The 72,089-nt window shown below is 41.2% G+C and overlaps 1 protein-coding gene across 2 annotated transcripts; it reads right to left on the bottom strand.

Annotated features, from left to right (window-relative positions):
- Positions 1–19,832: 19,832 nt before the first annotated feature.
- Positions 19,833–57,308, bottom strand: gpr20 (G protein-coupled receptor 20). Of its 2 annotated transcripts, none has more exons than XM_008108297.3 (2): positions 57,094–57,308; positions 19,833–23,442 (listed from the first exon to the last, which is right to left on the bottom strand). In XM_008108297.3, the coding sequence occupies exon 2, from the start codon at positions 23,440–23,442 to the stop codon at positions 22,390–22,392; it is 1,053 nt and encodes a 350-aa protein (XP_008106504.1). In that variant the 5' UTR covers positions 57,094–57,308; the 3' UTR covers positions 19,833–22,389. The 2 variants fall into 2 exon arrangements, with proteins under 2 accessions (XP_008106504.1, XP_003219525.2); XM_003219477.4 differs by lacking the exon at positions 57,094–57,308 and adding an exon at positions 42,702–42,991.
- Positions 57,309–72,089: the final 14,781 nt, after the last annotated feature.

The following is a 72,089-nucleotide window of genomic DNA, read 5'->3' as shown; positions in this document are numbered from 1 at the left end:
CTCTGTTCTATGTTATATGGCATTGAATGTTTGCCTTATATGTGTACAATGCGATCCACCCTGAGTCCCCTTTTGGGGTGAGAAGGGCGGAATATAAATACTGTAAATAAATAAAATAAATGTGTAGCAATGGATGTCACCACTTACACAGCAAAGCATTTTGGAGGCCAAGATCTCATAAATAAACACCATCATAATAATTTGGAATAATTAGATTTGCCAATGAACATACACAACAGTAGAAATCTAGACGATGGGCAGATATATTTATATATAGGTAGCGGTTGGAAAGAACTTTCCTGCCCCAATACATCCCTTCAGTCAATAAGAGTGTGGTGAACCCTTCTTCTTTGGAGTTTTGAAAACAGAGGCTAGATCGCCATCTGTCAGGAGTGCTTTGATTGTGTATTCCTGTCTGGTAAGAGGTTGGATGGTCCTTGGGGACAATCCCAACTCTATGCTTCTATGAGTAGTCAGTTAATGGGAGTTAGTTTCCATTGCTCAAATGAAAGAAACCATTGAACATGGTGGTACTAAATATCCCTTTCTGCAATTTCAAAAAGAGTCATCCTCTTAAGATAACAGTTAACATTAAGAGTATTTCAGCTCAACCAACCCATTTTTATTTATATTGTGTGAATCTAAATCTCTCAGAAAGTTTTGTAAAATACAAAGGAGTTGCTGGAAAGAAGAGTTACCATCCCACAGAAATTATCCTTATTGCACTGGGCAGCAAATGTACTTATTTTGCAACCAATTATTTATTGTGTCAGAAAAGATGCAAACAGGGAGCAAAAGAAGCAGGAGAGATCAGTAGCTTCCAATTAGTGGTGGGATAAACCTGTTCTCAGTTTAATTTCTTGAAAGGCTAGCCAAGGTGCTGAATCTTATTTTTCCAATAGGTTCCGTACCTTGGATAGCTCCATCGAAGTCTGGTAGAATCAAACTGCAGTATGGATTTGCTGCTTTGGAGACATGGAAGCCCCTTGGGAGCCCAAAAGGAAGGTCTGCAAGGAAACATGTTGGCTTTATTAACACACAACTCCCACAAAGAATAAATGTGGGGTTAGCTGGGGCTGCTTTTCTAGTGTGGGCTGAAGAGACTGTTTGCAAGTGATCCATCCTTTGGCAAACATAGAATTTAATTGCTGTTATGTTGGGAAGAGAAGTCATCCCAGACCTCTGTTTACTGGGCTGCTTTCCCACATAACTCCCTTCGGGGATTTTGGGAAGAAAAGTGGTTTGCAATTGTTATTTCTAGGAAGCCTGCAGCTCCTCAGAGAGATGTCAGGATTAGGAGATCTGAAATAGTGATATAAGTATTGGCAGAAAAGGCTTCCACTAAAGAACAGAGGTCAGTTTATGTTGGAATGCTTGGATACAACATAGAAAGTCAGACTTTTCTCTTTATGGAGGGGGTAGGCACATTTTCCATTTTCAAACATTTTTGAGCTGCGGTTTGTTGAATCCGTGGATGCAGAACCTGTGGATACGGAAGGCTCTAGTATTAAATAATAGCCAGAAGTTTAACCGTCCGGGTCTGTTGCAACTGGAATGTCAGAGCTGCAGCTTCATGATTCAGGGCAAAGCTTTTTCTGTGCCGATACAATCTCTGCTTTCTGGTCTATTCCCCCGAATGGATGTCTGTCTGTTTCCTTTCTCCAGGCCATTTTGCTTAATGAAAAGGATTGCATCTGATAGATGGAGCCCTGCGATTGTGTAATTGTCCTTGTGAGGATGCACAGAGGAGTTGTTTTTTGTTGCAATTCCTCCTTACGCTAGACTCCGGAGGGAGTTGATTCTGCCAGGATAAGCTGCCGCTGCAAAGGTGGACGGGAGACGGCGCTTTAATCCCTTAAGACATTTATGAAACATTGGATCATATCAAGATCCCGGATCCATCATCTGTAAGAAGTTTATGGCTTGATTGGATTGCCGAGGCTGAGCTGGGCCCAGAACGCAGCCACTCCCAGAGAGAGAAAGATGGGCTGAGTCAAAGTGCCCATCGATGCTTCGATTTATGGCAATCCTGTGAATGAAAGGCCCCAAACGCTCTTGTCCTCAGCTGCCCTGCTCAGGTCTTGCAAACTCACGCCTGTGGCTTCCTTGATTTAATCCATCTGTCTTTCCTAATGCCTTCCATTTTCCTCCAGCATTGAATTATGATTCTCAGTTTAGATATTTGGCCTTCAAGGGAGAATTCAGACTAAATTTACTCTTAGATCCACTTATTTGCCTTTTTTGGCAGACTGGGGTACAGGCTCGAATCCCACCCGGGGAGAGCGCGGATAAGCTCCCTCTATCAGCTACAGCTCCATGCGGAAGCCTCCTACAAGGATGGTAAAAACATCAAATCATCCGGGCATCCCCTGGGCAATGTCCTTGCAGACGGCCTGTTCTCTCACACCAGAAGCGACTTGCAGTTTCTCAAGTCGCTCCTGACACACAAAGAAAGCACAACCACTAGAAAGCACTGATTCTCTTCCTGCCAGATATCTTTAGCATTCAGATTTCAGAATCATATATTTTATTTATTTATTTATTTATTTATTTATTATTCAGACTTATATGCCGCCACTCCCCTAGGGCTTGGGGCGGCTATATGGCAATTTGGATTGAGAACAGAAATCAAGATGAATTCCTGCAGATTTTATTTGAGATAATGAGCTATCTTGGAGGTGGAAACACAAAATTCATTTATGTTTCATACATACCTTATACGCACAGCCTGAAGGAAATTTCTTGTGCAATATTTTAAATATTCATTTATGTTTCTTACATACCTTATACACATAGCCTGAAGGCAATTTTAGGTTCACAGCTTGGAGGTTTGCCTGGATTCATTGTTGAGCCTGGAACCCCAGGTCTCGGCGGTGGCCAGGGGAGCTTTTGCACAATTAAAACTTGTGCGCCAATTATGCCCATACCTTGGGAAGTCTGACTTGGCCATGGTAGTCCACGCTCTGGTTACATCCCGAATAGATTACTGCAATGCACTCTATGTGGAGTTGCCTTTGAAAACTGTTCAGAAGCTGCAACTGGTCCAACGGGCTGCAGCCAGATTGCTCACCAGAGCTGCGTACAGGGAGCACACAACCCCCCTGTTTGAATTGTGCTCGGTAGCAGATTGACAGGCAGTGGAGCTGGCAGTGGAGCTGGCCAGCTCCACTGCCTGCCAATCTGCTACCGAGCACAATTCAAAGTGCTGGCTTTAGCCTATAAAGCCCTAAACAGTTCTGGCCCAGTTTACCTGTCCGAACATATCTCCTCCTATAAACCATCTCGGAGTCTAAGATTGTCTGGGGAGGCCCTGCTCTCGGTCCAGCCCCCTTCACAGACGCAATTGGCGGGGACAAGAGACAGGGCCTTCTCGGTGGTGGCCCCTCGACTATGGAACTCCCCAGAGAGATTAGATCAGCCCCCTCCCTCCTGATCTTCCGCAAGAAAGTGAAGACATGGCTCTTTGACCCAGCCATCAGAGACCTGGTGCAGTAATAGACATGAAAAACACAGAACTGACCAATGGAACGGCTGGTACTTTGCTCTTGGATCACGTGATGGTAATGGTTTTAATTGTATTTTAACGTGTATTTTAAATGACTTTCTTTGCATTTTGTTTTAAAGGCATTGAATTACTGCCACATTGACAAGCCACCCTGAGTCACCTGTGAGAAGAGTGGGGTAAAAGTATATTATAGTAGAGTCTCACATATCCAAGACTCGCTTATCCAAGGTTCTGGATTATCCAAGCCATTTTTGTAGTCAATGTTTTCAATATATCATGATATTTTGGTGCTAAATTCGTAAATACAGTAATTACAACATAGCATTACTGCGTATTGATCTACTTTTTCTGTCAAATTTGTTGTATAACATGATGTTTTGGTGCTTAATTTGTAAAATCATAACCTAATTTGATGGGTTTTTTTCGTGTCAGGAGCAACCGGAGTTGCTTCTGGAGTGAGAGAATTGGCCGTCTGCAAGGACGTTGCCCAGGGGACGCCCAGATGTTTTGATGTTTTTACCATCCTTGTGGGAGGCTTCTCTCATGTCCCCGCATGGAGCTGGAGCTGATAAAGGGAGCTCATCCGCACTCTCCCCGGTTGGGATTCGAACCTGGCAGCCTTCAGGTCAGCAACCCAACCTTCAAGTCACGAGGCTTTTATCCCCTAGGCCACCGGAGGTTTAATCAGCTTTTCCTTAATCCCTCCTTATTATCCAAGATATTCGCTTATCCAAGGTTCTGCCAGCCTGTTTAGCTTGGATAAGTGAGACTCTACTGTATATAAATAAATAAAATAAACCCATGCTTAAACATTTGATAGATGCCGTATTGAAGATGGAGCCAGCTTGTTTTCTGCTGCTCTAGAAACTAGGAGACAATTGATCACTTGCAGGAAAAGAGATGTAAACATTGGGAAGACCTTTGTGATGGTCAGAGTTGTCTGACGGTGGAATACACTGCCTGAAAGTATGGAAGAGTCTCCTTCTCTGGATGCTTTTAAATATGGGCTGGATGGGAGTGCTTTGATTGTGTCTTTCTGTATGGCACTGGCAACATGAGGTTGGACTGGATGACCCTTGGGGGTCCCTTCCCACAATAAGATTCTACGAAAACAGCATAATGCCTTGGGCATCCACTCGCCCTCCAAACAAACAAGAAGCCAGGCTTAGAGTGAATAACTCCTAAGAGCAATTGTCGCTCTTAGCAGAGAATGCCCGTGATCCACGTGAACTTGTCCTCTTGCTTTCCACTTCCTTAGATCTGAATGGGTTGCATATCTTTCCGACTGACCTCCAAGCTTCTGCTTTTCGCGGCAGCCCCAGTTAAGTGCTTTCTTCCTTCCTTACAGGTAGCTGTGATATAACCAGCCTTTCTTCCTTCTTTATATAACAGGGTTACGTTTTGTTGACATCTGTTCTTTTATCCCGACTCGTTAGCCGAGGCCTTTCTATGTTATGGGTGTTGTCTTTGCAAACTATGAGGAAGTAGAAATGGTTTCTTTTTATGGTAAGGAAATTGCTTCCCTAAAGAAGCACGGTCAGTTACATAACAAAATGCAGTTAACTCAGGCATGGGCAAACTTGGGCCCTCCAGGTGTTTTGGACTTCAACTCCCACAATTCCTAACAGCCGGTACCCAAGTTTGCCCATGCCTGAGTTAGCTGTTTTGAGATAAAATAAATACGAAAATAATAAAAATAATAATAGTTGGACAGGTAAACATGTCTGAACAATATGCATCCACAAGCTGGCATATCAATGAGTTTAACTGATTGTAAAACAATTGCAGGATCATAAGAAGAGACTGTGCATGACATGCCGAGGAAAAAATCTGTCTCTTTAGATTAAGTTCTGGGCTTAATGCAATGCTAAATGCATTTATCTCCTCTAGCACAATAGTGTTGTTTACTGATATTTGTGATGCTACAGAACTTTGCCCTCCACTGCTTATCAAAGCGTTAGCTTACATTTAAAGACAGAATACCAGGCTGTCATAGCGATGCCAAGTTCTGCTGCAGGGCAAAAGGAAGCAGGAAATTGTTATTCGTTATGAAGTCAGGTCTCACTTACAGCAACTTTATGAACGAGAGCTCTGAAAATACCTTGCCCTGCTCAGGTCTTGCAAGTCCATGTACATGGTTTCAATTCCTAAAGCAACCAAAGCAATGGTTCTCAACCTTTGGGTCCCCAGATGTTTTTGGCCTTCAACTCCCAGAAATCCTAACAGCTAGTAAACTTTCTGGGCCAAAAACATGTGGGGACCCCAGGTTGAGAATCACTGAACTAAAGAATGATGTGGTCTTTCTTCTTTCCCTACTGCCTATCATTTTAGTTCTGGTGTGCCTTCAAGTCATTTCCTCCTTATAGTGATCCTAAGGCAACCGTATCACAGGGTTTTCTTGGCAAGATTTGGTCAGAGGTGGTTTGCTTTTGCTTTCCTTTGGGGCTGAGAGAGTGTGACTTGCCCAGTGGGTTCCCATACCCGCATTTAGATTTGAACCTGGGTCTCCAGAGCCTTAATCTTGCATTCAAACCATTACGTAACACTGCTTCCTACTAGGCTTGTGTAATCCGGGTAAACTGCGATCCGTTTCAATGTCCTGTATTTTGGTAGGAACCTCCCAAATTCAGGAGGACAGAAATCTGTTTTCAATCTCGGAAGCTGAAAGAGTAATTTTCTATCCGTCTCATTACTGGGGGGACGGGACTTCCCAGGCTTTCCTTCCCATCATTTTAGGCATTGTTTGTCCTTATATCCTTCATTAAGATCTGGATTAAAAGCATCAGAGTTAATATACAACCCTTTCTGTGATCCTTTCCCTTCTTTCTGTAGAGGAGACTGGGTTTAATGCTTAGTTAAAGCTGTTTCTACTCTAGAGGAGACAGGTGTTGCATGTGCATGCAGTGCTCTCTCCCTGAAGTTTTCCAAGGCATTTTAATCAGGCTTCCCCACTTTCCAGGGAAATAATTCAGTCTTTTCTCTTGATTTGCAGGTCTTGGAATGGTGCCTTTTCCCCCTCCCACTTTTCCCTCTAGCAGCAGCCTCTCTGAAATAAACATGGAGCAGACCCACAAGAACGTGTGGGTCACATTATTGCTTTGCTTGGCTATTGGAAGATCTGTGCACGATGGGTCCTGTGAGACGCCAGTTGCGGAAACAGAGTGTCGACTTTTGTGAGGGCTTCAGAAAACCTTTTCATCATTGGCAGAAATGGAGCATCCGGTGGCCTAGGGGATAAAAGCCTCGCGACTTGAAGGTTGGGTTGCTGTTCTGAAGGCTGCCAGGTTCAAATCCCACCCGGGGGATCAGCTCCAGCTCCATGCGGGGACATGAGAGAAGCCTCCCACAAGGATGGTAAAACATCAAAACAGCCGGGCATCCCCTGGGCAACGTCCTTGCAGACGGCCCATTCTCTCACTCCAGAAGCAACTCCGGTTGCTCCTGACACGAAGAAAGAAAGAAAATTTGCAGAAATGTTTCCAATTGTCTGGTGATTATGTGGAAAAGCGAATAGTGGTAGTTAAAGAGCACATTCTAAGGATTATTTCTGCATTTGATTTATTGAAATTTTCACATCCAGACCCAAGTAATGAAGGTGGAGGCATTACTTTTCATTCTACCCTCGTATGCGAGTATTGCTGTGAGGTTTCAATGGAAGAGCATGCTAGATGTTGCTTTTTAGACTACAACCTGGGGGATGCTGGGTGTCGTATTCCTAAAACTGCCACAATTGTGGATAGACCCTTGGATGTTTTCTAGGGAATGATATCAGAATATTCTGCAGTTACCTCATATGGCAATAAGACATAGCAAGGATGTTTACATGACCTAGGAAATCTCCAGCAAACATTTTCAGGGTCTAGAGGAGAAGCAGGTGCTAGTTGTGAAAGTTATTCAGATGGCCCCATCTAGTGACCAAGTGAAGAATAGCACAGAGGCTTATGATGCACCCAGAGAGTGTCATACCTATGGAAGGAAGATTCACAGAATCCTGCAGCATTACATCAATAAAGTCTTGAAAAATGGCCATACAAGCTTGTTTTGAAGACCTCCAAAGAAGGAGACTCTTCCACCTTCCAAGGTAGTCTATTCAACAACACAATCATCATGCATTGATTGATAATATGAAAATGGATCAGAGAGCCAGATAAGAGTGTTTTCACCCCCAAAACATTGAAATGTTACTTTTGGGGATTATAGCTCTCAGCAGCCACATTGCTGGCTGGGGATTTTGGAAGATGTAGTCCAAAAGGTTACGTTTTCCTGAGCTCCCTTCCATGCACTTCAATGTATCCCACAGACATGTCCCTTTTATAGAGAAGAGAACACAGAATTAATGCAGTTTGACGCCACTTTAACTGCTATGGCTCAGTGTAGATGTACCTGACATTGCAAGGTGTTTTTTCTTTAATTAATTAATTTATTTCTATCATTTCTACCCCGCCCTTCTCACCCGAGGGGACTCAGGGCGGCTTACAAAAATGGCAATTAATGCCAATACATCAATATACAATAAAATAACATTGAAACAGTTAAAACATTTAAATAGTATCATAATACTATTTAATAATAGGGCTGTTAAAAGAAAGAAAAAGGACAATATATACACACAACAAAAACTAGAGCAAGAAGCAACTAGCACTTTGCCAGATCAATTTTGTGCATTACGAGGCAATGAGTCCTAGAAATTCGGAAAACAGTGAAACATAATAACAAGAATAACAACTGGGTTGTTGTGGGTTTTCCGGGCTGTATGGCCATGTTCCAGAAGCATTCTCTTCTGACGTTTTCCCCATATCTATGGCAGGCATCCTCAGAAGTTGTGAGGTCTGTTGGAAATTAGGCAAGCAGGGTTTATATATTTGTGGAATGTCCAGGGTGGGAGAAAGAACTCTTGTGTTGGAGGCAAGTGTGTGAATGTTGGAATTGCCACCTTGATTAGCATTGAATGGCCTTTCAGGTTCAAAGTCTGGCTTTTTCATGGTTTCCCCTTTCTGTGGAAATTGTCCACATGCTTGTGGATTTCAGTGGCTTCTCTGTGTCGTCTGACATGGTGGTTGTGAGAGTGGTCCAGCATTTCTCTGTTCTCAAATCTTATGCTGTGTCCAGGTTGGTTCATCAAGTGCTCTGCTATGGCTGACTTCTCTCGTTGAGTGAGTCTGTAGTGCCTTCCATGTTCTTTGACTCATGTTTGGCCAATACTGCGTTTGGTGGTCCCTCTGTAGACTTGTCCACAACTGCACGGTATACGGTAGACTCCTGCAGAAGAGAGAGGATCCCTCTTGTCCTTTGCTGAATGTACCCCACTTTAACTGCTATAGCACAATGGTATCAAATCATGGGAATTGTAGTTCGATGCAGCACCAGGATTTTTTGGGCAGAGAAGGCTAAACACCTTGCAAGAGTGCAACTCCCATGATTCCATACCACTGAGCAATGCAGTTAAAATTAGGGCCAAACTGCATTAATTCTACAGCGTAGACACTGCCTTCATCATGCAAAGAACTCTAGCTGTGCCGCTTGCTGCACTTGGCCACTTACTAGCATTAAAACTACAGCAGCAATTTGCAAAAAACACTTAATTCCCAACCAGGAAAATACATTCTCTATCTGCTGGTGTCTTTGACTCATTAACTTCAGAGAGACAAGATTCTGCATTTTGAGTGTTTCTTTCTGAGCTTCAACTTCTCCTTCATTTGATACTGACATGCCCTGGACAACCTGGCTTCCCCTGATGGTGCAGAAGACTTAGACTGAGACCTTCTCTGGCACTTTGCCTGGATACACAACTGAGATCACTTTCAAATCAGCACAATTACAGAGCAGAGGGTGTGATACACATCCTCAGACACAATCAAAGGCTGTCTGCCCATACCTGTGGGATGTGCTACTCAAACATTGTTGCATCTGTGACTGTGAGATGACTGTTGTTAAAAGCAGCCAGCCTTACTTTTCCTGGCTAACCTGAGCCAAACATTCAAGCCACCTGTACTTATTGTTACTGACTCTGTTCTGATTGAGGGTTGCTGTGAGTTTCCCAGCCTGTATGGCTGGTTCTAGAAGCATTCTCTCCTGATGTTTTGCCCACATCTATGGTAGGCATCCTCAGAGCTTGTGAGACATATTGGAAAAAACTAAACAAGGAAAGTTGATATATCTGTGGAAGTTCCAGGGAGGGAGAAAGAACTCTTGTCTGTTGAAGGCCAATGTGAATGTTGTAATTTCATCACCATAATAATAATAATAATAATAATAATAATAATAATAATAATAATAATAATAATAATAATAATTTATTTCTGTATGCCGCCTCCATCTCCCCAGCAGGGGACTCGGGGCGGCTCACACTGGGAACAAGCCCAATATAATCACATAAAATCATAAAATAACAATTTAGACATCAGACAACGCAATTTAAAAACAATTTAAACAGGTCATCCTTTGTTGGGAGGTGTTAGCTGGCCCTGATTGTTTTGTGTATTGAATTCCTCTGTTTTCTGAATGTCGTTCTTTATTTATTGTGCTGTTTTTAGAGATTTTTTAATTACTGGTATCCAGATTTTGTTCGTTTTCATGGTTTCCTCCTTTCTGTTGAAATTGTCCACATTTCAGTGGCTTCTCTGTGTAGTCTGGCAAGGTAGTTCTTAGAGTGGTCCAGCATTTCTGTATTCTCATATAATAACAATGGTGAAGATGTTAGAATTGATAAACCAATTTGAACAATTAAGGCATTCTTAACATCTACATTTCTCATAAGACTCACATATGCTGGAAACTTTCAGGTTTTTTTTTTCTTAATATAACTTAAGCTTAGGCTAGAAGACGTCCTTTTTGCAAGTTACATTTCTGATGTTCTAAATCTGTAATGTCCAATAACTCCCAGTGCTATGGCTTTGCCAACCAGAGGTGGTTTTTACTAGTTTCTTCCCTTGAAAGATAACTTAAAGTAGCTGATATATTTATCGGTGGCTTTCCATCCAAGTACTAACTAGGGCTGATCCTGCTTAGTTTCCAATCTGAAGCCTTTAGGAAATTTAGACCTACAGTAGAATCTCACTTATCCAACATTCGCTTATCCAATGTTCTGGATTATCCAACGCATTTTTGTAGTCAATGTTTTTAATACGTCATGATATTTTGGTGCTAAATTCGTAAATACAGTAATTACTACATAGCATTACTAAGTATTGAACTACTTTTTCTGACAAATTTATTTATTTATTTATTTACAGTATTTATATTCCGCCCTTCTCACCCCAAAGGGGACTCAGGGCGGATCACATTGCACACATATAAGGCAAACATTCAATGCCATAACATAGAACAGAGACAGAGACAAATGCAGGTATGGGCTGGCCTCGAACTCATGACCTCTTGGTCAGAGTGATTTGTTGCATCTGGCTGCTAACCAGCCTGGGCCACAGGTTGTCTAACATGATGTTTTGGTGCTTAATTTGTAAAATCATAACCTAATTTGACGTTTAATAGGCTTTTCCTTAATCCCTCCTTATTATCCAACATATTCGGTTATCCAACATTCTGCCGGCCCGTTTATGTTGGATAAGTGAGACTCTACTGCAGGGGTCCCCAAACTAAGGTCCGGGGGCCGGATGCGCCCCTCCGAGGTCATTTACCTGGCCCCAGCCCTCAGTTTTATAATGTATACTGTATATACATATAATATTGATAATAATATTATAATGTAATACAATATAACACTAATAATACCATATAATAATATTAATTATATATTCTATATTACATATAATATTACTAATAATATTACAGTATAGTGGTATAGTTCAATATAGTAATATTTAATGCTAATATTGTGCTATGCTAATAATATAATATATTGTATGTACATATAATTTGTAAGCCACTCTGAGTCCCCTTTGGGGTGAGAAGGGTGTGATACAAATGTAGTAAATAAATGCAGTAAATAAATAAATAAATAATAAATAAATTTTAGACTTAGGCTCGCCCAAGTCTGAAGGCACACAACAACAACAACAACAACAACAACAATCCTAATTAACTTGACTATCTCATTGGCCAGAAGCAGGACCACACTTCCCAATGAAATCCTGATAAATGTATGTTGGTTAAAATTGTTTTTATTTTTAAATATTGTATTGTTCTTTCATTATTGTTGTTGCTGTTGTTGTTGTTGTTGTTGTTTTTGCACTACAAATAAGACATGTGCAGTGTGCATCGGAATTTGTTTGTATTTTTTTTTTTCCAAATGATAATCCGGCCCCTCAACAGTCTGAAGGATTGTGGACCGGCCCTCGGCTTAAAAAGTTTGAGGACCCCTGCTCTATTGTAATAGAATATGTATTTTGGATTTTATTCAATTGTCAGCACAGCTAACCCTGCATTTTTCTCTCGAACAACAGAGGATCTTCAGTTGTTTAAAAAAGGGAATTATCTTAATTTGTTCAAGCTGATTTGTGGGAGGGAGAAACACAATTGTGATTCTTTTCAGCAGAGGGCACTGATGCACACTTCCTGAGCATTTTAGCAGCTAATATTTCAAAACTGTACAAATCTGCAGCTAAGGAAGCTCAGGCTTTCCTATATCTCTTAACTTTGGAACATGGCAAAACCGCCTCTGAATAAATGTTGCCAACAAAAATCCATGATAGATTAATCTTTGGTTGGAAAATATTGAAGCCACACAGGAGCTATCCAAGGTGGTGAAAGCTAACCCAATAGGTTCAGGCATGGGCAAACTTTGGCCCTCCAGGTGTTTTGGACTTCAACTCCCACAATTCCTAACAGCCTATCGGCTGTTAGGAATTGTGGGAGTTGAAGTCCAAAACACCTGGAGGGCCAAAGTTTGCCCATGCCTGATGTAGAACCTATTGGGTTAGCCTTCAGCACATTGGATAGCTCCTGTGTGGCTTCAATAATGACTTGGGATAGGCCTATCACTTTATTATTATGTCTTGGAAGATGCCATCACTTGGCCTTTTCTTCACCAAGTCAAACATGCTCACTCCTCCAACCATTCCTTATATATTTCCTTCTCCATGGCTCTTAATTACTGCCCTTCTCTGAACCTGCTGCGACTTGTGTATATCTTTCTTAAACTAAAGCACCCATAACTGAATACAGTACCCAGATTAGGCTTGATTGGTGGAAAAAACAGTGGAACTGTTTGCATCCTTCAAATTGGAAATGATGCTTCTATTAACACATTTCATAGAATTATAAAAACAGATTGGGAAGAGAGCTTTGAGTCCAACCCTATTCTGCCATGCAGGAAAGCACAATCCAAGTGTCGCCAAGAGATGGGAAACGAGTCTGCTCTAGGTTTTAGCCCAAACTTTAAATTAGGTTTTGAACCCTACCAATCTCTTTAGAGTTTGGACTAAAACCCAGTTGAACTCACCATGAACCGTTATCGTATTAGAGGCAAAAAGCACCATCCGGGATCCGTGCAGGACATTTCGGAAGAGATGCTTGGAACGTTTGTTCTCCTTCTTGTTTCCACTTTCTATAAACTGTTTAGATGACTTTAACACTGTTTAAATTTGCAAACTCACATTCAGATTTATTTCTAATCCAGGGGTGTGGTGCTTAAAAAGAGGCTGCGGATGTACGACACAGATTCCTACCACCATTAAGGATTTTTCAGGTGAATAAAAGTGGAGAGAATTATTATTTTATATTGGGTCAGTCCCAGGAGTGATTATGTTTAGAAATTTTTCTACGTCAACATATTGTTAACATTTAAAGGTTTCAACAGTATACATTCTTCCATTTGGTTTTTAAAAAAAATCATATTTTGATGTCTTTTTGTTACTTTCAATTAATATTGTTTTTTATTCATTGTTAGCTGCCTTGACTCTTGTATTTAGGCAGAATAAACATAAATAGATAAATAAACGACCTATTAAGTCTAGGACCTTTTCACAATTCCTCGTTATTGCACTATGGATGCATTTACAGAATGAATACAGTTTGATATGACTTTAAGTGCCATGGCTCAATACTATGGAAACATGGGAGATGTGTTGTCGAAGGCTTTCATGGTCGGGATCACAGGGTTGTTGTATGTCTTTTGGGCTGTGTGGCCATGTTCCAGAAGTATTCTCTCCTGACGTTTCGCCCACATCTATGCCTGCCATAGATGTGGGCGAAACATCAGGAGAGAATACTTCTGGAACATGGCCACACAGCCCGAAAGACATACAACAACCATGGGAGATGTAGTTTTACAAGGTCTTTAGCCTTCTCTGGCTAAGGGGGCAGGTGCCTCCTCAAACTGCAAATCCCAGGATTCCATACCATTGAGTTGTAGCATCTAAAGTGGTGTCAGACTGCATTCATTCTACAATATAGATGCATCCTTTGATTCCACTTTAATCGTCATGGACACACTTTATTGAATCGTTTTATTTCTATGTCCTTCCAGTGGAACTTGTGCTGGAGGAACTAGAAATGCCTAAATAAATGTAATTTCTAGTTCCCACAGCAATGATTCTATGACCATCCTGGAATACTTAGAAGCACTCTTTGGAAGTTGACCATAGAATCATTCTGAAAGATCTAGAAACACTTAGAGAACTGTGCGGTCGAAGGCTTTCATGGCCGGGATCACAAGGTTGTTGTATGTATTCCAAGCTGTCTGGCCATGTTCCAGAAGTATTCGCTCCTGACGTTTCGCCCACATCTATGGCAGGCATCCTCAGTGGTTGTGAGGCATTGAGAAACCAGGCAAGGAAGGTTAATATTTATCTGTGGAGAGTCCAGGGTGTGAGAAGAGTTCTTTTTCAGTTGGAAGTCAGGGTGAATGTTGCAGTTAATAGAGAATAGTTAGAGAATTATTCTCTCTTGTGTTTCTAGGTCCTATGGACAATTCTATGACTCTATGGACAATTTCCTCTGGAAGTCCACCATAGAATTGTGCTGGAGCATCTAGCAATACAATTCTTCGGTCACATATAGGGCATCAGCAAGGTGGTGGCAAATACAATAATTTGTGAATTATCAAATCTGCAAATGTGGATGGCGAAGTTGAACTTCTGGCCTTATGCATGCAAATCAAATGCCCTGACCCTGAACTATGGCTGAAAAGTTAGAGAGTGGAAACCACTATTTGTCTTCTAGTCAATTTATTTACATAGGGAAAAGTGTTCACATACATATTTTTCAAGGCAGCACTCTTGTCCTGAGTTTCTTTCCCCTTTCTCCTGGGGATTGGAGAAGAAAGGCCTACTTGCTGATAGGGACAGCCTTTCTCAATGTATGGTTTTGGATAGAACAAAGTGGGTTTCTCATCTGCCTTGATGTGTTGTTGGATCACGGGTGGAAATCATGAAGCTCTCCCAATGTTGCTGGATTGCAACTCTCAGCATTCCTCAATTATTGGCTAGACAAAGAGTCCTGTCATGGGTTTGCAAAGGCACTGTGCTGTGTGTGTTAACTGGATAATGAAGTGCATGAAGCCGATTGGCTGAATCTGCAAAGACCTGGGGATTGAATTGATACTGTTTCTGTTCTGCTGCTGCAGAACCAGTTTGGACAAGTTTTTCAATACTGACTGAGAACTGCTGGAAAGAGAGCAGTGTATTCAGAGAGGCTTTGCTATTTTGAGGCCTGTTTTGCTGCTGAGAAAAGAAGGTGAAGAACCAGGACTGTATTCTTCTCTGAAGCAGATTTGTGGACTGAGAAAGGACTGTTTATGACTGTGGACTTCTGTAAGTGATCAGAGGGACCACAGTAAATATTACTTTTTTTTTGATCTCTTGGAATCAGTAAAATTCCTGTATTTTTGTTCTGCATACCTGAGTGGCATGTTATGGATCGCGGGCACATGTAAGAACTTCAATTTATCATCATCAATTGGTAACTAGTCCAACATTCATCAGACTTTTAAAATAGAAATTGGATAACCATTTCTTGGTCGTAATGGTTGCGTTTTAGCTGTAGATACATGGTAGGAGGATTAGATGATATGACTCTTAAGGTTTCTTCCAATTCCCTAATTCTACGATTCTATGAACTTCTGTAGGAATCTCATTCCTGTATTAAATGCTGGGGATTGTTTCAAATTGTTTTATCAAAGTCTAAGTACAAGTATGGTATCAAAACTGTTCTTCATGACTTGTATACATATTAACTCAGTCACAAAGATTCCCAGATAATATCGTATGGATAGTGGAAGAGATGTTTATGTGGTTTAGATATCTCTGAAGTCCATCGGCTGGCATAAATTGCAATAGGACTGATCTGTTTATGCCTCTTGGTCTTTGAAATGCAGAGTGAAGCATTGCTTCTGGAGCCACATTGTATATGAGAAAAGGCCAATGGGTTTAGGACAGGGAGCGCAGACAGGCATGCCGACATAACTCACTGCTGCTTGGTGCTTTGCAATGTGAGCAAATCTGGGGCGAAATCTGTCTGAATCCAAGGGCAGGGTGACCTATAACTCTTTTAGGGGTAAGGGATTGCTTGTTTGCAATGTTATTCTCCAAATAAGATAAATCTGTTACAGCAAGAGATCTGCACACACAAAAAGCAAAGCTCTAAACTAATAGTTACATTTGTGTTTTCGAAGGCTTTAATGGCCAGAATCACTGGGTTGCTGTGAGTTTTCCGGGCTCTATGGCAATGTTCCAGAAGCATTCTCTCCTGACTTTCACCCACAACTATGGCAGGAATCCTCAGAGGTTGTGAAATCTGTTGGAAACTAGATAAATAGGGTTTCTATATCTGTGGAATAATGTCCAGGGTGGGAGAAAGAACTCTTCTCTGTTTGAAGCAAGTGTGAAAGTTGCAGTTGGCCACCTTGATTAGCATTGAATGGCCTTGTAACGTCAAAGCCTGGCTGCTTCCTGCCAGGGGAATCCGTTGTTGGGATTCATAAAATAGGCATGAAATAATCAGGGCCAGCTACCACCTCCCAACAGAAACCCTTGATCAGAAACCACTTGAAGGTACATAGGAATAGTTATGATTCTATGATTCTATCATTCCATGCCTTGTTGTGATACCCAACCATTCTAGTGAATTGCAGTGATGTGGATCTGAATACCAGACACAGCAGCCCAACAAAGGTTCACAGTGGAGGACCTAGAGATTCCCAGAAAGAACATTTCTCTAGGAATTCTTAGGTCCTTCAGTACAATTCTATGGCTAACCTTTGATGGAGGTCGACAATAGTGTCACCTGGATGTCCTAGAGCAGGGCTCCTCAAACTTTTTCAGCCATGGAGCCCTTTTTGAAGTAAAACTTTCTCATGGAGCCTCAAGAAATGTTTATATATTATATTATATATATCAGGCATGGGCTGGGCCAGTGGCAGATGGATGCAGAGTGTTTGTGTGAACTAATTCACATAATACAAAAAATATTAATATAATATTTAAAATTAAGAACTATTTTAACCAACATAAGCATAATAGTATTTCAGTGGAAGACTCCCGGGGCCATCCAGTCCAATCCCCTTCAGATGGTCACCTAGCCTTTGTAATAATAATAATAATAATAATAATAATAATAATAATAATAATAAACAATAGACATTGACAAAATTATGATCTGTCAACTGCAATAGGCCACCCTACTAGGATTTGCACACATAATCCGAAAATACATCACACAGTCCTCAACGCTTGGGAAGTGTTCGACTTGTGATTTTGTGATATGAAATCCAGCATGTCTATCTTGTTTGTTGTGTCATACAATAAAATAATAATAATAACAACAACAACAACATTGGGTGCCGTGCCAAAAGACCTCAGCCGGCATTTGGAAACAATATACATTGACAAAATTACGATCTGCCAACTGCAAAAGGCCACCCTACTGGGATTTGAACACATCATCCGAAAATACATCACACAATCCTAGACACTTGGGAAGTGTTCGACTTGTGATTTTGTGATACGAAATCCAGCATATCTATCTAGTTTGCTGTGTCATACAATAATAATAATAATAATAATAATAATAATAATAATAATAATAATAATAATAATAATAATAGCAGAAACCCCAGAGGAGGTGGGCTGCATCTCTCTTAGAGCCCCAAGGGCTTCCTGGAGCACAGTTTGGGAACCCTTGACCTAGAGATTTATGGGAGAGATATTCTCTCAGGTTAAAAAAAAAAACATTTTTCAGGGCTTCTGTGGCCCTAATCCTTGTGAAAGTGGAGGACCTATTGTATTTACTTAAGCTACCAGCAGAATTCTGTCCAATAAGTGTCTAATGGTATTAGCCTCCCAGTTGGCATTGCAGCGGAGGGCATGAGACTGCCCAGTCAGTTTAGACCCCTGTGACATTTTGAGGCAGTTTGAGAAGTTTATGTGTTTCCTCAAGGTCCCTCAAGACCAGGTGGTGATAACACCTGCCAACCAAAACCAGAACTCTCTTTCTCACCTGGCCACTTGCCCCACTTCAGCCTTTGACCCATGTCCAGAAGCTCACTGCCTCTCACCTCACATGGCCTTCTGCAGGATATGTCCAGAAACTGCTTTCTGGGCATGCCTACTAGGGCCAAATAAAATGCTGCAAATAGTCTACATACAGCTGTTTTCACAGCAGAAGCAGTGTTTCCAGTTGTTAATTCAGCACACGTGGAACCTCAATTTAGTCCAGAACTTCCAGGAAACTCCAGAGCATCTGTTTTTTAAAGGTGTGGACAGTTTGATCTGGCTGGATCCAGTGTCCACATGTCAAACAGATCCAGCTTTGGGTTGTTGTGTGTTTTCTGGGCTATATGGCCATGTTCCAGAAGCATTCTCTCCTGACATTTCACCCACATCTATGGCAGGCATCCTCAGAGGTTGTGAGGTATACAATCCTGTGATTCCAGCCATTAAAGCCTTCGACACATAGATCCACCTTTGTGTCACTGACCAAAAGCAGATCCCCAGCAGAGCCTTATTGGTGATATCACCTCTGCTGATCACATGGGTGGCATTCTGTTGTGACCTTCTCAGAAGTATGATTGTCACCATTGGCTCATCTAGGGATCTGCTTTTGGCCGTCAAAATGCACTATTGGCCTAGGCAGCCACCTGGACTTGAAAAGGACTCTGTGGCACTCCTGTTCTGCACAGTATTTTGGATTACTTTGGTAAGTGTGAATGCAGCCTCAGAGACATCCCCATGGAGAGATCCTGTGACATTCATCAGGTGCCGTTTCTTCCAGAGAAACGGGATGGGGAAGCAATGTCTCTCGATGTTTCGTCTGATATACAGCTGTCAAAGGTACTGAAGCCTTGTTAGGAACTAAAGGGTCAGGATCCAGCTTCCAAAAGATCACATTTTTTTCCATTTTGGGTGGCTTTCCTATTTAAACTTCCAATATATTCTATTTTCCACTGGTCTGAAGCCAAGCTGGCCTAATAGGGTCAGGACAAGGAGGAAGGCAGGAGGTCTGCGGAGGCTGACAGTTGTTTAAGTTCCTGCTATTAATGGAGGCTAATACAAACACTGATGGCAAATATTTACCGTTGCATTCCTTCTGTCGAACACTCTGACAGATGATGGACACCCCTCTCCCTTCCCAGTCCTTGGCAGCTGAGATGTTTTCATGTGCAGCTTTACGGGAGGAGACATTTCCTTTTGGGGAACCAACACTAAAGTCATCATAAGTCTGACTTATTCTTAATGCTCTGTTTTTGACAGAAAACACCTTTGGCAAAAGTATTAATTGGATGATTTTGGGCAGAATCCTACAATGGATTTGGGTAACATCTGCTAGTGGACTTGTGTACGGCTGGTGCTACACAACCCTTGTATTGAATGGTGTTGTGCAAGTGAATGTACACCCAAACACACAACTAAATCCAAAACTAAATGTCATTGTGCATGTAAGTATGTTTTCATGTGTTTTCATGTGCACAGATTCTACATGTGCCAATCTATTTAGGAAATCTTGAACTGAACACAGCAATGAAAATGTCCAGCTATGTTGCTTGCAAAACTTTGGGGATAGAATAATAGAATCATAGAGTTGGAAGAGACCTTGTGGGCCATCCAGTCCAACCTCCCATCAAGAAGCAGGAAAATCACACTCAAAACACCCCCGACAGATGGCCGGATCCATACCAATAATGAAGATCTGACATTAGAATTGTGCAACTGTGCTACACAATCCTTATGTTGAATGGCAACATTGTGCAACTGAACCATGACACTGAATGAAAATAGGATGCATTATAAATATTCCTCCAATTACGCATGTGTCCATGAAATCTTCAACGTCGCTTTCTCAGCCTTGAATTGAATGTGTCGGTTCCACATCAGACACAAAACAACCAGTCACATCGGTCAGGAAACCCATTCAGATGCCTGTAGCTCTCCATCACTTATTTATTTAATGAAGATTTTATTGATTTAGGAAAATATTCCACAAATAACTTCTCTGTCACCAAGGGGCCTGCTGAGTGGCAATGACCAAAAGTTTAAAACAATGCCCTCCTGATCCAAACTGAGCAAAGCATCTTCAAAACATTTAGAAAACAGTGGCAAGGTTTGACGTAAAACCAGATTCACTCTCTTCCTGACATAGAGCTCGTTAAACATAACCAATCATGACAATTCCTATGCGGAGTCCAAAGAACAGCTCTTTAAAAAAGCCCCAAGAAAGCAGGTATTATCTTCATCAGTACCAGGTTTTTTTTTTTGCAAGAATAAGAAGTCTGAATTGCCAGTTCAAGACTAGGCCTCCCCGAAACCTTTAGTTTCTACATTGGATTTGCATAGCGCCAATTTGCCTATGAACACTCACCATGGTCCATTGTAACAGGACACATTGCTGCTCTTCCTCTCAGTTAAATACTGAGGGTGGAGTTATAATTATGTTCAGAAAGTGGAGCAGTCATACATTTTGAACCACAGGATATCCTCCTGACAGTCGTCCCAAAATGCATACAGATCTGTCAAACTAGCAGCTGTCATCGCCACCTGGAATGAGTCTTTTGTAAAGCAGGGTTGCTGTGAGTTTTCCGGGCTGTATGGCCATGTTCCAGAAGCATTCTCTCCTGACATTTCACCTGCATCTATGGCAGGCATCCCCAGAGGTTTGCGAAGTCTCTTAGAAACAGCTAACATCACCTAACAAAGGATTCCCCCAGGCAGGAAGCAGCCAGGCTTTGAACCTGAAAGGCCATTCAGTGCCAATCAAGGTGGCTAACTGCAACGTTCACTCTTGCCTCAAGCATATAAGCAGAGTTCTTTCTCCCACCCTAGACATTTCACAGATATACAAACCCCACTTGCCTAGTTTCCAGCAGACCTCACAACCTCTGAGGATGCCTGCCATAGATGTGGTGAAACATCAGGAGATAATTTTTCTTGAACATGGCCATACAGCCCGGAAAACTCACTGCAACACAGTGATTCTGGCCATGAAAGCCTTTGACAACACTTTTGTAAGTCAGATTACTCTGGGCAAGTCAATGCTTTCGGCCTTAGAAAGTACTGTGATAGGTTCACCTTAGGCTCGCCATAGGTCCAAAATGAATTGAAGGCACCTGACAACAATAGAATCCGAGCGGGACAGAGAATTATATAATGAAGTGCATCTACACTCTAGAATTAATGCAGTTTGATACCACTTTTTACTGTTGTGGCTCAATTCTATGCAATGCTGGGAGGTGTAGCTTGGTGAGCCACCAGTATTCTTTGGAGGAGAAGGCGAAAGACTCTGTAAAAGTACATACAACACCCATGAATCCATAGTATTATGGCAGTTAAAGTGGCATCAAACTACTTTGATTCTAGAATGTAGATGCACCCCCAGCCCTGCTAATAAAAAACTCCAAGAGCTTGAACTCTCTGAGCCCCTTGTTGCAACAATGTCACAGAAAGAAATCGCAAGCATTAGGCTCCGATTGGTAATGAAAGACCTCTATTCCAAGGAAAGAAAAGATTTATGTTATCCAGGCTATTCAAAGGATTCACTGGTACTGTGAGTTTATGGCCAATGTATACTGTACACATAACCAAAGGTCAAAAAAAAAACCCCAGTGGCTTTGATTCCTTGCTGAACAATGAACTCTGTGTATTTCTGGTTGTGAAGGAACTTGGATGTACTTACTTAATATTCTCCAGTTTCCACTTCTGTTATGCAAGTTCCCTGCTCCTTAGCTTAACTAGGTAGGCACTTTATCCCTTGAACCCCACTCACATCCCTTGAAACCAACCCTTCCCACAATTATTGCACACTCGTAGTGCAGAACTGGGATACCAGATTTTATTCCCTTTGGCCGCATGTAAAAGATTGCTCTCCCCTTTGTAATAAACCACAACATTCTTAAGGAATGGCTTTCTCTATCACAGTGTTTCTAAAATGAAGCTGGGCAAACTTTTAGTTCTGCTGTTTATTAACCTTGTGATTCTGATATTAGATTTGGGCCAGGAACGATGTCTTCTCAAATCACTGTCCCCAAATCCCCAAGGTTGTGATTGTTTCATATCATTTGCAAGGTTTAAATACAAGGTTTTTGTTGCATTCCCTTCTGTCCTGCTTGTCACAGTCCATAGTGTAGGCATTTGGAAATCTGAGCAGCCTTTAGTAACATCAGCCTCTGGACACACTTCTTCTTTGCTTCTTGTTCTCCAAAAGATCACAGAGAAGTAGGTAAAACTGTCAAAAGATGTAGCTGCGTCTATTCTTTCCTCTGCCATTCCTTGGGATGTAGAATACATCCTGAGGACAATTCTGGAAGAGGAAACATCATGACATCATTTCCCACCTGACAAATCCAGCTGCCACATATGTATGGATGGTGTCATGGAAGAACCCAAAGAATTCTGAAGTTTGACATGATGTTCTAAGATACTCTTATGAAAGAGGATAGTGTCACATAGCTTGACAACAATGTACATTTATGATCAACATACACTGAACTCTTCCTTCTTCTAGGAGCTTGCTGTACTGTTAGGTGAAGGCAAGCCCAAAGGGTTCCCAATCACATTTGTGAATGCTATAATGGCATTCGAACCTGAGTTCTTGTTGATGCTGATGATATCTCCACTGGTTTGTTCAGGCTCAGACTTCCTGAAGATGTTTTTCATGGTGGACTGGAAGTTGTTGGTGACAAAGCAGTAGACAATAGGATCCATGCAGCTGTTGAGGCTGCTCAATGCGACGGTGACGTGATAGGCAACCAAGCTGATGTTGTTGGACATGCCCGGATTGATGGAGATAGCCAATTGGCGCACGTGGAATGGAGTGAAGCAAATCATGAAGATGATGAGGACCGTGATCAGAAGTTGCACAGCTCTCATCCGCCTTTCCCGACTCTGGTGCATTAGGGTTGGCTTGGAGAGGGCACACATGATCCTGGTGGTGAAGAAGGTGATGATGATGAGTGGGAAGACATACTCGCAGACCATCAGGGGCAAGATCTGGGCAATGCAGCAGTGGGAGAACTTCATGGCCATGGTGAGGATGGAGAAGGTGACCACTGTGGCAAAGATCCAGATGAAGGCACAGATGCCCTTGGCGTAGTTGGGGTTCCTCCACTTGCGGGAAGCTTCCACCTGGACTATGGCCAGGAAGCGGTCAATGCAGATACAGGTAAGGAAAAGGATGCTGCAGTACATGTTGACAAAGTAGGTGAAGATGTGGATCAGAGCACAGTTCCTACAGTCTGGGGCACTGTAGTGCATGATGATCCGGATGGGCAAGGAGAAGCCCACCAACAAGTCTGTAACAATCAGGTTGATCGTGTAGATGACCGAAGTGGTCTTTGTCTTCGTGCGGAAGCAGAAGACGTAGAGAGCCAAAGAGTTCAACACCACTCCTACCAGGAAAATGACGGCATTGACCACCACCAGGGCTATCCACAGAGTATAAAATGTATCTGCCAGTTCTCCATCCAGATGGACAAATTTGTGGAACAGATCCGTGATATTGGGTGATGGGGTGGAATTTGGAGAAGGCTCCATGGTCAGAAGTTTTGCAGGCATCTACAAAATAAAAGCAAAGAATCAGATTTAATGTGTTCTATAACAGAGTGACACAATACACATCCTAGTGATTTGCTTTAAGCCTAATTTTAATTTTTGAACACCAACAGTAATAACAGCACTCAACACCTGTCTGCCATTGCCCTTATTTCCAAATAGGTCTAGCTACTTAGGTAAAGGTAAAGGTTTCCAGTCGTGATCGACTCTGGGGATTGGTGCTCATCTCCATTTCTAAGCCAAAGAGCTGGCGTTGTCCATAGACATCTCCAGGTCATGTGGCTGGCATGACTGCATGGAGCGCCATTACCTTCCCACCGGAGTGGTACCTATTAATCTACTCACATTTGGATGTTTTCGAATTGCTAGGTTGGCAGGAGCTGGGGCTAACAGTGGGCGCTCATTCTGCTCCCGGAATTTGAACCTGGCACCTTTCGGTCCGCAAGTTTAGCAGCTCAGTGCTTTAACACACTGTACCACCAGGGTCCCCTACTTAGCTACTACTAGCTACTTAGTCATGACATAAATGATACATTGTAAATGCTCAGAGTTCCTACCATCAAGAAATTCATGGATGAAGGACTGATTTCATATGTCTCCTGGCTTAAATTAGTTCCATATGAGATCTGGTTCGCCCTATAGCAGTGGTTCTCAACCTTCCTAATGCTGAGACAGCTTAATACAGTTCCTCATGTTGTGGTGACCCCCAACCATAAAATTATTTTCATTGCTACTTCATAACTGTCATTTTGCTACTGTTATGAATTGTAATGTAAATATCTGATATGCAGGATGTATTTTCATTCACTGGACCAAATTTGGCACAAATACCCATTAATGCACACATTTGAATACTGGTGGGGTTGGCGGGATGATTTTATCATTTGGAAGTTATAGTTGCTGGGATTTATAGTTAACCTACAATCAAAGAACATTCTGAACTCTGCCAACAATGGAATTGAACCAAACTTGGCACACAAGCTGGTCCCATGACCAACAGAAAATACTGGAAGGGTTTGGTGGAATTGACCTTGACTTTGGAGTTGTAGTTCACCTACATCCAGAGAGAACTGTGGATTCCAAACAATGATGGATCTGGACCAAACTTGGCAGGGATACTCAATATGCCCAAATTTGAACACTGGTGGAGTTTGGGGAAGATAGACCATGACATTTTGGAGTTGTAGTTGCTGGGGTTTATAGTTCACCTACAATCAAAGAGCCCCTCGAACCCCACCAACGATAGAATTGGGCCAAACTTCCCACACAGAAACCACATGATCAACAGAAAATACTGGAGGGATTTGGGTTCCTAAGACCATCAGAAATATGTGTTTTCTGATGGTCTTTGGTGACCTCTTTGAAACCCCCTGGTGACCCCTCCAGGGGTCCCGACCCCCAGGTTGAGAAACACTGCCCTACAGTATGGTATGTACACATACATTTGGTAGCTTTTGACATGCATTTCATGTACACGTGTTTGCTACTGATCTGGAATAGAAATCTATGTGAAACACCTCATTGTTTCAATGAACAGATGCTCTTTTTGCATCCTGGGGAGTGGTTTTAGATAAGAATGTGGTTATTGTTGTGTGCCTTCAAGTTGCTTCAAACTTGTGGTGACCCTAAAGCGAACCTATCATATGGTTTCCTGAGACTGAGAGTGGGTTTTCATGGCTAAGCAGGTCTTCGGAACTTTAATCCCTTTAATATTCACCATACTGGGAGAATATTAAAGGGGAAGAAGATCTTGTTCCTTGGGAGAAAAACCCAAGTGGTACACATAACTGACCACAGACATTGTTAAGAAATTAATCTCCTGGATCCCGCTCCAGCTTTGTTTCTCTAGCTTGAGAAAGATCTGGATCTCAGTGGGTCAACTATTTGAAAAGGGAAAAATAAAAAATGAGCACACCAATGATTGGGTTGTTGTGAGTTTTCCAGGCTGTAAGGCCATATTCCAGAACCATTCTCTCCTGATGTTTCACCCACTTCTATGGCAGGCATCCTCAGAGGTTGAGGGGGTCTGTTGGAAACTAAGTAAGTGAGGTTTATATATCTTTGGAATGTCCAGGGTGGGGGAAAGAACACCAGTGATCCCTTTCATATGTATGCCAATATGATGTCGTTTCACATTTTTGGACTACAAGATGAAACAACAACAAAAACTCAATTTAAACATTAAAAATACAATTAAATCAGCTATGTGCCAGCAAGGTATAGTGGTTTGAACATTGGATTTGACTCTGGAGACCAGGGTTCAAACCCAAGCTCAGCCATGGAAAGCCAGTGGTCAGTTACACTCTCTCAGCCTCAGAGGAAGACAGAAACAACCCCTTCTTTCTGATCAAATCTTGCCAAGAAAACCCTGTGGTAAGCTTACTATAAATTGGAAACGACTTGAAAGCACACAACAAAACGACGCCAAGAGGACATTAGCCATTAAAAACAGAACCAAAGCAAACAGAGTGGAGTTTTATGACTCTTAACTGTGCAGTTTCTGATTTATGTCTGCCGAAGATTAACTTGCACTGAACAGAATAGGACTTTCATCCCAACAATTCCTCTTAGGACTGCAGCTTAAAATGGATTCCTTTTTAATGAAAAACAACTTCAGTTTCTTTCCTCTGATTAATCCCAGATGTGTGATGAATTAATAATGCCACCGCCCTTTGGTATAAGGGGTTTATCACCATGTAAATGAAATTACTGATTTTTATCAAAAGTGCATCCGTGAGTGAATCATACTTCTCTTCCTTTTTCCTTTATGGAAAGGTCTCTTGCTTTTGTAGTGAATCAAATGCTTTGCCTGTATAAGGTATAAAGACTCAGCCACTCGCTTGTCCCATTCAGAGGACCCGAAGGAGTGCTCCAAGACAACGGATGAAGATAATTGGAAATCAATCGCCATTTGCACAAAAGTGAGCAGGGTTTGGGGAAGTTGCTTTTGGACTACAGATCCCAGAATCCCCATGGTTGGGGATTCTGAGAGATCTAAAGCAAAACTACAACCGTCTCATGGTCAGGAATTGGGATGAATGGAGGAATGATTTGAGTGACATTACAGCTTTCATTATCTAGGCTTGGGAAAAATTAAATTTGGGGGGTACGACTCAAGTCTCCAAAAATTAACTTTCCAGATTCCATACTTAATTTCCCCTAAACCTGGATCTTTTCTGGGATGTCCAGAGATGGTCAAATCTGTGGATCAGACACTGCATAGACAAGTGTGTCTTTTGTAGCCGGATTGTAGGATTTCAGCAGTCCCAGTGGGTTGCTACTATGGCTAAAGTCTCTGTTACTGTATTTAGGGATATATGAGGAAGGAGAGACAGTGAGATAAAACTTGTATTATCCTTTCAGAAACAAGTAGAGTTGTGCGTGGATCCGTTTTCCTTCATTACATCGTTACTGTCGTTACTTTCAGGAACACGTAATGAGAAGGCCTCTTGTAGTACGAAAATCAGATTGACACAAAAGCAAGCGGGAACTGATCCTGACTCCTTGCCTGCTTTTCTTGAGCAGCCTTCTTGCCTTGAAAAAAGAGTGTGTGTGGTGTGCAGGCCCAGAAAGTGGGCACACCTGCCTGCAGCTGAGCGCCTCCTCTAGAGTAAGAAACAGAACTTGCCTCCTTGCCTTGGAAAGAGTGCATACGTGATGTGCAGGCCCAGAAAGCACATGTGCCAGCATGCAGCTGAGCGCCTCTCCTCTAGAGTAGAGAAACAGTTAAGAAGCCTTCTTTAAGCGAGCACCTGCCTGCAGCTGAATGCCTCCTCTAGAGTAGAGAAACAGTTACGAAGCCTTCTTTAAGCGAGCACCTGCCTGCAGCTGAGCACCTCTCCTCTAGAGTAGAGAAAGTTAAGAAGCCTCCTTTAAGCGAGCCCCTGCCTGCAGCTGACCGCCTCTCCTCTAGAGTAGAGAAAGTTAAGAAGCCTCCTTTAAGCGAGCCCCTGCCTGTAGCTGAGCGCCTCTCCCCTAGAGTAGAGAAACAGTTAAGAAGCCTCCTTTAAGTGAGCACCTGCCTGCAGCTGAGTGCCTCTCCTCTAGAGTCGAGAAACAGTTAAGAAGCCTCCTTTTCAGCGAGAACCTGCCTGCAGCTGAGCACCTCTCCTCTAGAGTAGAAACATCTTATGTCTATGATGGAAAGGGGAATCTGGGAAGCTCCCCCTATAGTGGGCTGATAAAAAATTGATTGTTCAGCATCCCAGAACAAAAAACAGATATTTGCCTTCCCAATTTTGGGAGTCTCCCAAAAAACATATTGGGGCCTCCACCAAAACCGGGACACGAAACGGGTCAAGGTTTAACCGGATTGCACAAGCCTAGAAACAACTGAAAGAAGGATTAACCAACAGGATTATAAATCCAAAAGACCTGTCTGCGCTGACGTTTTGGCTTTCCACATCCCCTCATCCACATTCGGAGCAGACTGGGTGACTTTTATTATTTCTTTTCCCCTCCTGCACTCTGGAGATCATACACATACAGAGAGAGTGTATTGGTTTAATTCCGCTAAAGCTCTATGTTTAAACGTTCTCCTAGTGATTTATCATTTTATTTATAAAGGAAGGGTTAAACCTTCTTTTTTTCTTTTTCTTTAACGGTCCGCTCTGTCTCTTGGCAGGATCCTGCTCAGCTATGGCTCAGATTGGCCAAATATGGTATTTTACTTTCAGGGAAAGTTGGGAAGGCTGTCTGTACATTCTGAGATGGTGCTATTATGTGCCTTGCTTGGGCCCAAAGGCTTTTGCAAAGATCGGAAGATAGTTTTTGCAGAGAGTGAAGCAGCCATGCCAGCCTATCCCTAGTGGCTATAATTCATGACTTGTTATTACCTCCAGCATCAAGAGTCGTATATCCAACAATACCATTTATTGGGAAGCTACTGCTGGTTTCCTGGGGTAAATCTACACTGTAGAATTGATGCAGTTTGGCACTGCTTTCATTGCCATTGTTCAATGCTATGGGATTCTGGGAGTTGTAGTTTTGCAAGATCTTTAGACTTCTCTTCCAAAGAGTGCTGCTGCCTCATTAAACTCCCAGTATTTAGTAGCACTGAGCCATGGCGGTGAAACTGATTTCAAACGGCATTAATTCTGCAGCATAGATGCACTCTTAGATGAACTCTAAGATGACAAGAAGTCACACAATGTCATTTCAAGTCACCCAAAATTATGGCCATGATAGCAGGCTCTGCCTCTATGAATCTGGGAAACCAAGGTTCAAATCCTCACTTGAATAGTAAATGTACATTGGATAAAAACCCAGCAGAACAAGCCCCACTCTCTCATCCTCAGAGAAGGCAATGACACCTCCTTTGAACAATTCTTGACAAGAGGACCCAATGAAAAGGGTCAGTGTAGGGTCGTCATACATTGGGAATGACTTGAAGGAACACAACATCAATTCACAAATAAAAACAGACACAGCTGTCAAATCAGCACCTTTTCCCTAATATTTTTCCACCTTTCCACCTCAGAAGCCTCTCTGCCTGTACAGGTGTTGTCCCATTCTTATCAGAATAATTCTCCATTTGGTTCATGCCAAAGGTCTTCTTGGTGGATTTTGCTTCTATTTCTTTGATGCCTCTTCTTCTGGGTCACTTGGGATTAGACTGACCCCCAGACAGACTAACATGGAGAAAAAGATCTATAGTATGGCATGTAAATATGGCCAATATCTACTTTATATAGCAGAAACCTTATTGAAATGACTGCATGCACAACCAAATATTAAGAAGAGCCAACAGTAGTTACATGCTAGCTTTTTTCCTACACTTAGGAGGACAAGTTCATGATAGCACTGGATCCCATTTGATCTTCACAGCGATTTTTTGAGGTTGATTAGTCTCCAAGGGTGTATCTACACATTGTCCAATTAATGCTGTTTGACATCACTTTAGCCACCGAACCACATTGGATCCTATACAACTCCACACAAAAGAAGCAATTAAATACCCTTCCAGATTAAAGCCATACACAATTTCAACAATTTTAAAAAAAAACATGTCGACTAAAGCCACTTTAAAAGCTGTCCCAATTCAAAACCATGTAGATGTACACTTTGAAATCAATGAGTCCCCAAAGGCTTTAATAAAAAGCCATGTTTTGGCTCAGCTCCAGAAAAAATGAAAAAAACCAATGTTCGGAATGTTAAGTGGAGAACATTCCACAACTGGAGAATCACAACCGTAAAAACCCTCTTGTGTGTCCTCCCCTTTTGTGCTGACCTCCTTGGAAGGACACAGAATTGTCTTGAAGGGCAATAAGGTATGCGAATGCGGGAAAGAAGGAGGACCATCAATGGCAACCTTGCTGGGAGAGAAAAAGATAATTATTAATTAATTAATTTTAAAAAATCAGTTGCTGGGCAGATTGCTTCTAAACAAATGTTCCAAATTTGGCACTCTTTACTAATGCTAGACCACTATTCTCATCACCCAGTATGCATTGACCAAGATGACCTGGGACAATGGGATTTGTATCCAGCTGCTCAAGAAGGTGTGTGGGACAAAGTAGGAGACCTATTGGGACAAAGTAGGAGATGCTGGAGAGCAAGGCACAGACCTTCCTGTTAGTCAAGTCAAAGATAAAGCTCAACACATGATAAACCTTGATATTTTCTTTGAACAGGGAAGATAAACTGATTGGAACTTGTAGAGCAGTGGTTCCCAACCTGTGGTCCATGGACCACCAGTGGTTCCCATGAACTAAAATGTGGTCCATGGCCTCACCGTTACTACACCGTTCCAATGAGATCTCAACTGGTCTTGCAAAACCCTCTTATAGTGCCGAGGCAACAGGGGTGTCGGGAGGGAAGAGGCTGACTACCCACAAAAGGCGTGATAACTAGCCTCCTGACTACTGCTTCTCCTCCTCCCTCCCACTGAGCAGAGCCGTTCCATGTGTCACCTGGTGTCTTTGTCTTTGTTTTTGGTGTCTTTGTTTTTAGGCTTGTTCCTGGGGTTATTTGGGGTGCTGATTCAGAAAATTGCATTGGATAAGCCACATCAGCTCTAGATTATTAAATATTTATTTATTTATTTACAGTATTTATATTCCGCTCTTCTCACCCCAAAGGGGACTCAGGGTTCACATTATATACATATAGGGCAAATGTTCAATGCCCATATACACATATACACAATGCCATATACACATAGAACTGAGACAGAGACAGACGCAGAGGCAATTTAACCTTCTCCTGAGGGGAATGTTTGATTCTGGCCACAGGGGGGAGCAGCTGCTTCATCATCCACTGTGACGGTGGTTTTCTGTGTGTGAGCAGATGGCTACTACTTGATGGCATATGTTTTGTATCAGAAACTAGAGCTGATGTGGTTTATACAATCTAATTTTCTGAATCAGTACCCCAAATAACCAAATTGAATCTAAAGCTGACCAAAAACTGATTCGTAACTCTTTTGGTACTAATGTTGGAGTGTGGTCCCTGGTCAAAGTGGTCCCTGGTCAAAAAAAAAGGTTGGGAACCACTGTTGTAGAGACTGGGATTCCTTTCCCTTCTCCAAGTCTTGACCCCTCTCCTTGAAGAGCCCTTTCTTTCCACAAGGTGGACAAAAAACCTGCCTTGAAGCAGCGGCTGCTTCAGTATGGACTCATATAATGCAGATTAAATTGGATTATATGAGTCCATTTTCATATAATCCAGTTCAATGCAGTCAATCTGCAATCTGAAACTGCATTACATGGCAATGGAGACTGAGCCCATGTCAGTAAGATGCTGAATCTACTCTGGGTTTTAGTTTAGAGCTTCCCAAGGTGCCAAACCTATCCAAGGGCTACGGTTTGGTATCTTCAGTGTTGTCAGTTTTATTATAATATACCATCATTCCAGTTCCTTGTCCTCCACCGCCCATCTCTATTTTTCTCATGGACTTTACTCAGAGTTTTGCCCTAATCACCCTCTGTACATAGCAATTAATGTTTTGGTTTTAATAATTGTCATGTTTTATAACTATGTTATTATATTGTGTTTTAAATGTATGGATTGTTTTTCTTATGTAAGCCTCCCCGAGTCCGTTTGGGGAGATGGAGGTGGGGTACAAGAATAAAGTTGTTGTTGTTGTTGTTGTTATTATTATTATCGACTTCAACCTATGGCAACCCTATGAGACCTTCAAGAGGCTCCATCATCAACTTCTCTGTTCAGGTCTTGCAGTGCTGTGGCTTCCTTGATTGAATAAATTGACAAGCCATGAGGTCCTTTTCTATTCTCACTGCCTTTCACTTAGCTGAGTTATCTTTTTCAATGAGTCATGCCATGTCATGATATATCTAAAGCATGGCAGACTCATCTTAGTTATCTTGGCTTCTAGAGAGACTGATTTGCTCTCAGATCCATTCATTTCTCTTTTTTGCAGTCTGCGACATCCATAGAGTTCTCCCCCAGCACCATTTTCTCCATGTTCGCTTTCTTCCCTGTACAGCTGTCACAGTCTTGGCAAAACTATGGATAGTTCTGACTTTGCTATTGAATTTATATGTCTCTACACTTTCCAAATCTTCACTGTCTTCTGGTTTCTTGGCTGCAGCATCCATTTTTGGTTTAATGATGGAGCCAAAGTGTGGACATTGTTATGTTCATTCAAGTCATTGTGCCGGCAGGATTGCTGACTTGAAGGTAGGGTTGCTGACCTGAAGGTTCAAATCTGTGGAGAGTGTGGATGAGCTCCCTCTGTCAGCTCCAGCTCCCCATGTGGGGACATGAGAGAAGCCTCCCACAAGGATGGCTAAAATATCAAAACATCTGGGCGTCCCCTGGGCAATGTCCTTAAAGATGGCCAATTCTCTCATACCAGAAGCGACTTGCAGTTTTTCAAGTTGCTCCTGACATGATTTTTCTTCCCAACTTACAGAAATCCTATCACAATTTTTTTGAGGCTGAGAATATGTGACTCAGCCAAGGTTACCCAGTGGGTTCTTATGGCCAAGTAGGGATCCCTTGGTTTCCAGAGTTGTAGTCTAACACTCAAAGTGCTACAACATGTTGGCTCTCAGCCAAGGTATAGGAACCTTTAACTAGTTCAATTGCTTCATTGCCTGCTTTAAAGGCGTGTGTATAATCCATGGTGATTATTTTTCTTTCCAACGGTAGCCCTGTTTTTTGTATTTCCTTCTTTAACTTTCACCAGTACTTATCTTGGCTAGTTTGGGGAAGAAAGAGGTGGCAGAAAGCCAAAGAAAAGCAAGGGGCTCTTAGTGGGGTCTTTGTCCCTTCTTTTTCCAAACTGGGATCTTTATCCCTTCTTTTTCCAAACTAGTCTTGTTTCTTCCTTTTGGGAGGGAGAATGGATTAACCAGCAGCCCAAGACAACAAGTGAGATGTGGCAGAAGTGTACTTTGTACTTGATCTTACCTGTGAGAGAAATGTGGCCAAACTCACAATGAAACTGATCTATTCAGATGGTGGTAGGCATGGTTAGGGTGGGGTCACGCTCACATTTCATCTTCCTCCCTATTTTTTTTATTACTGCAGCGCTGTATCACCCCAGATTGCAAGTGAAAGATGACCCCTTTCAATGCTTCCTTCCTCAAATCTCCTTTCAGGCACAAAAACTCTCTCCTGATCAAATTGGACCACTTCACGCCATGATTTTTCTTTGCATGAGAGACACTCAGCAGTGAAATTCCTCCAACAGCAACCTGAACACACTGATGTGGCAAGCAGAATTCACTAATAGTGTGCACCATTACGTGCATCATGGAAACACTGAGTTGGAAGGGGATCCCTTGAGGACATCAAGTCCAACCCACTGCTTGGTGCAGGATCTCCAGTTAGAACATCCACAGAAGGTAGCTATCCATCCAGTGAGGGTATCTGCATAGAGATAGCCTGGCCTTTGTTGCCAGGAGGAAACTATGAAAATGAACAAAATCTGGTTACCAGTATTGAAAAACACCAGAAGTAAGACAGTAAATAATGAATACCACTCAGAAAGAGGAGAACTTCAGACAACAAGCAATCAAGGGCCAGTTAACACCTCCCAAACAGAGGATGCCTCCAGGAAACAAAGGCTAGGCTAGCTTATGGAGATACCCTCACTAATTGACTTTGCAAACTTCATGGCAACTCAAATGCTAATTCAAGCTGACTAACTGCAACATTCACGCTTGTTTTAAACAGACAAGGGTTCTTTCCCCCACCCTGGACATTATTCCACACAGAAACACACACACGAAAGTTGAATGAAAAGTAATGCCTCCACCTTCTTTACTTGGGTTTGGATGGGAATATTTTAATAAATCAAACGCAGAAGTAATTCTTAGAATGGAATAATTACCACTATTCACTTTTCCACATATTCACCAGACAATTGGATACATTTCTGCCAACGATGAACATGTTTTCTGAAGCTGTCACAGAAGAAGTCAACACTCTGTTTCCACAACCAGCGTCTCACAGGACCCATCATGCACAGATCTTCCGATGGCCAAGCAAAGCAATACTGTGACCCACATGATCTTGTGAAATGCCAATTATGCCTGAAATTTCTCTCTGAGTGATACGACGATCATCCTGAATCAATTTGTCAACCTTTTGCTTGTGAAACTCGGTGGTTGCTGTCACAGGATGTCCAACTCTTTGTCACGCAAGTCAGATGTTCCCACCTCAACATCTTTAAACTTGCTCGCCCGACGATGCACAGGACTCACATCAACACAATCCCCATAAACAGCTTGCATTCTCTGATGAATCTCTTTTGGGGTGACACGTTCTCCTGTCGAGAATTCAGTGACTGCACGTTGCTTAAGTCATGTTGACTGACTGTCTGCGCAGGGTTCCATACTTCACACTTTAGCAACACAACCATTCAATGCTAAGGCTTCCTGCCAAAGGGAACTGTAGAGGAGAGTCTACTGAACAAGCCAGGACCTGCTGCAGACCAGGACTGCCATCTGTTGAGGAGTTACGAAGGTGGAGGCATTACTTTTCATTCAACCCCCCCCCCCCGTGTGTGTGTGTGTGTGTGTGTGTGTGTGTGTGTGTGTGTGCATCTCACACTCCACTTGCTTCATTGCCAACAGAATCTCTGAGGATGCTTGCCACAGATGCAGGCAAAACATTCAGAGAGAATGCTTCTGGAACATGGCTTTACAGCCCCAAAAGCTCACAGCAACCCCTTGAGAAGTTCCTTCTAATATTCTCATGGAATCCACCCTGCTGTAAAATAAAACCATTAGACCTGGTCCAGCCTTCTGGGCCAGTGGAGAAGGAACCGCTCTAATAGCCCTTTAGACATTACAAGAATGTGATCAGTCATCTCCCATCTTGAAACGCTTCATTGACCTCACCATCATTTCTGCATTTTTCCATTTGTTTCTATCAGACGTCCTGTCTGACAATGTGCATAACCACTGCTGGATTAAATTATGAGACTTGGACTTTGGAGGCAAACAGGGACTGCTTGCTTGAAGTGTGGAATGCAGGAAATAAAATAAAAATAGAATGGTTGCTACCTTTTGTGTAATCAATGTTTTATCAAGGATGCATCTACACTGCAGAATGGGAACAACACTTTAACTCTGCCATAGCCTTCTCTGCCAAAAAGTGCAGATATCTCACCAAACTACAACTCCACAGATTCCATTGCCTTGAGCCATGGCAGTTAAAGTGATGCTAAACTGCAGTCATTCTATAACTTAAATCTACCCCAAAAAGTTATAAAACTTCCCTTTCACCAATCACTAGTTGCCAGAAAGATGTGAAGGTCAGAGATGGGAAGAGCTTGCAACTATCAAACTAGTTGTAATTTCCTTAAACTAGTTAAATTTCAATTTAAAGAGGGCACAACAGTTTCAAATTACAGTAGAGTCTCACTTATCCAACACTCACTTATCCAATGTTCTGGATTATCCAACGCATTTTTGCAGTCAATGTTTTCAATATATCATGATATTTTGGTGCTAAATTCGTAAATACAGTAATTATTACATAGCATTACTGTGTAGTGAACTACTTTTTATGTCAAATTTGTTGTATAACATGATGTTTGGATGCTTAATTTGTAAAATCATAACTTAATTTGATGTTTAATAGGCTTTTCCTTAATGTCTCATTATCCAACGTATTCACTTATCCAACATTCTGCCGGCCTGTTTATGTTGGATAAGTGAGACTCTACTGTACTTTGAAAATGTACTTCTAAAGGGCATTTCTACAAGTATGTTGACAAGACTTTCTCAAGATTATACAGTCTATTACCAACTTAAAAGTTTTTTCTTAAAAGAGCAAAGAAAAACAGTGAAGGAGGGATTTGCTTTCACTGTGAAATCTCCTAAAGGCACCAGATCCTGTTTGAGCTTGGGAATTAAGCAGGGCCAGCCATGGTGAGCACTTGGATGGGAGACCACCAAGATGGGAGACACTGTAAGCTATTTTTCAGAGGTAGGAACTCTAAATTCTCTAGAGGTGGTGAATCTGAAACCATCTTACCTTTGCGGTCTATTGACAAAGTATGAGACCCTCCGGCTGCCGTGTCCTCTTTTATTTTTGTTTCCGATATCTTGAGATTTATATTTTAGGATAATTTTATCCCCTGCTCTCACAGTGGCTAAAAATATGTTTCTTGTAATAACATGATTCAAATAACAATTTTAAGAGAACAAGGCTGGGTAGAATGGGTTCCTCGCTCCTCTCTATATTTATCTAAGTACACACTTTAAGGCCAGTAAAACGTTTTTTATTGGCGAGTCGCTGAGATGGTGATAATGTACGAGTCTCTTGGTCCATACTCATAAATCCCTCAGAACTTTGATGGACAAAAGGCTAGTTATAGGCTAATTTTATTGAAATCATAGAATCGGTGGTATCTACACTGTAGATTTATTGCAGTTCCACACCACTTTATCTTCTATGGCTCAATGCCATAGGGAGGAGGGAACAAGCTTGTTTTCTGCTGCCCTGGAGACTAGGATGTGGAGCAATGGCTTCAAACTACAGGAAAGGAGATTCCACCTGATAATTAGGAAGAATTTTCCTAATTGTGAGAGCTGTTCAGCAGTGGAACTCTCTGCCCCAGAGTGTGGTGGAGGCTCCTCCTTTGGAGGCTTTTAAGTAGAGGTTGGATGACCATCTGTCAGGGGTGCTTTGAATGTCATTTTCCTGCTTCTTGGCAAGGGGTAGGACTGGATAGCCCATGAAGTCTCTTCCAACTCTGTGATTCTATGAATCATGGGATTTGGAGTTGGTGAGGCACCAGCACTCTTTACCAGAGAAGACTAAAGACCTTCTAAAACAGTGGTTCTGAACCTGGGGTCCCCAGAGGTTTAGGCCTACAACTCCCAGAAATCGCATCCAGTTTACCAGCTGTTAGAATTTCTGGGTGTTGAAGACCAAAACATCTGGAAACCCACAGGTTGTGAACCATTGTTCTAAAACCATAACTCTAAGGAATCCATAACACTAAGCCATGGCAGTTAAAGCAGAGTCAAAATGCATTAATTCTACAGAGTAGAAGCACCCCTTTCACACAGCTGTATAAAATCTAGATTATCTGCTTTGAACTGGAATATATGGCAGTGCAGACACAGATAATCCCGTTAAAAGCGGGATTATATGGCAATGTAGAAGCGTCCTCAGAGGGCTGGGCCCTAAAGCCCATTTAGTCTCAGCCATTGCTATACAGGAATACACAACTAAGGCAATTCTGAAATTTTCACATTGAACCTGTATTTAAAGATTTACAATGATGGAGAGTCCACCACCTTATGAAGCAACCTATTTGATGGTTGAATATGTCATGGTTTGCAAATGCACTGTGCTGTGTGTTAACTGGAAAATGAAGTGCATGAAGTTGATTGGCTGAGCCTGTAAAGACCTGGGGATTGATTTGATACTGTTTCTGTTCTGCTGCTGCAGAACCAGTTTGGACAAGTTTTTCAGTGCTGACTGAGTACTGATGGCAAAGAGAGCTGTGTACTCAGAGAGGCCTTGCTATTTTGAGGCCTGTTTGCTGCTGAGAAAAGAGGGTGATGAACCAGGACTGTATTCTTCTCTGAAGCAGATTTGTGGATTGAGAAAGGACTTATGACTGTGGACTTCTGTAAGTGGTCAGAGGGACCATTGTAAATGCAAGTGTTTTTTAAAAAATCTCTTGGAATCAGTAAAATTCCTGCATTTTTGTTCCGCAAACCTGAGTGGCATGTTATTGTTCTGCAAGTGACTCTGGATCGCGGGCACATGTAAGAGCTTCCATTTATCATCATCAATCCACAATAGAATATAATTATTTCAGTGAGGAGGTTCTTCCTAATTTTTAGGAGGAATATTTTTTTAATTTGGCCTCTCTGGTCTCTGGAATATGAGAAAGAAAGCTTGGTCCACTGAAACATGTTCCATCAGAGTCTACGTTTCATCCATGTTCTAGTCTCTGGAATAGAAGAACCAAAGCTTGTTCCAAGATGTTGAGAGCTGTCTATCATATCACCTCTGCATCTGCTGTTATTTATTTATTATTATTATTTACAGTATTTATATTCCACCCTTCTCACCCCGAAGGGGACTCAGGGCGGATCACATTACACATATAAGGCAAACATTCAATGCCTTAACATAGAACAAAGACAGAGACAAATGCTGCTCCGAGCTGGCCTCAAACTCATGACCTCTTGGTCAGAGTGATTTGTTGCAGCTGGCTGCAGCTGACTGCTCACCAGCCTGTGCCACAGCCACAGTTGTTTTCCAGGCTAAACAGATCCAGCTCATCATAGGGATTACTTTGGAGAATCTTTACCATCATGGTTGCCCTCCGATGGATTTGTACCACTTTGTCAATATCAAAGTGAAGACAGTGTTTCAAATGTGTTCTAACCACCATAGAAGCATGACCACGATGTCCAAAGCTCTGGAAATCAAGTCCTAGGATGAATGATTTGGGGAGTTGAGTATGTTTAGGTTGGAGAAGAGAAGATTAAGAGGTGACATGATAGCGATCTTCAAATCATAGACTCATGATTAAAAACATTATTTAAATCCTTTTCTCATCTCTGTTCCCCATATTATCAGTTCTGCTGCAAAGTATTTGCATTAGATTGGATTTCCTGCTAGAGTTTGGAATAGATTTTCAATATTCAAATGACTCCGAAACCTGTTCTAAGAGAGTGAAACCCCTTCCCAAATCTGGTCAACTTGCATGAAATAAAACATACCGATTCCAGCTTCATGGCGCTGAACACACATGCTGTAAACATCCTCTTGTCCCACTAATCCCCAGACAGCTGTAATATTTATATAGAACTGTTAACTGCCTAATAAGGGTGAAATGACATGGGGAAAGATTTAGAGTCCCAAACAGAGCTCACATGCAAAGAAAGCAGAAAAAGGATCTGGAAGAGCTCCCCTTAAACGAAAGCTGAGACTGTTGGGGACTTTTTATAGAAAGAGTAGGCAAAATGCAGCAACAAAGTCTAGATTTTGTGGATTTCAGCCCTTCACCGCTCCCTGAACAACTTTTTTTTTTGTCAGTGGCTCTTTTGACTGGAAAAATAAAATATATAAAATACCATATATACTCGAGTATAAGCCGACCCGAATATAAGCCGAGGCACCTAATTTTACCACAAAAAAACCTGGGAAAACATTGACTCTAGTATAAGCCGAGGGTGGTAAGTTTCAGAAGTGAAAATAGATACCAATAAAATTACATTAATTGAGACATCCGTAGGTTAAATGTTTTTGAATATTTACATAAAGCTCAAATTTAAGATAAGACTGTCCAACTCTGATCAAATCATTATTCTCATCTTCTTCAATGTAAATGTGCTTATGTATCCTTTTAATAATAATAGAGTAAAATAATACATGTAATAATAATAATAATAATAATAATAATAATAATAATAATAAAAAATACAGGAAAATAATACATGTAATAATAAATAGAGTAAAATAATAAATGCCATAATAATAATAAGATCAGAGTGAAATAATAAATGTATTACTATTATTATTAATAATAATAATAATAAAATATAGTAAAATAAATGTAATAATACCAATAATAATAGAGAAAAATAATAAATGTATCATATATTCTCGAGTATAAGCTCACCCAAATATAAGCCAACCAGGACCCTCACCCAAGTATAAGCCATGGGGGGCTTTTTCAGTCTTAAAAAAAGGGCTAAAAATAGGCTTATACTCAAGTATATACAGTAATAATAAAACCTATACACATAATAAAAGTGAAAATATATATGTATGTGTGTTGCTGGACAAGCTCCCACTTCCACAAATAGCTATAGTTCCCACTACTCAGAAGATACCAATGGCTCTCCCTCCAATTACATTGCTGGTTATAGCAAGCGCTGTCAACATGTCCAAGAGCCCTGCCAATGTCCTCCACAAATGCCATACTGCCCACTACCCATAGCAAAGGCGACAATTTCATCCTAGATTGTATGTGTTTTCCTCCACCACAGGCATCACAGTGTTTCTGACTCTCTCCATTGGTGTGGAATTTGCATGAACCCGCCCACTACCTCTCCCATAACCCTTTCCTATTCTTTTCTATGGCACACAGCAGAGAGAGGAATTGATCAGCAACTGAACATACTAGAGAAGTTTGGGGAGAATTCACCATGATTTATAGGAGTTGTAGGTACTGGGATGTATGGTTCACCTGCTCTCCAAGAGCACTCTGAACTCCACCAACGATGGACCTGGAACTAACTTGGCACACAGAACTCCCATGACCAAGAACAAACATTGGTGGCCTTTGAAAGGATTTATAGGAGTTGTAGTTCACCTGCATCCAGAGCGCACGATGAACCAAACATTGACGGATCTGGACCAAACTTGGCATGCATACCCGATATGCCCAAATTTGAATACTGGTAGGTTTTCAGAGGAGTTGGCCTGGACATTTTGGAGTTGTAAAGACAGATTTATAGTTCACCTGCAATCAATGAGCACTCTGAACTCCACCAAAGATGGAATTGGACCAAACTTGGCACACCAGCAAAAATACTCGAGGTCTTTGGGGAAAATTCACCTTGATTTGGGGGAGTTGTAGTTCACCTACATCCAGAGAGCACTGTGAACCCAAACACCGATGGATCTGGACCAAACTTGACACACGCACCTGATATGTTGAAATTTGATTATTGGATGGGATGGGCGGGGAACAGACCTCCCTGTCTGGGAGTTGTAGTTCACCCACAACCAGAGAAACTGTGGTCTCCACCAATGACGAACCTGGTCCAAATTTGGCACACAGAACCCCCATAACTAACTCAATCTACCGCAGGGATTTGAGGGAACTTACTTACCATAGTGGGAGTTGTAGTTTACCCTACAGCTAGAGAGCACACTGAACCTTATCAATGATGCATCTAGAGCAAACTTGCCCAACATAACAAACTTTAAGTACTGATGGAGTTTTTCGGGGTTAACCTGGCATGATGTGAGTTGTAGTTCATCCACAACCTTATGCATTTTATACAATTTAAAAACTGACTTTTTCAAATAATCAGGGCAACACTGGGCCCCTGAGTTAGTAAAAAATAAAATAAAAATGCAGTCACTAAATCCTTTGGCATCTCCAAAAATCCCACTTTCTTGCAAGGCTTGTTGCAATTTCCTATTCCTTGCTGATGCAGCTTTCTGCTATGCTTATCCAGTTTGTGTAACACCAGCATGTCTTTACTTTAAGAGAGTTCAGAGACAGGAAAAAAACACTTGGGAAAAAACATCAAGAGGGTTTCACAGATATGCTGCATCCGGGATCTATAATAGTTCGGCAATATCTGTGTGGCATGGGAAAGAAGGCAATGCTCAGCTGCATCCCATTGCTCTCGTGAGTGCAAATTAAAATTGTTAAAGGCAGGACATATTAATTTAAATTAATTGCTGACAAAAGGAGGAAAGTACTTCTCCTCCTCTTGGTTTGGGCTTGACACCCTTCTTTCTAAATTTAATGGATTCGAGAGCTAGGCTGAAGTTAATAAAATGTATTTTAACAGAGAGAAATAAAAAAAATGAAAGGCACAGATATAGGATGAGCTTAACAACAGTCCATGTGAAAGGGATTAGGAGTTTTAGAGATTGCGCAATGGGTTAAATAATAATAATAATAATAATAATAATAACAACAACAACAACAACAACAACAACAACAACAACAACAACAACAACAACATTGTGTGCTGTGCCAAAGGATCTCAGCTGGCATTTGGAAACAATAGACATTGACAAAATTACGATCTGTCAACTGCAAAAGGCCACCCTACTGGGATCTGTGCGCATCATCCGGAAATACATCACACAGTCCTAGACACTTGGGAAGTGTTCGACTTGTGATTTTGTGATACGAAATCCAGCATATCTATCTTGTTTGCTGTGTCATACAATAATAATAATAATAATAATAATAATAATAATAATAATAATAATAATAATAATTTATTTTTATACCCCGCCTCCATCTCCCCGAAGGGACTTGGGGTGGCTTACATGGGGCCAAGCCTGGATAAAACAGCAAACCAAAATAAAATAACATCAGGCAATACAGACACAGACATTAAATTAACACTCCAAACATAGTAAAAATATAAAATGATAATCATAGTAAAAACATGGATTTGGCACCCAAGTAGATGGGATAAAACGAACTGGGAAAAGTGCAATGAGTGAATATTGTAAATCCTTTGTGCCGACTGAACTGCTGACCTGAAGGTTGGTGGTTCGAATCCGCGAGATGGGGTGAGCTCCCATCTGTCAGCCCTAGCTTCCCATGCGGGGACATGAGAGAAACTCTCTGCAGGATGGTAACACATCTGGGCATCCCCCGGACAACATCTTTGAAGATGGCCAATTCTCTCACACCAGAAGCAATTTGCCTCAATTCGCTTCTGACACAATTTTTTAAAAAGTGGACCACGTTAGTCAACAGGGTGATGCAGCAGCTAAAAAAGCCAATGCGATTCCAAATATAATCCACAGGAATATAGTGTCTGGATCAAGGGAAATCATTGTCCCACTCTTTTCTGCTTTGGTCAGATCTCACCTGGAATTATATTGGATCCAGTTTTGGGCATTACAATGCAAGAAAGAGATGGACAAGCTGGAAGATGTCCAGAGAAGGGAGACCGAAATGGTAAAAAGTCTGGAAACCATGAATCCCTCTGTGGAACAGCTCCTTCCCCATTTCTTCCCCTAATTCCCTCTTTTAAGAATAATTGTTCCCCACTTCCTGCCTTAAGAACCCTAAAGAAACCAGGAGAGAGATAATTTAAAAAACTTACCTTTGATATGAAAAAGGGCTACTGGAGTCACGGATTTACTGATGGTATTGATTTGCTTCATTCAAAATGCTTGGAAGTTCTTGTGATGCATACATACAGCCAGCATCAAGCAAGAAACCCTTCCTCTCCTAAATATAGCCAAAAGGGTGGCCGAGTGGGGAAGAGACACTGGGAACCAAAAAAAGAAAAACAAACCGAAACTCCTCTTCTTCCATCCAGCTTTCCAATCCAAATCTGTTTCTGAGGTTGGCTCCCTGCCTGTCATGTCTGCTGGAAATTTATGAAGTGTCAGGGAAGTGGCGGAGCAGCTTAAGCCCCAAAGAGATCCCTTCTCTATCCATTTCTCCATCTATCTCTTCACTTCCGCCCTTTTGCGTTTGAAGAAAATGCCTCCGTGGTTTATAGATAAAAACATTTAAGACTCATTATATTAATTTAATTCATTTTATCTTGCTTTCCCTCAGAGAGCTACTGTGGTTTGAGAGTTAGATTAGAGGCAAGGGATCAAATCCTTGCTTGGTCATGGAAACCAACTGGCTGATCTTGGGCAAAGTCACACACACTCTTTTAGCCGCAAACTACATTTCCCAGGATTCCACAGCATAGAGCCATGGCAGTTAAAGTGGTGTCAAACTGCATTAATGATATGGTGTAGATATACCTTTAGTCTCTTCTCTACACGTGTACAAAAGAAAGAGGCATGCCTCCGTAATGTGTTGATGTGTATCAAAACGTGTTTAGAAAACTTAACCTTGTAGCACTGGAGTACCTAAAGATTCCCAGAGAAACCATATTAATAAAATCTTCAAAAGTTAATGTACTTTAACTATACTCAGTTGGATGCACATTGAGTTCTTCAGTCTTGAACTGAATGCAGACCATTCTGCATTGGACAAAAACATTAAATCGCTTCCACAGAGGAAACTCTGGGATGTAAACATGAATCAATTCTATGATGCTGCAGCTACAAAGGCCAGTTCTTCTACACTGGATTAAAAAAAGAATATAATATGTGGATTGAAGAAAGTAATGCTATAAATCCACCCTGTTTTGGTCAGATTTCACCTGGAATCCTCTCTCTAAATCTGGACATATTGTTCATTCAGACAAAGAAACAGCAATAAATCCTTAGGAGCAGGTTCCCAGATGCAGACTTGAAGCAGGCACAAGGGGAGCGAAGAGTCAGTTTGTTACCAGCAAGAGCTGGCTGCACCTGCTTCTGCTTTATAGCCCTGAGTCCCCTCACAGTTGCTAGGGCAGTTCCCAATTACTCAGCTGCATTTCTGGCAGCTATTGTAGCTGAACGACGTCTCTGCTCTGTTTCCTTTCACCTCTCCTGAAAAGCGGCTACTTGCAAAATCTCCTCCTCAGATTCCAACTGCCCCTCTGATTCATGAACACTTTCCTGCTCCCCTTCCTCTTCTGAAGAAGAGGAATTCCTAATACATGGATAGGCTTGGACTAGATGTCTTTTGTGGGTCCTTTCAACTACAATTCTATGAATCCATTAGCAGAATTTCAGAAGAAATTTCGAAATTCAATGTTGTTCTCCTTCCAACAACCAGATGCTAGATGACACACATTGCCCTTTCTTGTCTAAATCTCACAGAGTCGCCAACTGGAAAAAGCATTCTACGATAGAGGAGTCCTTGGTTTAATCTGATGAGACCACTTTGATGTTTTCCATCTGGGCTTGGATAGACAGCACAGCGCCTTGGGGATGTTATCTCAGAATTAGTTCCAGTAGCTGCAATTTGATAAATGGATTTCTGTGAGTCGGAACTGGCTGAGTAAACAGACTCTGTCCTCAGCTGCTCCAAAGTAGGTGCCCTCTGTGACACCAATTAAGATGAAGGAGAGCCTGGATGGGTTTCCCGTTTGCAATATTTAAGTCTCACCAGAGCAGAAAACATTCATATGCTGACAAATGATGCAGTGGTGCACAAAGTGACCATCAGGAATGCTATATATTGCTGCCATCACACACCTTTCTCCAGTTTTTGGCATGATCTACCATTTTGGTTTTTGAAGGATTGATTTGGAAGTGGAGAAATGTGCAACCACACTTGCACAAGCAGCTATGAACCTATAGTGGGCAGGAGCTATAAAGGTGTTCTTTGGGGAATATTGGGTGCATCTACACCAGTGGTTCCCCAGATGTTTTGGCCTTCAACTCCCAGAAATCCTAACAGCTGGTAAACTGGCTGGGATTTCTGGGAGTTGTAGGCCAAAACACCTGGGGATCCATAAGTTGAGAACCACTTTAGATTGAGACATGTTTTCTCATGATATGGTCAAAGTATGACATACTCAGTTCAATCATTCTAGGCTTCCAGGGAGGTTTCAGGGATGCTTTGCTTTTGGACTCATTAATTTGTCTTTTTTAGCAGTTCACAGTATTCACGGAACTCTTCCCATCTCACAGTTCAATGGTTTTCTCCCTATTTTCTATCTCCACTCTACAGCCCCAACTTTCACAAACATACATAAAACAGGGAAATAGAATGGCATGCACCATCCTAATTTTAGCATGATATATCTTTACACTTTTAAGGTTGCATTCTTTTCAAATGCCTTCAACATTTCTGAGACTGAGTATGAGCAAAATTCTCCTACCAGCATACAATCACTTTCATTTTGCTCTTCTTTTGAATAAGAGTTTCTGTAGATGGGTATGAAAGTTGGACAGTGAAGAAAACTGGCTGGAAGAGAATTAACTTATTTGCCCTATCTCCTTCGCCTACCGTTAAGAGCCTGGGTGTCGTTTTAGATTCACAGCTGACAATGGAAGCTCAGGTCGCTGCTGCCAGCAAATAGGCCTTTTTCCACCTACGACAAGCGAGGCAACTGGCACCCTATCTATCTGATGAGGCTCTGGCAACAGTCATCCATGCCACGGTCATGTCTAGGCTGGACTATTGCAACGCCCTGTATGTTGGCCTTCTAATGTCCACGACCCGAAAGCTCCGTATTGTTCAGAATGCGGCAGCCAGGCTACTCACAAGAACACCCATGAAATGCCATATAACACCAGTGCTGCAGCATCTGCATTGGCTTCCAACTGATTACCGTGGTCTATATAAGATGCTAGTTCTGACCTTTAAAACTCTTTACGGCCAGGGCCCATCGTACCTTAGGGACCATCTCTCCTTCTCCCATCATCGGAGGTCGCAACGACCATCCCAACGAGACTTACTTTATGTACCGGGTCCTAGAGAAGTGCACTTGGAGAGGACCAGACGCAGAGCTTTTTCTATTTCTGCCCCTGCCTTATGGAATGCCTTGCCGCCCTATATGAGAGCCATGCGTGAGTTGGGGCCTCTTACCCTAGCACCTGGCTCTTTACTAGAGCTTTTAATCTATGTTAATTTTATCAATATTTGTATGTATGTATTTTTATCCTTTACAATTTTATCTTGTAAATCGCCTAGAGCATCGTGGATGGAGGGCGATTAATAAGTAATTAAATGGTGATGATGATGATGATGATGATGATGATGATGATGATGATTTGTGGTGCTGGAAACTTGAGTCTTAGAGCAAATCAAGCCTGACCTCTCCGGAGAAGTGAATGGCTAAACTGAGGCTGTTGTATTTTCATGAGAAGTCATGACCGATTGGAAAAGAGAACAATACCTGGTAAGTAGAAGACAGTAGGAAAATGGGGAGACCATGATATGGGTGGATTGTTTGAACAAAGGAAGCCACAAGTTTGCAAGAACTGAGCAAGATGATGGATGTTGCAGTGACTGGAGGGTCCTTCACTCAATCTGATGGCAAACCACAACAAAGGAATAGTACATCCTTTCAGAGTTGGCTGGACTGTAACTCCAAGTATCCTTTGCCAGCCTAACTAAGAATGAGAATGGCTGGGAAGAGCGCACGATTTCCACTCCTGCTTTAGAAAGAAGTCATGCAACCAATGATAAACAGCTGCAGCATTTCAGGCTGGCGGTTGAGCCTCTGCCAAAGAGCGGCAGGTTTCCCAGGATATCAGGCTGCCTCTTTGACGGATGGCAGAGGAAGGACAGCACATGATCTGCCCACGGCTCCCTCAGCCACATGGGAACCACATGGAGCCCTCAAAGGGAAGGAACAAATTGCGGCTGGGACACAGTCAGTCGCCAGCAATAATGCTTTCTTTTCCAGAAGAAATGAGTGGCATTACTTAAAATACATTTCCTCTGCTTACAAAAAAAAAAGTATGATTGTTCTAAGCAATATGCTGGGAATGTCCTAAGGCCCCAGACACAGAGTTAACATCAGACAGAGCATGCTGTAATAATGAAAGTGTCGAGGTTAAAACAGGAGAGACTTGGGTTTGGATCAGCCATGAATAGTTGGATCTGGTGAAATAGAATCTCCCTGCAATATATTACAGTAGAGTCTCACTTATCCAACACTCACTTATCCAATGTTCTGGATTATCCAACACATTTTTGTAGTCAATGTTTTCAATACATTGTGATATTTTGGTGCTAAATTCGTAAATACTGTAATTACTACATAGCATTACTGCATATTGAACTACTTTCTCTGTCAAATTTGTTGTATAACATGATGTTTTGGTGCTTAATTTGTAAAATCATAACCTAATTTGATGTTTAATAGGCTTTTCCTTAATCCCTCCTTATTATCCAACATATTCGCTTATCCAACGTTCTGCTGGCCCGTTTATGTTGGATAAGTGAGACTCTACTGTATATATTATTCTGACTTCTTAGAATCACAGCATCTTACAATTGCAAGAGATCCCAAGGACCATCCAGTCCAACCCCATTCTGCCATGCAGGGAGGCATAATCCAAGCACTCTCAAGAGACGACCATCTAGCCTTAGTGTAAAAAGTCTCCAGAAAAGGAGATTCCACTGGACTCCAATGCAATAGATCCACTGTCAAAGAGCCATTGCAGTCAGCTTGACTCCTAGATCCTTTTCATATGTACTGTTTTTGGGCCAGATGTCACTCACCTTTGTATTGCATTTCTTTCTGCCTAAGATAAGCCCCTTATATTTCTCTCCATTAAAATTAATTTTGTTTGTTTTGATTCAGCTCTCCAATGTGTTAAGCTAATTTCAGATTTTTATCCTTTTTCTGGTCAATTATGGGGATTTTATTTACGATTAGAGGGGCATTTGGGCATTTCATGTGGTCCATAGGGGGGCCTGAGGCATAAAATGGGCCCTACTTGTGCCGAGAGGGTGTTTCACAATAAAATAAGGTGTGTGCATTCAGGACACCTTCTTTTCATTGAAATCTGTTAATTTAGATCATGATATTACTTATGAAAATGTTGGGAGTGGTAAACCTTTATGGGGGTGGGTGGGGTCTCAGTGTCATAGATTGCCCATATTGAGTCTGATTACACTATGTTCCTGGGTTATGAATGTCATTTCCTAATTGGTTCTATGATAAAAACATGGAAAAGGTTTATTAAACTGGCAAAACCTCCTTTTTGTGGAAGGGACATCCTACAGTACATTTTGCAATAGTTTTTAATGAACATTTCGTAAGAGTCTCAACCAATTCGACACAGTTTGTGGCAGCCACAGAAACGAAGTTTCTGGAGTATAACAACTATTTTCAAAGTAAGTATGTTACAGTTAAACAGGAAATAGCACTTTCAAACCAGGAACAAATTTTGTTACATAGTGTTATTGAAAATCCAAGAAGACAAGGCTTTGCAAAATGTAAAACTGTTTGGCTCTGGATTGTGGTTTCTTATTGAGTTAAATGACAACTAGATTATCGATGTAAGTGTTGATAGAAATAGTGCTGAAATTCTAATTCAACTCAAAGATTAAAAACATTAGAAAACCTCTGACTTAACTGGGCTGGGCTGTGGCGCAGGCTGGTGAGCAGCCTGCTGCAATAAATCACTCTGACCATGAGGTCATGCGTTCGAGGCCAGCCCATGGCGGGGTGAGCACTCATCAATTAAAAATAAAAAATAGCCCCTGCTTGTTGCTGACCTAGCAACCCGAAAGATAGTTGCATCTATCAAGTAGGAAATAAGGTACCACTTAGAAAGTGGGGAGGCAAATTTAACTAATTTACCACGGAATGAGGAAGTGCCGTCAGCGTGGATGATGAAGCAGCTGCTCCCCCCTGTGGCCAGAATTGAACATCCCCTCAGAAAAAGGTTAAATTGCCTCTGCGTCCGTCTGTCTCTGTCTCGGTTCTATGTGTTTATGGGCACTGAATGTTTGCCCTATATGTATATAATGTGATCCGCCTTGAGTCCCCTTCGGGGTGAAAAGGGCGGAATATAAATCCTGTAAATAAATAAATAAATAAATAAATAAATAAATAAATAACAAGGTGTTTTTAATTATCTAGTTCCTAACACTAGAGTTGACACCTTAGTAGCTCCATATGCCTTTGAAAGTGAGCTCACAAATAATTGTAGCATTAAGGGACAACTTGTGGAAATGGATGTATCACAATCCCAAATCAGAAGCTCTACCTTACAGACAAAACTTCCATTTCCTTTAACACTCAGCAGCCGATTCAGCTCCAAGAATGTGTTAAGTCACTGTGCCGATGAGGCTTTTGTGAACCTGCACTTAGTTACAGAATAGAAACATGTCACAATGCTGGTCAATGTATGAGTGCGTATTTTGGGAATACGCTCATGCCTCTGGCCTGGCTATTTTATTTATTTTTAAAAGTATTACTCACTTCTCTCTTGCAAGAAGCAACACATCAAAGCAACAATGAAGAGTAGAAACAGGCCATGGGAAACAACCAACCAGCACCCTTCCCGTTGGAAAACAAAACAGCGCGATATCTAAATATCTTCAGTGAAACAAACCAGTGCAATTTCTAAATGTCTTCAGTGAAACAAACCAGCTCAATATCTAAATTTCTTCAGTGCCGTTTGAAACAACCTTTCCAGAGTTTGGAATACATAACTTTCAAAGACTATAGCTCCCCAAATCTTACCCCAGAGTATCCTTTCTTATCTTTATTTTTAATATGCAAATGGAAAGCATAGAATAGGAAATACAAAGGAGAAAGGCCGAGTACTAGAAGCAAATTTCCCTGCTTTAAACAACATAACTAATCATGGTAACAAAGAACAGAGATTTGGTTTTACAGTAGAGTCTCACTTATCCAAGCTAAACAGGCCGGCAGAAGCTTGGATAAGCGAATATCTTGGATAATAAGGAGGGATTAAGGAAAAGTCTATTAAACATCAAATTAAGTTATGATTTTACAAATTAAGCACCAAAACATCATGTTATACAACAAATTTGACAGAAAAAGTAGTTCAATACGCAGTAATGTTATGTTGTAATTATTGTATTTACGAATTTAGCACCAAAATATCACAATATATTGAAAACATTGACTACAAAAATGGCTTGGATAATCCAGAAGCTTGGATAAGCGAGGCTTCGATAAGCGAGAGTCTACTGTAGGTCTAAATTTCCTAAAGGCTTCAGATTGGAAGCTAAGCAGGATCAGCCCTAGTTAGTACTTGGATGGAAAGCCACCAATAAATATATCAGCTACTTTATTTATATTTCAAGGGAAGAAATTAGTAATCTTGCCATTTTGGACTTTTACGAAATTGGCAAATATGTTAGAAAACAGCATTAACAGTTGACAGGTTTATATTTGCTACACAAGAGCTCTCTGTGTGGCAAAACATATATTTAACTTGCTTTTGATCGATTTAGCTCACTACTGGTTAAACTGGTTAGAGTTCCTGGGAATTATCGTCCAGAAAATATATAGAGGACCACCTTTTGTCCCTACTTGATCTTCTGCCCAAGGATACAAAAGACTGGAGATGTCAAGAATTGCATCTATGGCCCCTTCTATACTGGTATATACAATCCAGATTAAATGCTTTGAACTGCATTATATCATCTTCATCATCATCATCATTTAATTACTTATTAATTGCCCTCCATCCACGATGCTCTAGGCAATTTACAAGATAAAATTGTAAAGGATAAACATACATACATACAAATATTGATAAAATTAACATAGATTAAAAGCTCTAGTAAAGAGCCAGGTCTTGAGTGCTAGGGTAAAAGGCCCTAACTCACGCATGGCTCTCATATAGGGCGGCAGTGTAGACTCATATAATCCAGTTCAAAGCAGATAATGTGGATTATTTGCTTTGAAAATATGGCAGTGTAGAAGGATCCCTTCTGAGATATTCCAATGCCCAACATAACTTTTGTTCTTTATATCATGTGGAAGTTGATTTACAAAAGGTCAGACTCTTGGTATACTGAACCCAGCTCTATCTATGTTAGCTTTTGTAAGCTTTCTAAGGTTTCAGGTAGAGGACATTCCCATTATTTACTGCCTGAAATCCATACTTTCTAACTGTCCTGAACTTGTCATGCATAGTCCCACTTAATCCCATGCCATGCCACTTTTTCCGATGTTTAAACAGGTCCACGTTTCTCTCTCTGCCTCTCACCTTCTCCTTGGCTTATTTCAATTTGTGCTGTAGAATGAATGGAGTTGAATATCATGTTAACTGCCATGCCTCAATGCTATAGAATCCTGGGAGCTGTAGTTTTGCAAGGGCCTTAGTCTTCTCTGCCAAAGAATGCTGGAGCCTCACCAAACTACAACTCCAAGGATTCCATAGAATGGAGTTATAACAGTTAAAGTGGTGTCAAACTGCATTAATTCTTCAATCATATGAGTCTACACCAGGTATGGGCAAACTTGGGCCCTCCAGGTGTTTTGGATTTTAACTCCCACAATTCCTAACAGCCGGTAGGCTGTTAGGAATTGTGGGAGTTGAAGTCCAAAACACCTGGAGGGCCCAAGTTTGCCCATGCCTGGTCTACACATAATGAGGTATTTCACGTCTTCTTCAGCCAGAGTTCTCATATTTGAAAGAGTTTTTGTGCAAGTTGTACAAGATTGCAATCAATGCCATGATGCACAAAAGAAGTTTTTTTAATCACCCTTTTTCATCCATCAGCCTTATTTATTTTCTTCATCCATCAAGTCACTTTGTCCTATTTTTGCCCTGGCCATGTGTTTCAATTCTGCAAGGAAAAAAGAATACAGACATTTTTTGTACAAGTTATGAACAACCTTATCAAAAGAAAAACCTTCCTAGTCTCCTGCTAGTGCTGGGAACACTCACAGAAGTCAGTTTTTCCTGCTAAATTGAGAAAATCTACAAATATATTTCATCTCTATACTGATTACTGGCCTGGACTGTCTTCCTCTCTCATCTGGTTGTGATAGGAGGAATCTCAGGGTGAGAGAGATGCCTTGGAAAATGAATACACAGATAAACATAGATATTCCATAGCATTTCAAATTTATATTGTGAAAACTTGTCAATGAAGAAGGAAAATCAATTCAACTGTAATAGTGAAGGGACCATAAGCCAGAAAATAGTAAACTTTTGCCTATGTAGCTTTGCCTCTGCATATGCCCCTCCCTTCCTGTGAGCTGGTGCCTTTTTCCAGAAAGTTCCAAGACCAAAAGTAAGCTTGAAATCAACACGAGAAGTCACAGGTATCACTTATGCCAAGTGGGTGTGGAAGGTGAGGAAGACCCTCAGCCACTGGTCAATTTTAGATAAGCAAAAGGTATAAATTCTTTGTTTGCTACGCACATGTGCGGCAGCTATTTGCAAGTACAAACCTTCTGGGGTATGTACGGTTGTTGCCTTCTCACAGCTGTGGTGAAAATAAACTTTGAGTTTTTCTGCCTGATTTCCCTCCTGAGCCAGGACCCTTAGAAGGTAATTGTCTTACAATAGGAGAAGAGATTTACAAAGATTCTTGTCTCCTGTAGCAACTCAGGACTGAATTCCTCCTAGAAGCCAAAATGATCAAAATGAGGCTGATGTACTTTGGCAATATTATGGAAAGAAACAACTCACTAGAAAAAAAAGATAATAATGCACAGTAAAGTGGAAGGCAGTCAAAAAAGAAGCCTGTTCAAAAGGTGGGTAGATTCAAGTAAGAAACCCATGGCCCTGTGTTTGCAAGACATGAGCAAATCTTGGAAATCTTCTCATTGAGAGGGTTCTTGTAAGTGGAAGGCAATGGGGAACATGGGAGGAAGAGGCCAAAAGTGGGAGAATGTAAAAATAATTGAAAAATTGAGGGTGGAGATTTAATCAAGACTATCCATGACTGAGATAGTTGAAGAGTATGTTGGTGCTTTCATTGGAATCCCATGTACTGTTCACATATTTTTTGTGTTTCTGTGACCTATAAAGTCCTAAACAGTTTGAGCCCCACCTATCTTTGCGATCGCATCTCCCCCTATGCCCCTGTGCCCCTAATAGAGGGCCTTTCTGGTGGTGGTCCACCGCCTTTGAAATGCCCCACCCAAAGAGATAAGATTAGCTCCATCAATGACATCTTTTCGTAGGGACTTTAAAACGTGGTGGTTTCAATAGGTTTTTGGAAACGACTAATCCGAAACCCTAGACACCACTTTAGCTATTAAATGGAAACTTGGGTCTAAATTGGGTCTAAATTGGCACCCTAGATGCCATCTTGACCACTACATGACTTCTGTTCTGCACTTTACCTTCTCCTTTTGATTTTGTGGTGTTTACTTTTTATTAGTTCTACCTGATAGCTATATAGTAAGTTGAAGTGGTGTAATCCTGGCCAGGTTCTTGCAATCAGTCACACTTCACCCATGGCTTTATACCTACTTTTATCACATGAGTCCTACTCAGGCCCATGCGGCCATCTTGCCCAATTTACATATTCTGCCCATTGGTTGTAGAATCACCCAATGGAGCGATTTGCATCTGCTTTTATTAAGGTATTCATAGTTTTAAAATGTTGGAATTCTAATCATGTTTTTAAAATTGTTATATGGTTTCTTGTATTTTGCATGAAGTATATGTATTGAATGTTTTACTATGTGTAAACCGCTCTGAGTCGCTATGGGAGATAGAGCGGTATATAAGTAAAGTTTGTTGTTGTTGTTTGTTGAAGTCAACTTTGATTTATGATGACCCTATGGATGGGAGACCTCCAAGTCACCTTATGCTCAAGAGCCCTGCTTAGGTCTTGCAAATTCAGGGCAACTATGGGTTTCTTGATGATGGAGTCTCTCCATCTACATGTGGTCTTCTTCTTTTCCTTCTGTCTTCTACCTTTCCAAGTGTTCTCGTCTTTTCTAGAAAATCCTTTCTTCTCATGATATAGCCAAAGGACAATAATCTCAGTTTAGGCATTCTAGCTTCCAGAGAGAGTTCAAGGTTGACTTCTCCTAGGACCCATTGCTTTGTTTTTTTAGCAGTCCATGTTCTACAGATCTCTTCTCCAGCAACACATTTCAAATGAATTGATTTTCTTCCTATCAGCTTTCTTCACTGCCCAGAATTTGCAAACATGCATAGAAATGGGGAATACAATGGCATGGATAATCCTAACTTTAATGTTCAATGATATCTCTTGACACTTGAAGATCTTGTCTCATTCTTTCCAACTCTTGGTCTTCTTCTGATTTCTTCAGTCTCTAGTCCAAGATATGGAAAATCAATTGTGGCTGATGCTTAATGTGTGATTCCCAATGACATCACAAGGAACTTTGACCTGTCAACAGATAGGACTCCCACCTGTGGGGTGGGAAGGGGTTTTTCTGAGGTCCCAGAGCCTAGGATTTTGCACATAATACATATCTTTGTAGTTAAAACAGAATGGCAGGATGTTGGCTGTACCAAAAACATCGTCTTTAAAATCCAACAAACAGACAAGAAAGTAGACTAGAAAGTAGTAGGTAAAAGGGCATTTGTACAAATTAATCCAGAGCTAAATGGATGATGCCATGATGGTGGATACAGCAACCTTTTTCAGTCTGTTAAAGACCTTTGTATGATACAACAGTCAGATATTCCCAGAAATCTTCCAAATTGTCCTGGAAAACCCATCTAGTGGATTGATTATTTTCTAAACTGTTTATTTCATGATTTTCAAACACCGCAAGTGACAGCTAAGTTAGATGCCATTCATACACATTCCTCCATTCATGGGAATGACTCAAATGAAAGAAAATAAACTTAAGCGGCTGAGAGTGAAAAGGAAGGGACCTGAGGCTGTTAGGAATTGTGGGAGCTGAAGTCCTAAACACCTGGAGGGCCGAAGTTTGCCCATGCCTGATCTGTATGGAAGAATGGATGCAATTTGGCACCACTTTCGCTGCCATAGTCTCACCACTGTGGAATCATGGAAACTGTAGTTTCACAAGGTCTTTAGCCTTCTCTGCTAAAGACTGCTGGTGCTTCGCTAAACTACAAATCCCAGCATGCATATATATCAAAGTAGCATCTACAACTCCCTTACTCAAGTGAGGGGCTTAAGTGACTCAGGGGTCTCCCTGGATGCATAGCGTCCAATTGTCTAATATTACACAACTTGCACAATTGGACTCTATGAATCCACAACTCCTCCACAGAGAGGGAGGAAAGGATGGCTGCTAAATATGTCAGAAATGCATGACATATTTTCATGTTCTTTCAGTCCATGGTTTCGCCCTATCATCCATCTCTATCTATCTATCTATCTATCTATCTATCTATCTATCTATCTATCTATCTCTATCATCTCTCTATCTATGATTTTATACATGTTCTGATTATCCAAATAAGAATGATGATAAAATCGTTTAAAATTCTCTCCTTTCCCTCTATTTTCCTTCTGGTCAGACCACACCTGGAATATTGTGTCCAATTCTGGGCACCACAATTGAAGGGAGATGTTGACAAGCTGGAATGTGTCTAGAGGAGGGCAACAAAGGATTAAGGGTCTGGAGAACATGCCCCATGAGGAGCGGTTTAAAGAGCTGGGCTTGTTTAGCCTGCAGAAGAGAAGGCTGAGAGGAGACATGATGAGGGTCATATATAAATATGTGAGGGGAAGTCATAGGGAGGAGGGAGCAAGCTTGTTTTCTGCTGCTCTGGAGACTAGGATGCAATGGAACAATGGCTTCAGACTACATGAATGGAGGTTCCACCTGAACATTAGAAAGAACTTCCTCACTGTGAGAGTTGTTCAGCAGTGGAACTCTCTGCCCTGGAGTGTAGAGCTCTTTCTTTGGAGGCTTTTAAGCAGAGGCTGTATGGCCATCTGTCGGGGTGCTTTGAATGTGATTTTCCTGCTTCTTGGCATAATGGGGTTGGACTGGATGGCCCACAAGGACTCTTCCAACTCTATGATTCTATCCCTATGAACTTTTATTAGTTTAACAGGCAATGCTTGGTCTCAGCAGGCGATGACAATGATATAAGTATAGATAAACTACTGATGGAATCAACCAAAATCTTCAGCGACACTATCTCTGAAGATCAGATGACAAAAAAAGTTGTCATGCTGGCTCTTCACACATATCTATAACTTCATGCATATCTATGCTTGCATTTCTTGGCATGCTATGGATCTCAAAGAAACTGCCAGTGACAACTTTGCCCAATTTTGGAATTACAAAAAGAAGATCCAAACTCATCATCACAGACCAATAGCCTTGTGGCTGTTTCTATGCAGACATGCCATTTGATAGAAGAGCCATCACAATAACAGTGCTAGTGTTGTTCTAATAATGCTAGATTTGCTATTTACTTCGTAATTTAAAAACCCAAACTAGAAGCATATTCTAGTGTTTCCAAGTAACCATTCCACCAGATCGTACAGCATCCCTTAACATGAACCAATTCAAGAATTAACATAAAACAACTAGCTATTTTGTCCCAATGCATTTCACCCCATGGAGGTGGAGCCGCAGTGGCACATTGGGTTAAATCCTTGTGCCGGCTGAACTGTTGACCTGAAGACCTGAAGGGGTGAGCACCTGTATGTTAGCTCCAGCTTCCATGTGGGGACATGATAACACATCCGGGTGTCCCCAGGCAACATCCTTGTAGTTGGCCGATTCTATAACACCAGAAGTGACTTGCAGTATATTCTCAATTCGCTTCTGACATGATGAAAACAAAAACTCACAGAGATTTCTCTCACCTCTCTCTTGAGATTTTGTCAATCTTTCCACTCAACTCCATATAGAGACAGAACACTTAATGGATCCACACCAGCTTTGTCATGCCCACCAATGACTTAAATTGCCACTTTAATCACATTTTACAGACGTTCGATGTGCCTTTAAGTCGCCCATTGAATCACCCCACAGATTTCATAGACAAGGAAGACTCAGAAGTAGTTTTTCCAGTTCCTTCCTCTGAAATATAGCCCTGGTTTTCATTGGTAGTCTCCCATCCAAGTACCAACCAGGGCTGACCCTACTTAGCTCCAAAAATCTGGTATTGAAAAGATGAAGAAGGATATAGGATGCCCAAGGGAATGCCTCTCCTTCCTTTACTCTCGCATATCTTCCTTTATAGTCCTTTGCCCTGTCCGAAGAATAGACCCATCCTTACCTGCCTCTTCTGCCTTGTTGAGAAAGCCCAGCTTTTGCTTCCAGATCTCCAAATCAGCTGGCCGTTCTCTTTCTCCGGCTGAGTGCTGCTGACTCTGATGCTCCGGCCACTGGTTTACTTTGACATTGACGTCAGAGGGCTTTTTCGAGCATCCAAAAAAACTTTGGCAAAAGGCAGGAAGGGAGGTATAAATATGCCAGCTTTAGAACTGCCTTTGTGACGGGGAGATGTTGGACCGTGCGCGGGGGCGAATTGCCAGTAAATAGTGTGTGTAATGCCTTGTGCATGTGTTTTACTTTTCTGTTACACATCTCCCTTTCTTCTGTAGGGAAAAGCAAAAGGGCTTTGCTGGGGGCTTGTTGTGTCCATTCCCTTGGTAGGGAGGCAAGTCATGGGAAAAGGACTCTCCTTTCTGGGTGGCAGTAGGATTGTATTTCTGGTTTAAATTTTACATTATGCAACTTTTTGGATCCAAAATTCGTTTGTGAAAACAATGTTACCACTTGATCTTACGTTAATACAGCAACTACATCTCTGACGTGATATATAATGCTTATAATGAATTCTGAACACTCACATCGAGATCGATGCTATGGATTCATGGAGCTATACTTTTACAAAGTCTTTATCCTTCCCTGCCAAAGAGTTCTGGTGCCTCACCAAACTATAAATCCCAGGAATCCACAGCATTGAGACATGGCGGTTAAAGTGGTGTCAAACTCCATCAATTCCACAGTGTAGATGCAGTCCTCACCTCCCCAAAAAATCTTGGAATCTCCCCCCAAAACCAAGTAGCTTCATTGCTACTGCTTTTCCCAACCAAAGCCGAAGCAAGTTGAATTTGTTTTGAGTTGGCTTATTGTAGTTAAATTAAGAAAAAATAAAAACAATAATGCAATGCAATACATTTAATGCAACAAGTTCCATTACAAACAAACCCATCCTCTCCCATCCCTCCCCAATACATAATGCACTTTATAAATAGACATATGACAGATTTTTTTAACATTTGCCTTTTTAGTATCTTCCATTGCAGATTATGATAATGATATTTATCTAGTTGTTGATCCAAAGTCTCACTTGAGTGTACAGTATAGTGATTTAAATCTGCCATTGTTTTGACACAGACAACTAACAAATGGTTTCCTTGAGATGCCCAAAATGTTTTCTTTCATTTCTCTTTTTGCTACTCTCCTCTTATAAGTTAACTTTCCTGATAGTCTTTGTTGTTCTTGTTGTTTTTGTGTGCCTTCAAGTCATTTCCAATATATAGTAATGATAAGGTAAATCTATCACATGATTCTCTTGGTGAGAGTAGGTTTGCCATTGTCTTCCTTTGAAGTTGATTGAGTCTGACTGATTTTTAACAATCAGTTCATTAGGTCTTCTCTAATTGTGCAATTGCACAATAACCCTTTTTGCATAGAAAAAAATGTATTCTGTATTTTCTGTGCATAATGTGTTTTTGAGGTGTGTGTGAATGAATTTTTCACCTGTAAGTCCCAAACTGAAACAGAAGTTCCATGGAAGCTGAACATATTCTCAGTTCTTGATGCGACATGACACCTGTTCTCATTGAAAAAGTGGAAGTACAGTGGATACTGAGGCTTGGTCTCAAGACACCATGAAGTCCCAATCCTTTGTTGGGAGATGTTAGCTGGCCCTGATTGATTCATATCTGGAATTTCCCTGTCTTCGGAGTGTTGTTCTTTATTTACTGTCCTGATTTTAGAGTTTTTGAATACTGATAGCCAGATTTTCATGGCTTCCTCCTTTTTGTTGAAATTGTCCACATGCTTGTGGATTTCAATAGCTTCTCTGTGTAGTCTGACGTGGTAGTTGTTAGAGTGGTCCAGTATTTCTGTGTTATCAAATATTATGCTGTGTCCAGGTTGGTTCATCAAGTGCTCTGCTCTGCACAGACCATAGAAATGCTCCTCCCAACAAAGGATTCCCCCAGGCAGGAAGCAGCCAGACCTTGAAACTGAAAGGCTAATCAATGCTAATCAAGGTGATTAATTACAACATTTGCATTTGCCTCTAACAGACAAGAGTTCTTTTTCCCACCCTGGACTTTCCACAGATATATAAACTTCCCTTGCCTAGTTTCCAATATACTTCACAACTTCTGAGGACGTCTGCCATAGATGTGGGTGAAACATCAGGAGAGAATGCTTCTGGAACATGGCCATACAGCCCAGATAACTCACAGCAACCCAGCAACAACATCAACAACAAATGGGAATCATCATTGGTGGGACTTCTCCTTTAAAATTCTGCAAAATGAGGCAGTGCATTCGAACAACGCAAGGACTTTTCTTGGTGTTAACAAAGCCTTGTGGCCTTCCAGATCATTTTACAGCAACGGTATGCAGAAAAGGAAAACAGGCACGTTGTAGAACTGGAAAAGGTGTAGAATAGAGCTGCCAAAATGATCAAGAGATTGGAGCCCTCTCTTGACGTGGAAGGAAAGCATTTGAGGCCCCTTTTTAGACTAGAAAAAGAAATATTGCAGAGATGGAAGAAGATAAACAGAATACTACAGATTCCCACCCTCCCCTCATTTTCATGCAATGCCAGATATGGAGATCATTGAATGTAAATGGATTCAGGCTGTATTAAGGACAATGGCTTTTTTTGCATAATCTCTGTGAAACTTGTGGAACTTCCTGCCACATGAGACCAGGAAATTCTGGTCTGTTGGTGTGTTTTGTTTCATGTGTATGATCTCAATCAGGGAGACGATATGAGGAAAGTGATATTTTGCCTTTGTCAGTAGGTTCAAGCAAAAGCAAGATTCTGTAGATCCTCTTAGCTTGTGTGTTGTTCCTAATCAATACCTTTTGACTACACTCTTGGATACATATATTCCAGTCAAATATAGGAATGTATTATTATAGGTTAAGCATCACTCATCCAGAATTTCAAAATCCAAAATCGTCCAGATGGGTGACTGAAATAGCAACACTTTTGTGTCAAAATGTACACATGTACAACATTATTTAAAATATTGTATAAAGTTAAAAAGTTGTATAAAGTTACCTTCGGTCTATCTTATATTGCTGCTATAGTGCCCCCACCTTTGAAGTTGACTGAATCGCATTGGTGGTTGTTTGATATTATTACTATTGATATTATTATTGTTGCTTAAATCTTTGTTTTAACTTGTTTTATCATCTTCTTGTGTTTTAAACTGTGTGTATTGTTAATGTATTTGTGCTGTTACTTTTGTAACATTGTGAGCCGCCCCGAGTCCCCATGGGGAGATGGTGGCGGGGTATAAATAAAGTTTTATTATTATTATTATTATTATTATTATTATTATTATTATTATGTACATCAAACATAAATAACTACTGTGTTTAGGCTTCAAGAGATCTCATTATTGGAACGTTTGTGAATCATGTGAATTATTACGTTGTATTGTGGTAAATGCTTTTAATTGTTTTAATTGTATTTTATAACTCTATTTTAAATGTTTTTGTATACTGTTTTTAAAGGCACTGAATTGTTTATGTTGTAAAGCTGCCTTGAGTCCTCTTCGGGGTTGAGAAAGGTGGGGTAGAAGTGCCGTAAATACATAAATATTTATGCAAATATTCCAAAATCCAAAGTCCTAAGGATTTTGGATAAACTGTCTGTACATTTTCTGTTCTATGTTGATGCAGGATAGGAGGATGGACTAGATCACCTTTTCAGCCCCTTTCATTAGCAAAATTATAGAATTCTACTATAATCCTGGGTGCATCTACACTGTAGAATTAATGCAGTTTGGCACCACTTGAACTGAGTTGGCTCAATGCTATGACATCTTGGAAATTGTAGTTGCACAATGTCTTATTTGCCCTTGGTGCCTCAATTAAACTTCAGATTCCGTAATTCAATAGCAATGAGACATCGCAGTTAAAGTGATGTCAAACTGCATTAATTCTACAGTGCAGATGTCTTTGGGTCTGTCTTTAGGTACTGGGAGACCAACCCTTTCCAGACTTGCTAAAATATCTAGCAGTTTGACGAGGACACGACCAGACCCAGGAAATATAAGTGGGAACTGGATTTCACTATCCTTAATATTGTGCTTTTTCACATTCTCCATAAATACTTTTTCAATTCTCTCATCGCCTTGTAAGTCTCTTCCGCCCCCGCTGCAATGCAGTTGACCCCAGCCTGCAATGTTAACTTCTTCTCAACGCCTGCTTTCATCTAGGGATTTGCTTGTAGTGAAACCCACCAAATACAGCTTTAGAGACCAATACAAGGACTGCCAAGACAATTTCTTACATAGGAGGAAAACACTCCCCACACACTTCATAATGCGGCCCTTTTCTAAAGGCTTTAAATTTCAGTGATGGTGTTTTGCCATCTTAAACCTTAAACATTCAAGTTTATTGCGCTCGGCCAAAAACGTTATTACAGCAGCTTTATATTTCAAAGCCGGCTTAATTCTTTTCTCTCCAATGACCTTTGGTTATTTTTAAGCAACGTCCTGGGTACCATCAGCTCCTGCAATGAATCTTTCGGTGGCTCCAAAGTCTTTGCAACTTTCTTGTTAGAATCAAGGAAGTATGGATTGGAAATAATCACACCATTCACACTCTTCTTGCCATATACGGTCTGGCTCCAGATTAGCTGGATCATGAAATTGCGAAGTTGGGAGGGAACTTCAAGGGTCATCTAGTCTGACCCACTGCCATGTAGGAGGACACAACTGAAGCACTTCCAAGCCACAAGCCATGGATTCCAGCTATAAGAAAGGGGGTTCCAACAAAACATTAGGTTGAGTGTGTTGTCGAAGGCTTTCATGGCCCGGATCACAGGGTTGTTGTATGTTTTCCGGGCTGTATGGCCATGTTCCAGAAGTATTCTCTCCTGACGTTTCGCCCACATCTATGGCAGGCATCCTCAGAGGTTGTGAGGTATGGAGAAACTAAGCAAGGAAGGTTTATATATATCTGTGGAAAGTCCTATCTCAACTATCTCAACCAGAGAGATCAGCCATAGCAGAGCATTTGATGAACCAACCTGGACACAGTATATTATTTGAGAACACAGAAATGCTTGACCACTCCAACAACTATTGTGTCAGACGACACAGGGAAGCCATTGAAATTCACAACCATGTGGACAACTTCAACACAAAGGAGGAAACCATGTAAATGAACAAAATCTGGCTACCAGTATTAAAAAAAACTCAAAAATCAGAATAGTAAATAAGAAGCAACACTCTGAAAACAGAGGAGTTCCAGACATGAATCAATCAGGGGCAGCTAATGACTCTGAACAAAGGATCCTCCCAGGCAGGAAGAAGCCAGGAGATGAAGCTATTCAATGCTAATTAGTGATTAATTACAACATTCACACTGGCCTCCAAATGACAAGAGTTCTTCTCTTACCCCGGACTTTCCACAGATATATAAACCTTCCTTGCTTAGTTTCTCCATACCTCACAACCTCTGAGGATGTGTGCCATAGATGTGGGCAAAACGTCAGGAGAGAATACTTCTGGAACATGGCCATACAGCCCGGAAAACATAAACAACCCATTAGGTTGAGTGTTCGAATGATAAGTGCATTCGATAGTAGAAGAGCCTACCTCATAAAGACAGGGAATCACAGAGTTGGGAGGGACAGCAGGAGCTGTTATTCAAGTCAGGTGTCACTCATCCTATATCTGTGCATTTCATTTTTCCTATCTAAATTCCTGGAATCCCTGGTGGTGCAGTGGGTTAAACCACTGAACTGCTGAACTTGCTGTCCGAAAGTTCAGCGGTTCGAATCTGGGGAGCAGGGTGAACTCCCACTGTTAGCCCCAGCTTCTGCCCATCTAGCAGTCCGAAAACATGCAAATGTGAGTAGATCAATAGGTATCGCTCTGGCGGGAAGGTAACAGCACTCCATGAAATCATACCAGCCACATGATCTTGGAGGTGTCTATGGACAACGCCGGCTCTTCGGCTTAGAAATGGAGATCAGCACCAACCAACAGAGTCGGACACGACTAGACTTAATGCCTGGGGAAAACCTTTACCTTTACCTATCTAAATCCCTGTTGGGCCATGAAAACCCACTGAGTGACCTTGGGTAAGTTCATATTCTCTCATTACATCATGCAACAAAGTTTGAAAAGTTTTCTGTTCCTGGTTTCAACGTATTATTTAATTGTGCAGTCCTTACTTTGAAAGTAGTTGTTATTGTACTCCAGAAACTTCCACAAAATAGGTTAAATTGGTTGAGCTTCTATGAGATATTCATTGAAAAACTATAGCAAAATGTGCTGCAGGATGTCCCTCCCACAAAAACAAAGTTTTTACAGTTTAATAAACTTTCCCTGTGTTTTTATGATAGATCCAATTAGGAAATGACACTTATAACCCAGGAGCATAATCATGTTACATAGTGTTATCAAAGGATGGCAAAGGCAAACCTCTGAACAAATCTCACCAGTAAAGCCCTTTGTTGCCATAAGTTGGAAATGACTCAGAAGAACACAACAAAAATAAACTATTTTTTTCTAATTCTTTAAAATATTTGGATTTGAAGGACTGAGAATCCCCAAAACATCAGAGACCCCTGACATAGCCCATGAATCCAACTGCAGAACAGTGTATATTGGTCCTATATTTTCCTTCTGGTTAAAGATCTAAGATGTCCCATTGTTATACTATGGCTTTTGTCGGTAAGACCGAGGAAAAAATTACAACAAACTGAACCTTTTCTGGCCTTTTACTATATATAGAGGATGCAATTGCTATTTTTAAGTTGATTATTTGTAAAAGATTGGTAGCTGCCAATTCCTTCTTGGGTATCTGATGGAGAAAGGACAACAACGAGATGAAGTTTAAAAAAGAGACTTCGGCAAAAGGCAGAAGGTGCCTAGAAAAAGGAAGACCGGAGAATTTCGCATAATGCAGGCGTGAAATCTTTCACAATGACAACACTCTGAATTATTGTTTGTGAATATACACTACTGAAGTCTGCACCCAAATAAAGATGATTGCATTGAAATCATGATCATAAACAATATTTGTGGGTTGGCTGGAGAGATTATAGTGCCTCTTTGGATCTGCCTGCAACTCCCAAGGCTATTCTTCTAATTCTGGGCTAACTCAGATTGTAATCTTTTTCAGGAGAAAAAAAACCCACTGTGCAACAGTGTGATGCTGCAGCTAAAAAAAGCCAATGCAATTCTAAACTGCATCAACAAGAGTCTTGCATCTCTAGATCACGGGAAGTAATAGTTCTGCTCTATTCTGCTTTGTTCAGACACCACATTTATACTATGTACTGTTTTGGGCACCACAATTCAAGAGTGATATTGAGAATTTGGAATGTGTCCAGAGATGGGCAACCAAATCATAAAAGATCTGGCTTGCCCATGTCATCATATTTCTTGTCCTAGAAAGGATATTACTTGGAAAAGAGGAAGGCTGTCGGAAAAGAGCTAGATCTCATTGCAGGTGGATTGGTTCCTTCTAAGAAGCCAAGGCTTGGAGTTTGCAAGACTTGAGCAACCCTTGGGGTCTTGAAAGGTCCTTCAGCCTTTCCTCATATATTGTATTCTCCATAGCTCTTGTCATCAGTGTTACCCTTTTATGAAACTTGCAATTTGACTATATCCTTCTCAAAATGAGGCATTCAGAGCTGAATGCAGTACTTCAGATGAAGCTGAACAGCGTAGAATACAACGGCAATATTACTTCTTGCAGCTTGGAAACTATGCTTCTATTAATGCGTTGGCTTTGGTTTCCAGCATTTGGAGCGGCTTTAGTGGTAGGAGGATTCCTGCCTATTAGATTCCTGGGCTGTTAAGGCAATTAAAAAAAATTGTAACCTTCAACTATCTTCTGTTTCTAACTTCATTTGAGGATTCAATTGGTTGAACATTTGGCATACCTGGAAAATAATCTGTTTTTACCTCATTCCCTTGGCAAGAAAACCCCACGAGGCATATGTTTTATGCTGCCATACATTGAAGACAACTTGGGCACACTGCTATACCTAGTAATTGAAATTAAAAGAACACAAAGTCTTAAGAAATGAGAAAAACATTTGCATGCTTCTCAAGGCACCCTGCGACTCCTCCTCCTCAGGATCAGAGAAGATAATCTAGGTCTTGAGATGTGAGCATGCTTACTCTCATTAATGCAGACTAAAATAACATTTGCCTTTTTTGCTGCAGCATCACACTTCTTGCTCATGTTCAATGCATGATCAATAATAATCTCAAGGTCCTTTTTGCATGAAGCCGTGTATCCCATGCTCCATACTTGTGCATTTCACAGAATCATAGATTTGGAAACCCCTTCCTCCCGCCATATAGGAGATTTTTGTGGCTTAAATGGATAAAGGAAACCCCACAACCTCGTTACCTAGAGAAGTTTTGAGGTTCCCTTCTTGTGCATCTACACTGTAGAAATAATGCAGCTGCATGCAGCTACACTGTAGAATTAATGCAGTTTAGCACCACTTAAACTGTTGTGTCTCAATGCTATGGAATCATGGGAGTTGTATTTTGGTGAGATGTCAACATTATTTAGCAGAGAAGGCTAAAGACTTTGTAAAACTACAACTCCCATGATTGCATAGCCTTCTACAGAGTTGATGGACATGCAATGTGTTCAAAAAGGGGCTGGACAGCTCCCTGCTGAGGATGCTTTAACTGGAGATCCCACATTGAGCAGGGGATTGGACCAGATGACCCACTGAAGCCCCTTCTAACCCTATGATTCTATTATTATTTTACAATCTACGTGAGCCAGGGGACATATATTTCTGCATCTGCTGTTATATAAGGCATTCTTGGTTGGATGGGATGTTTTAAAACAAATATGTAAATGTGCCATTAATGCCTCTGGCCCGTGTCCAGCTTTTGGCTTCTCCCTTGGCAGGTCACCTTTGGCACGGATCTGCTGCTTCTCAGTCTGGGACGGGGCTGTCGCTGCTGCTCCGCGGATTTGCCAGCTTCTTCCCAGCTGTAGCCAGAGGGAAGGCAGGAGAAGAGAGGGGCACATTCCGGCTGGGCCCAAGATAGAAAGTTTCCCATAACTCCCAGCCAGTGGGAATGTGGCTGTTTATGAGAGCATGGCCGTGCCTGAAGTTAAAATAACATAAGTCACAGAGAGTATTGAGAGAGAGGGGGAGATTATTCAATAGGATTGTCTAGCACAATATCTGTTCTTTCAATTTCTTTGGATTTTTTGGGAAGATAATCAGAACTTGGGAAAAGTTTTTCCAAGCTCCTTCCTTGTAGGCTTTTAAACAGAGGCTGGACGCTATCTGTCAGGAAGACCTTGATTATAGGATTGTTGTATGTTTTCTGGGGTATATGGCCATGTTCCTGAAGTATTATGTCCTGACGTTTCACCCACATCTATGGCAGGCATTCTCAGAGGTGCTGACCTTAGGTAGGCCACACTCTCTCAACCTCATAGGAAGGCAAGATCAAACTCCTTCTGGCCAATTCTCCTCAAGGAAAATATGTGGTAGGACTTCTTTAGTATTGTTGCAAGTCAGAAACATCTTGAAGGCACATAACAACCAATAACTCAGTAGAAAGAAACTTCATGGGTTGGACAAGAAGTTTCACTGGATATTCCTTTGCTCCTTCTAATCTTAGGATTTGAAAAACCTTAAAGGAAGAGATGATGTACTTAATAGGAGGGAGAAACTAAATCCTTCCAAACCACTCAAATAAGGAACTATTCTAGTAGTTTAGAGATTTCACTGGAATAATGTCTGACTCAACCCAGCTTGAAAAAAGAATTCAGACCACCAGGCTAGCTGGCACAGGGACACCCCCCTCTATTTACTTTCTTCATCAGACAGTTGAGACACGGGAATTCCTCATATGGCAGGTGGTGACAGATTCTCAGTTAAATCACTCTGAAAAGGGGAAATAAATAAATCAGCAGCTACTAGATTACACAGGCCATGGGGTTGAGGGAGTGTGCTTCTGAATACCAGTAGCTGATGGGATGGGAGAGAGAGAGGGCTATCCATTGATGCCCAGGGGCATTTAGAAAACAGGATTTAGAAAATGACCAAGACTTGGAAAAGCGAGCTTTGAGGACTATATATTCCAGATGTTCCTGCTTGCATGGTCAGCTGTGACTGCAATTCCCAAAATGTGTGAACCATGCAGTGATTTGGGTGCATCTACATTGTAGAATTAATGGAGTTTGATACACTTTACTATCTCATGGATGTTGTAGTTCTACAAGATCTTTAGCCTTCCATGCCAAAGACTGCTGATCCTTCACCATACTACAAATCCCCAGATTCCATAGCATTGAGTCAAGGCAGTTAAAGCAGTTGTAACCTGCATTAATTCTACAATGTAGATGCATCCCCAGATTTCAGCTCTGAAACTTTGGAAGGTATGTCATTTAAATCAATGCACTGACTGCAGCAGCAGCTCTTTCTAACTTCTAATATATATGCATGGCTGGCTACACCCTTTTTTGCAGCATTATCATTTCTTAACTAAAGAAGAATGTTTTCCTTCTGCAGTACTGAATTTTTCCATTTCCAGATTGAAAGACCTGGGATGTCTTTGACTTAGCAAGACTGACATCGATCCTATTTTGTAGCCCACTCTCTCTTCCAGACTTTTCTCTCAACCCTCTCTATTTTGCCCCTCATTCTTCTATGCTTATCATTTGCAACCTATAAATCTCTACCATTCGTTCTGCTAAATGCCTTTCCTGAGAAAATAAATAGATGGATTGGGATGGTTCAAAGGATGCCAGCCTCTGATGCCTTTCCAAAAAAAGTCCTGGCAAGATCAGACGGCAGGAGGTGGGGAGAGATTTCTTTTTAAAGAGGGGTGTATACCAGTACTGTTTATTTGTTTATGGACATAAGGAAGAAACTGCAGTGGTATTGGGTTGCCGTGAGTTTTTTGAGCTGTATGGCCATGTTCTAGAATTATTTTCTCCTGACATTTTGCTCTCATCTATGGCAGGCATCTTCAGACGTTCTGAGATCTGTTGGAAACTAGGCAAATAGCTATTATGAAGACTGCAAATCAAATAGTTGTCCTTGTATGGTTTTATTTTAAAATCTATTTTACATTTGACTTTTAAAAATTGCAGACACCTATGACGCTTTTGTGGGACAAAACGTAGGAACCGGTACTCTGTGGTCATCTCCTAACCTTCTCTTCTGTAGGCAAAACATTCCTAGCTCTCTATGCCACTCTCTTGAGGGCTTCCATACATACATTATTTTAGACATATAGTTTGCCTTTGCACCATCACCCATTCCGTTGTTGCTATTTCCTTCCATTAATATGGGAAGAGTAAAGCTGGAAGGTGATGATAAGAATGACTATGACCTGGGTTGTTGTATGTTTTCCGGGCTGTATGGCCATGTTCCAGAAGTATTCTCTCCTGACGTTTCACCCACATGTATAGCAGGCATCCTCAGACGTTGTGAGGAATGAGGATGCCTGCCATAGATGTGGGCGAAACGTCAGGAGGGAATACTTCTGGAACATGGCTATACAGCCTGGAAAACATACAACAACCCTGTGATCCCAGCCATGAAAGCTTTCAACAACACGATTATGACCTGCTTTATCCATTGGGAAACTCAATGACAGTTGTCAGGCACAGTGTTTTAGATGTCCATAGTGAGTGTCTACCTGAGAGCATTAAGAAGGCATATGGAAATTGGGATTTGAAAAGGGTACTATTTAGGAATGCCAGATTTTTTTATTACAACTTCTAATAGTTTAGATTCTGGAGGTGATTCTCCAGCAAGTAACTAAATTTCAGTGGCCACTCTGGCCTGGGAATTCTGGGACCTTTAATCCAAAAAGGTATCTGTAATTCCAATGACTGTGCCAATCATGGGATTCTCAGAATTGACAAACTCTGGTGGTTGTGCTGACCAAGAGACTGTGGGAGTTGTAGTAACTACATTTCCCTATGTTCATGTTGTTAGAATGCGTATTCAGCAGATAAGCAGTAGACACATCTGGATTTAAGGAGTAAACATGCCAATTGCTTGGAGAGAGGAACTAAACTTTGTTGTAAGATCTCCATTCTAAGATAGGAAAATTTCTCAGGGAGCTAATCTCAGCTAGCTAGCTACATCTTGGAAAGTAGAGAGAAGACTTAGAGAAAAAAGAACGAGTGGATGGGCTTAGTTTGAGCAACGGGATGAGGCAAGTGCTTCATTTGAAGACTCCAGCAGATAGTTGTCTTTGGTTGTGACGGAGTTCATTTTCTGCTTAGACAAGTTGTCATGCAGACAGAGAACAGAGCAGGGAAGGACTTTGGAAGAGGAAAGTGTAGAAAAGCAAGAGTTCATGACAACACAACCTTTTCCAACAAGGGGAGAAGAAGACAGCGAGGTCACAAGTGGGAAGAGCTGAGTTCACGTCAGAAATGTAAAGTCCTTCCGATCTGTTGCCTTCCTATCTGTTGTCCATGTCGCACCAATAAAGAAGGCGAGATCTCCAAGGCATATGTTTTCGCTGGAAAGAGGTAGGTTTATCTCTGACATTTGAGCAGGTGTTTGGAAAATAGCATTCCCCCATTTCCTCTTCCGCAATCAATCTGCAATCACTGTTCTCCTGGCAGGCCTCTGGTTTCAAATAAAATAGAATGAATGGTTGTTAGTAATGTAAATTATGCAAGGTGACCTGGAAATCTGATGTTATGTTTGTACACTTTGGCTCCGGAGGGAGAGAGAAAGAGAAGCTGTGAAGTTTGGCCGGTGGAGTCAAGGCTCCAAAGTTGACTGGAAGTCTGGCCGAGATATCTGTGCGCTTGGATTTCCCCCTATATCCCATTATCTCTATATATAAAAGAGTGATGGAATCCCGGCAACCGACAAAACAACAAAAGTAAAGGCCCCCCAACCTCGAAAATTGACAGCACAACCCCTCATCCACGCCTCTAGGTTGATACAAGAAAAAGAAAAGAAAAACAAAGTCCTAATTAGAGGGAGAGGAATAATTGTTTTTTATCCAATTGTTGCCAGTTAGAAGGCTAAGCTCCGCCCACTTGGTCTCCTAGCAACCCACTCAGCCCAGGGGACAGGCAGAGTTAGGCCTCACTTAGGCCTCTTCCACACTGCCTATAAAATACAGATTATCAGATTTAAACTGCATTATCTTGACTCCACATTGCCATATAATCCACTTCAGTGTGCATTTTATACAGCTGTGTAGAAGAGGCCTCATATAATCAAGTTCTAAGCAGAAAATATAAGATTATAAATATACAGTAGAGTCTCACTTATCCAACATAAACAGGCCGGCAGAATATTGGATAAGTGAATATGTTGGATAATAAGAAGGGATTTAGGAAAAGCTGATTAAACATCAAATTAGGTAATCATTATACAAATTAAGCACCAAAACATCATGTTATACAACAAATTTGACAGAAAAAGTAGTTCCATGTGCTGTAATGCTATGTAGTAATTACTGTATTTACAAATTTGGCACCAAAATATCACGATATATTGAAAACAGTGACTACAAAAATGGCTTGGATAATCCAGAAGCTTGGATAAGCGAGGCTTGGATAAGTGAGACTCTACTGAACTTTATTTCCCATACCACCATACTTCGCCACAGCAACGCGTGGCCGGGTACAGCTAGTAATTTATAAGCAAATAGACCCCTTAAATAGGATGACCACTTAAGGATCCCAATAAAAGAGCAGAAAGGAAGAGGATGCTTGTTTGCATCATGTACATAGGTAAACATTCACATTTAGAAATTGCCGTTGCTGTTTGTCACCATGTTGAGTTAGATCCATGGATCTCTATGAAAGATTCATCACTTACACCCCTGATCATCAACAGCTTTGTTCAGCTTTTGTAAATTCAAGGATGTAGCTTCCATTATTGAATCAATCCATCTGTTATGTGGTCTTCCTCTTATCTCCTGTCTGCCACTTCTGAGCATTATCATATTTTCCATTGAGTTATGTCATCTCATGATGTGTCCAAAATACGATAGCCTCAGTTTAGTTATCTTGGCTTCCACAGGGTTCAGACTATTTTTTTTCTAGAATCCATTTATTTTTCTCTTTGGCAGTCCATGGTATCCACAGAATTCTCCTCCAGCACTATATTTCAAATATGTTTGGTTCTCTTCTTTTCAGCTTTCTTTGCTCTCCAGCTTTTAGAACCAGATAAAGAAACTGGAAACAGTTGCCAGCATTCTCTAAGCTAGGTATACAGTATGGCTTTCACATCCATGGGAGATGTGTTCCTGGACATACTATGGAAACATGAAACTGAAAGCTATAGCAAACCTATTTAAATTTCCAGTGAAAACATCATATAGAATTTTGCTGCAGGACCTAGAAAATGCCTATAATTAAGTGAAATCATTTCTTCACTTATTGCCCTGCTTCCTATAGCTTTTTTAATTGTTAGTAACATTGCCTTCAAGTCAACTTTGATCTATTGTGGGCCTATGAATGAGAGACCTCCAAGTCTCACTGTCCTCAACATCCCTGCTTTGGTCTTCTAGACTCAAAACTGAGGCTTCCTTGTTTGAGTCTCTCCATCTAGAATATAGTTTTCCTTTTTTCCTACTTTTTTCTGCCTTACCAAGCATTATCGTCTTTTCTAGTGAGTTCTATCTTCCCATGATGTGGTCAATTTTCACAGCCTCAGTTTGATCAGCTTGACTTCCAGGGACAGTTCAGGGCCAACTTGTTCTAAGACCCATTCCTTTTGCCAACTCCTTGTCTTCTTTTGATTTCTCACTGGTGTCTCTATTCCAATTCATGATTAAGCCCTATGTCAATAAATATGCCACTATCTTCTACATTTACATAGAAATTGGAAATATTGTGGCATAGACCATCCTGATTTTGGAACTGAATGCTATATCTTTACACTTGAGTTCAAGTCGTTTGTTGTTGTTATATACTTTAAGGACCTTATCACATTAGGAAATACTCCGTTTCAGAGACTGATTGAGAATGATTTCAAAGAGGTCCCATCACATGATGTTTACCCCATCC

The sequence above is a fragment of the Anolis carolinensis genome, chromosome 4 (genome assembly GCF_035594765.1).
Source record: "Anolis carolinensis isolate JA03-04 chromosome 4, rAnoCar3.1.pri, whole genome shotgun sequence".
In the NCBI taxonomy this organism is placed as follows: domain Eukaryota; kingdom Metazoa; phylum Chordata; class Lepidosauria; order Squamata; family Dactyloidae; genus Anolis; species Anolis carolinensis.
Note: the sequence above shows the minus strand (reverse complement) of the source record. Positions and strands in the feature narration are given on the sequence as shown.

Coding starts and splice junctions, on each gene's coding strand:
- gpr20 (XM_008108297.3), bottom strand. CDS start 23,442: ATGCCTGCAAAACTTCTGACCATGGAGCCTTCTCCAAATTCCACCCCA.